This window comes from Heptranchias perlo, chromosome 37 (assembly GCF_035084215.1).
Source record: "Heptranchias perlo isolate sHepPer1 chromosome 37, sHepPer1.hap1, whole genome shotgun sequence".
Taxonomy (NCBI): domain Eukaryota; kingdom Metazoa; phylum Chordata; class Chondrichthyes; order Hexanchiformes; family Hexanchidae; genus Heptranchias; species Heptranchias perlo.
The window spans coordinates 7,723,594-7,795,682 of record NC_090361.1 but is presented as its reverse complement, the minus strand read 5'-3'; the positions used below and the strand labels follow the sequence as shown (position 1 = coordinate 7,795,682).

At 43.6% G+C, this 72,089-nt stretch overlaps 1 protein-coding gene across 1 annotated transcript; it reads right to left on the bottom strand.

The window, feature by feature from the left end:
* Positions 1-35,048: 35,048 nt before the first annotated feature.
* Positions 35,049-71,010, bottom strand: LOC137304465 (zinc finger protein 653-like). The gene is made up of 8 exons (XM_067973069.1): positions 70,681-71,010; positions 57,606-57,655; positions 53,502-54,440; positions 49,216-49,300; positions 47,708-47,819; positions 44,996-45,110; positions 41,418-41,517; positions 35,049-37,913 (listed from the first exon to the last, which is right to left on the bottom strand). The coding sequence occupies exons 1-8, from the start codon at positions 70,989-70,991 to the stop codon at positions 37,736-37,738; spliced, it is 1,890 nt and encodes a 629-aa protein (XP_067829170.1). The 5' UTR covers positions 70,992-71,010; the 3' UTR covers positions 35,049-37,735.
* Between the last annotated feature and the right edge of the window lie 1,079 nt (positions 71,011-72,089).

The following is a 72,089-nucleotide window of genomic DNA, read 5'->3' as shown; positions in this document are numbered from 1 at the left end:
CTCGTTCACTCTTTCCCAGACCCATGGAACTCCATACTTTCTGAGTCCTTCCCTTCTGCAGCCTTCAGGCTTTTAAAATCCACGTTTGGCAAGGCCTAACTACTCCATCCCGATTTACCTCACATTCTCTCCTGCTCTTATCACAATGTGCACGCACTATCGGCCTCGGCCCTTCACTGAGGTTTCAAAAAATCGCAAAATTAAATCATGGCAGCCATTTTAAAACTTATGAATTGGCTTGATGTTCTGGGCAGCCATTTTAAAACCGAGCAGAAAAAATTGATAATACAAAAACCTTCAGGGTTGGCATGCATTGCCTTTTCTTTTGTGCCTGATGGAAAAGAAAAGAAAAATTGGCTCAAGTAAATGTACCTGGGTTGGATCTGGGGGTTGCCAGAGGAAGATTGGTGTGAGAAATGAGGAAACAAAACATCACAAAACAAGGCAATAAGGAGCAGCCTTTAGAGGCTGGAATTCAAGCATACAGTGGGGGCAGTGCAGAGGGAGTTTTCCTCTGCGTCTAACCTTGGCCAAGTGCCCATGCGTGACACAGCTCGCATAGCACCCAAAATTCTCCAGCGCTAACATCCCTTGCCTTGATAAGCACAGAAATTCTCTCAATAAAGGGGGGATTAACGGCATGATTTGTAAGTCCCTAACCACAATGCAATTTTCACTCCCTCTCCCACCCCCCCCCAAGGTCACAGTACCAGCCAATAGATCCAGAAATAGAAAAGAGCAATAATAATTAGAATATTTAACAGCAGATGTTTGATATTGGCAAGAAGCACAGACTATTTCAACTGACATTAATCATATTCTCTGACAGTTGCAAGTCTGGCATTTTCCATTGGTGTTATCTGTTCTAATTAGTACAGGAAGGGGACTGTTATGATCCTGGTCTCAGGGTAATGTTCAGTCTAATACAACTGACGTGTTTGCATATTTCTGTTATGTTAACTGCCAGATTCATCCTGGCGCTACAGCAGGTACTGTAACCTCCAGTGACAAAAAAAAAAGTGCGCAAGCAAGGTGATAAGGAAGAAAGGATGACTTTCAGCAGGTCAGGAACTTCAAGCGCAAGAAGAGGTAATAGGGGCAGAACTGCGAAAGGGCAGGAGGCAGCCATGTGTTTGGGTTTCGATTTGTAATCGAGGAGAGATAATTATCTGCTAATGCTCCGCGAATATCAGTGTAATGACAAAGTAATTGATGTGTAATTGTATTGTTAGTCACGGAACTACAATGTGATAGCGTGTAATAGCCAAGGTATTGCATTCGAATATCTGCCACACCTCTCTGAAGCAGAATGTGCTGCTGTAATTTCTGGTGTATAAGTCACACTTTGGGATGTGTTTTCCTTCAACTCCCCCCAACAAGAAAATGAAAAGCACACCTTTTTTTTAATGGCCCGATGATTTTTCTCTCAGGTTGCTAACTGCAGTGCCCGGGAGATTCATCTTCAATTCTTGGAGACTCCAGGACAATCCTGGAGGGTTGGCGATCCTAATAGCATAATGCAGGCCAAGGAACATGGGAAGTCCAACATCTTACTGCAAAATCAACTGGAGGCTGCAGACACATCTATAATGCAACCAAAGCCATTTGTTACTCTGCATGTAAAGGCATTTCATCCTGAGGGACTGGGTACTGCATTGAGTTAAAATACTGTCCTTTCATCTCTAAATCCTGAATCCAGTCCACACTGATAGGATGATGGTTTTAAGAGTCCTTGATAAACTCAACAATCTAAACCCTCAATGCTCAAGAAGCTCGATACCATCCGGGAGAAAACAGTCCACTTGTTTGGCAGCCCGTCCACCACCTCAAACATCTGCTCCCTCCACCACCGGTGCAGTGTGTACCATCTACAGGATGCACTCGCCAAGGCTTCTTTGATAGCACCTGCCAAACCCGTGACCTCCTCCACCTAGAAGGTCAAGGGCAGCGGGTGCATGGGAACAGCATCACCTCCAGGTTGCTCTCCAAGTCACACACCATCCCAATTTGGAAATATATCGGCCGTTCCTTCATCATCGCTGGGTCAAAAATATGGAACTCCCTACCTAACAACGCTGTGGGAGAACGTTCATCACACAGACTGCAGCGGTTCAAGAAGGTGGCTCACCACCACCTTCTCAGGGGCAACTAGGGCAGGCAATAAATGGTGGCCTTGCCAGCGATGCCCACATCCTGAGAATGAATTTTAAAAGAAGTCTTCCTGATGGATATAAATTTGACGTACACAGTTCTGCTTAAGTTACTCTTGCTCAGAGATTCCACGAGCATAATTGATGTGGGGTGGGGTGGGGAGATGAAATTCTGTGTAAGTTTGATCAGTGTAGAGGGAACTTTTCTCTGTTTAACACGTAGACTGGGAGTGGGAAATGTTAGCAGACAATAACTTCAAAATACTCCAACACTCAAGAAGCTCGACACCATCCAGGACAAAGCAGCCTGCTTGATTGGCACTCCATCCACCACCCTAAACATTCACTCCCATCACCACCGGCGCACCGTGGCTACAGTGTGTGCCATCCACAGGATGCACTGCAGCAACTCGCCAAGGCTTCTTCGACAGCGCCTCCCAAACCCGCGACCTCTATGAAGGACAAGAGCAGCAAGTACATGGGAACAACACCACCTGCACGTTCCCCTCCAAGTCGCACACCATCCCGACTTGGAAATATATCGCCGTTCCTTCATCGTCGCTGGATCAAAATCCTGGAACTCCCTTCCTAACAGCACTGTGGGAGAACCTTCACCTCACGGACTGCAGCGGTTCAAGAAGGCGGCTCACCACCACCTTCTCAAGGGCAATTATGGATGGGCAATGAATGCCGGCCTCGCCAGCGACACCCACATCCCATGAACGAATAAAATAAATAAATTTATCCCCAATATTTTCTGAAGGTGATCTTCCTGTTTTTATGTCCGAATGAGCAGATTATTAGCTGTGATTTTTACACCAGACATTAGTCCTTGGGACATTTCATGTGTATTGTCATTCACTGCTCATATGTTGCTGACTTGCATATCAAACACTCGCATGTAATTTAGTGAAAGGAAATATAAATGGGCAAAATGCCTGGATGGTTTGGGAACAAATTATGTTGGGATTTTAAAAAAAACGCCTGTGAAAAAGGAGGAAAGAAAGGGAAAGTGGGAAGAAAGGAAGTAAAAGAGGGATGGGGAGAAAAGGTAAAGGGAGGAGGAGAAGTAAGAAGGCAGGAGGAGGGAGAAGATGGGGAGAGAAAACAAAGAGAGAGGAAATGGGGGATGGAAAGAAAGAGATAAGGGAAAGAGCGGAGAGAGGAGAAAAGACAGAGAAAGGGTAGAAAGGAAAAAGATGAGCGGAAATAGAAAAAAATGAGAGTAGAAAAAGAAGGGAAGGAGTGAAAAGGAATAAGAGGATTGCAGGGAGAAAAGAGGGGTGGGGAGAAAAAGGAAAAAAGAGAGAAAGGGGAATAAAGTGATCGGAAAAAAGAACTGAGGGAGAAAGACAGAAGAAGATAGAAAAAGTCAGGACGTCCCAAACGCAGCAGCCAATGCGCAAACAGCAAAGTCCAGCAAACTGCAAAGAGATCATGACCAATTCATCAGAACAGAGCGAAAGAGGAATGGGAAGAGCCAAGGGAAGGAGAAAGAGGAGAAAGTGGGAGGTGGAAAGAAAGATTGAAGGAAGAATTGGAGTAAAAGAGAAAAAAAGAGAGGGAGCAGAGAAAAGGGAGAAAGAGGTAAAGATGTGAATGACTCTACAGGTAAAGGCAAGCTCTAATACATTGTGTCTTCCAGCCTCCCATAGGATTTATATGCGAATGCAGTAAAATAAATCTTATTTGCAGTGAGGCCAGGCTACAGATTGAAGCTCAGGTCCTCGTTCTTATGTATTCACGAGTGGCAGGGAGTAATCTTCTTTTGCAAATACAACCCTTGAACTTTAATACCGATGCCAAATGTGACAAGTGAAGTCTGTTTGCTTTGTTCAAACCTTTCCGGGCACTTTTAGGTGATTGCTGTCGATGAGCAGCTTTTCTGATGTTAATATAAAGGACGCAGCCTCTAGATTCCCGGTGGCATCACTGACCCAGATTACTATGGGCATTGCCCTCTGCTGCTGGATCAGGCCCCCCGCCCAACTCCTGTTGTGGGCTACTAAACGTATGAGGCCAGTTTTGTGAGTTTACAAGACGGGAGTGTACAGATACACAAAACCAGCTCAGCTTCAGGCCTACTGCCCTGTATGCGTCACTTGTGCGATTGCACCACAATGCTGGGTCTCAGTCCCACCAATCAGTGTCCAAAAGACCTGTAGGGAGAGCCACATCACGGGAAAAGTGACCTTGACAGTGACGGCCAAATATGGGTAGTTCTGGTCACTGTGCTTCTGATCAGAAATGCTCTTTAGCTTGTTTCGTTACTCAATGGTGGGACCTTTCCGATACATGGCAATGGTTTCCATAACAACTGGCGCTGTAGGGTGGATCTTACTGGGCTCCGCCAGAGTCTCACCGGTGATGGGGACGGAATATAAAGTCAAACCCTGCGAGGGAGGGCCTTCAATTCACTGTGCACCAAACGTTTGCAACATGCGATCTCAGGGGAACAGAATAAAGCTGCACTGCAGGCATGAACAATGCACATTTAAATGGTTTAATTATTTAAATCAGATCTGCGCTGAATTTTATGGCTTTGCAGAGCAAGGCTGTGCCTCCCCCCAGACGGACCCATTTTGGAGTAATTCTTAAGCAAGGTTGCTAATGTTTGAGTTGCTGGTGCAGCTTAGGTTTTCTTTTTGCTGCGAGCATTTATCTGCTTCTGCATTGAGCATCTTGCATGGCTGTTTCACCCTGCCTTTTTTTTGCTCAAAGGTTCAGTTTGCCAGGCAGTGTTCTCCTGCAGACTGGGCACCACAGGCTGCAGCTAACCAAGTTGGGAGAGGCGCCCGTGGCTCTTCCCATTATTCGGCATGAACTGGGATGAGGAGGGCCAACTCGTTGAGGCACAACATCTTCAGGTCCTCTTCAGAGACCATTCTACTCCTATCTGGGCAGGTACGTAGGGTGGCCTAGTAGCTATGGCACTGGCCTAGAGGTTGTGAGTTCAAATCCCACCATGGCAAGTTGGGAAATTTAATTAATTAAATCTGGTGGTTTGGGCAGCAAATGAAACAACCATGAAAGCTGCTGCATTGTCGTTAAAAAAAAACTGGTACACTAATGTCCTTCAGATATTTGCGGTGGGGTGAAGCCTTCCATAGTTGAAGAGCAAGCATGTATACAAAAGAAGAGTTGGTTATCTTGTGCTGCCAGTCAATGGAATAACATTGCCCATATTTCTCCTTGCACTCATTTGTTTTACCTGCACCAGTTGGGCACCAAAAAAAAATTGTCTTCCTTTGAGAGCCAGCTGCAGCCCTTTAAGCGCTGCTGTCTGGCTGTATTTTCTGGCCCCCTTCCCCCTAAACGACAGTGTCCTGGCCAGGCTCCCACTGCACCTTTTCCACGCACATGGAGCCTACTCAAATGAAGGGAGCACATTGCTTGCGAATTGGATACGGCTAGCTCTCCACACTGCTGGCACGGGGGAGCGCAGCACTGATTTTGCTGGTCTTGAGTAGTGAAATGAAGGTTGAAGTCACACCTGATCATGACTACGCCATGGTGGAAGTTGTAGCATCATGCTGAGTGGAGGCCAAGTACCTCTCACAGAGAGAAAGTCACCGTGGGTATATCAGCTTCCAACAACGCACAAACCCTTTCTCCCCCCCCCTCCAATTGCTCTCCCCTCACCTAACCCACATGTATCTCTATGCTGAGGAGTTTAGTCGGGTGCCTTGTCCCCTGGCCATTGACAATGTTTGTTAGCAGCCCCGTGAAGACACCCTGTGTGTAATCCCAGTGAGGAGCAATGCTCGAGAGATGGATGGATTGGAGGATGCAGTCTACAAGTGTGCAACTGCCCCTCCTTTCCCCCACTGATGCCAAGTTCCAGCCCAGAACCTGCTGTGCGGCAAGGCTGAGATTGGAAACTCGTCATGCGGCAGAAAACTGAGAACTTATCATCACATCGCACAGTGCGGAGCACTATTGCACCATCTTGAACTAGTTCTTGAGTTGCCACAACAAACCAGCAGTGGATAACAGAGCCATGGGACATGGTAACACTTCTGACAGCATTACAGGAAAATAACTGACAGTGGGTTTGAAGGAATCATGTCCTATATATTCACTTTTTAATTTTTTTTTTCTGTGGGCACCTTTGGCAGGCAGCATTTATTGTCCATCCTTAGTTGTCCTGAGGGCATTAAAAGCCAATAGTGTAATGTGGGCCTAGAGTCATATTTAGGCCAGACCAGGTAGTTGTGGTAGATTCCCTTCTCTGAAGGACATTAGTGGATTTTACAGTAACTTAACACTAAATTAATTCAATTCATAATTTTCCACAGTGGGAGTTGAACTCACAAACTCTGGATCACTAGTCCAGTATTATAACCACCGAGTTACTGTACCCCCTGCTCGACACTGTCTGAGCTAAGGACACTTCAAATTTAAAGACAAATCAGCAGCAAAAGGGTTAAGGGTGAAAACCAATCGATGATGGCAGTGGAAAAAAATACTTATTTGGAAATGAGTCCGTCAGTCTTAAAGATTTTTAATTTTCCGAATGCAACATGGAGAAGACAGGCGTTTTGTATCAATGCATAATTAATGACAGAAGAAAACAGAGTTCCATTACATTAGGGCATTTCACAGAAAAGCAATTTACAGATAGTATCCCAGCACTGACAGTTAATCCTGCCTCGCTCAGGCAACTTGGGCTGCAGAGCTGGAGATAAGAAGCCCCAGCACAGAAACAAACAGCTGGCTAATAGAAACAGCTAAATTAGAAACTGCTCCAGTGCGGGAATCTCGACCCTTGAAAAATCTGCAGTCGCAGCGAAAGGTCACAGACACGCAGGCCCTGGGCGATGCAAGTTACAAGGGGACATAACTGGCTGCTGATGCAGTGCACCACGGCCCAGGGGCACTACAGGCGATGCTAGCCGGTGAGGTGGAATCACCAGGCTGTTTTTTTAAAGGTGCATTGCCAAAAACATTTCATGTTTTATTTTCTTTCTCCCTCGTCCCCTCTCCGCCTATCCGACCCATGATGGGATAAGAGGGGGCTGGCCACCCTCATTACCCCTCCTGTTTTGAGTGTCGGCAGGTTGTTCGACCATGGGGGGCGGGCATCGTCGTCAATCCTGTCTGCGCCTGCACTTATTTTTACATTTTCTTGATGTGTTGCTCAACAAAGCAGATTATGTTTGATTTTTGACCAATAGAGGTTATGGGGCTTGTTTCAGGAGAAAAGTATCTTTGGAAGGAAAGCAATTAATTTTTTTTTATTCTGATAAGAGTTTCAACATGAAACTGACGGGGTGCACGAGAGAGAAAGGGAGATAGAGAGAAAGAGAGCGAGATAGAGTGAAAGAGAAAGAGAGATAAAGAGATAGAGAGAAAGAGATACATTTATAAAGATAGAGATAGACAAAGAAAGAGATAGAGTGAAAGAGAAAGAGAGATAAAGGGACAGAGATAAAGAGATACATTTATAAAGATAGAGATAGACAAAGAAAGAGATAGAGAGAGTGAAAGAGAAAGAGAGATAAAGAGATAGAAAGAGATACATTTATAAAGATAGAGATATACAAAGAAAGAGATAGAGTGAAAGAGAAAGAGAGATACTGGGATAGAGAGAAAGAGATACATTTATAAAGATAGAGATAGACAAAGAAAGAGATAGAGAGGGTGAAAGAGAGAGATAAAGGGATAGAGAGAAAGAGATACATTTATAAAGATAGAGATAGACAAAGGAGATAGAGAGAGTGAGGTAGAGAGAGAAAGAGACAGATGCCCCCCCACCCCCCTTGCTGCTGGCACCTATCAACATATAGGAACTGAGTTCTGTGCTTCCAATGGTGTCTATGGTGACAGTGTAGTGGTTATTATTCAGAACTCGGTAAATTGTAAGTTCAAATCTTACTGTGGAAAATTATGAATTGAATTCAATAAATCAGGTGATTAGTGGGCTTGCTCCAGAAAAAAATAACCATTAAAGCAGCCAATTTGTTGTAAAAACTGAACTGGTTCACTAACGCCCTTCGGGAAAAGGAACCTGCCACTCCTACGCTGACTCTAATCTCGCACTACATGGTTGACTCTAAATGCCCTCTGAAGTGGCCCAGCAAACCTCTCAGTTCTTCCACAACAACTTCCATTTATATAGTTTTAACGTAGTAAAATGCCCCATGGCACTTCACAAACAATCATTACTCATGAAGGCGGCCCACCATCATCTTCTCAGGGCAACTAGGGATGGACAATAAAGGCCACCTTGCTGGTGTTGCCCACATAGAAGCAGGAGTAGGCCATTCACTCCCAAGCCTCTTCTGCCAATCGACCAGATCATGGCTGATCTGTACCTCAACTCCATTAGCTCCATATCCCTTGATACCCTTACCCAACAAAAATCTATCAATCTCGGTCTTGAAAGTTTCAATTGTGCCCCAGCACCCACAGTCTTTTGGGGGAGCGAGTTCCCGATTTCCACTACCCTTTGTGTGATAAAAAATGCTTCCCGATTTCACTCCTAAATGGCCTATCTCTAATTTTAAGATTGTGCCCCCTTTGTTCTGGATTTCCCCCACCAGAGGAAATAGTTTCTTGGTATCTACCCTATCAAAATGCTTTTATCACATTCCAAGAACAAATTTTAATAAAAGGTCAAATTTCCACGGGTCCTGAGACCCAGTGTAAAACGTGTCCCTCTATCACTACTGGGCCCTCGGCAGGTCTGGTGAGGATTGACTTCAGACCAAGCAAAAACAGGGAGGGCATCACTCATTGTTTAGGCGAATGCCACTATCCTCTCACCCTGACCAACAGCATTAAAAAAAAGCCTTGCACTTATATCGTGCCTTTCATGCCCTCAGGCCGTCCCAAAGTGCTTTGAAGCCAATAAAGTGCTTTTGAAGTGTAGTCGCTGTTGTAGGAAATGGGGTAGCAAATTTCGCACAGCAAGATCCCACAAACAGCAAGGCGATAAATGACCAGATAATCTGTTTTTATTAATATTGGTTGAGGGATAAATATTGGCCAGGACACCGGGGAGAACTCTCCTGCTCTTCTTCAAAAAGTGCCATGGGATCCTTTACGTCCACCTTAAGAACAGGCAACCAGTCTTGCAATGAATCTTCACTGTAATTGTACCTGGTATCTACATTAGGACCTTGTGTGAAACACTGGTAAAATGCAACTAAAAAGGCAGTGACACGTCCCCTTAGTATCTGCAGAATTCTCCGAGCCATTTGTACCAGTGTGTGAGATTGAGCAGAATATCCATATTAAAAAATCTCTGCTTTCCCAGAACAGTTAGAATGTACTAATTACATATGCTTGATTCACTTCTGCAAAGGTTACGCTACCTGCTTAATTCTGAAAGTGTTTCCATGCAGGACCCAACGTGAACTGCATAGCAAAGATTCAGACATTTAAATTACATTGCAGCAAGGAATACCAAATGAGGAGGGAGTCGGGCCGTATCTGTGGCCAGAGATGTTCCAGCTTTTCCAGCCTTCTGGAATTGGCTGCATTAATGAAATAACTTCTTGAACTGTTGCAGTCCTTGTGATGATAAGTGTTAGGTAGGGAATTCCAGGATTTTTTCCAGCTGATGATGAGGGAAAAGCGATGTCAGGATGGTGTGTGACTTGGAAGGGGACTTGAAGGTTATTTGATTTTGCGGTTGTTGTTTTTTTCCGGTGATAGAGGTCGCAGAGCTGGGAGCTGCTGTCGGAGTAAGCATGGTAGATTACAACAGGTTGTCTAAAATATGTATCTAAAGAATATTTATAAAAGATTCCACGAATCCAGGAGCTGGAGAAAGCATGTGATTGGAAAAGCCTACTCTTTCCATAAAACATTGAAGTTTACAGCACAAATGGAGGCCATTTAACCCATCGTAGCAAAGATGCATTTAAGGGGAAGCTGGAACACACGAGGGAGAAAGGAATAGAAGGATATGCTGATAGGGTGAGATGAAGTAGGGAGGGAGGAGGCTCGTGTGGAGCATAAACACCGGCATAGACCAGTTGGGCCGAACGGCCTGCGTCTATGTGGTAGACTCTATGTAATGTCTGTGCGACAATTTGTTCAATCTGTCTCATGTCTTGAGGGAAGGTTTGGCCGAGTTTCTCCCTACTTCCCAAATATACACGGAATCCATCTGAAATAAATTGATATGAATTTCAAACCTCATTAATGTGCATTGTAGAATATCACACACAGCATGTTTTTAAAGAGCTGCTGTTTGGGAAAGTGTTACATGGAAGATATTATATATTTAATAATGATTGCTTTACTCCCAGGCTTCAGCCAACTCCCACTGCGTGACCAACTGCTACTGCATGAGAGTAGCCTGAACAGGAGCGATAGAGAGGGGAGGAGGGTTGACTCTCCCTCCCGGTGTGGTGGGGTGGGGTGGGGGGGGGGGGGGGTGGGGTGGGGTGGTGATTAAACTATGGTTGGTGGCCTCCGCAATCACTGGGCTGAGATAGGGAACTCTGAGTGGGTTCGTACGCTACGTGTACCCAAATCCTACCCACTCTGTGGCACAACACGTCTCCCTCATTGGCAAGTTGGGTGTGGCTTTGTTTTCCATTTGGTGCCCAGGGGGATTCATGGCTTATCATCAAGGTTATGTCATGTCCAACCATGACATCATCAGAAATCATTATGATAAAAACCATGGAGGTGAAATTGGACTTGTTTGGATCCGCAATACGGGATATAGTCAATTGGCAGCTCGGTTTACAATAAACTTGCATTTATGTAGTGCCTTTAACATACTCAAATTGGCAGGATGTGACTAGTGGTGCCCCACAGGGATCTGTGTTGGGGCCTCAACCATTCACTGGATTTATTAACGACTTAGATGAGGGATAGAGAGCCACACATCCAAGTTTGCCAATGACACAAAGATAGGCAGCATTGTAAGCAGTGTAGGTGGAAGCATAAAATTGCAGAGTGATATTACTAGATTAAGTGAATGGGCAAAAATGCGACAAATGGATTTCAATGTAGGCAAGTGTGAGGTCATCCATTTTGGACCCAAAAAGGAGAGATCAGAGTATTTTCTAAATGGTGAAGAGCTCGAAACAGTGGAGGTCCAAAGTGACTTAGGGGTCCGTGCACACAGGTTATCAAAATGTCATGGACAGGTACAGAAAATAATCAAAAAGGCTAATGGAATGCTGGCCTTTATATCTAGAGGACTAGAAAACAAGGGGGCAGAAGTTATGCTGCAGCTATACAAAGCCCTGGTTAGATCACACCTGGAGCACTGTGTTCAGTTCTGGACACCGCACCTTAGGAAGGATATAGTGGCCTTGGAGGGAGTGCAGTGTAGATTTACTAGAATGATACCTGGACTCCAAGGGTTAAATTATGAGGAGAGATTACACAAACTCGGGTTGTATTCCCTGGAATTTAGAAGGTTAAGGGGTAATTTAATCAAAGTTTCCAAGATATTAAGGGGAACTGATAGGGTAGATGGAGAGAAACTCGGGGAGTCTAGGACCAGGAGACTTAGTCTAAAAACTAGAGCCAGGACTTTCAGAAGTGAAATGAGGAAACACTTCTACACGCAAAGGGTGGTAGAAGTTTGGAACTCTCTTCTGCAAATGGCAGTTGATGCTAGCTCAATTGTTAATTTTAAATCTGAGATGGATAGACTTTTGTTAACCAAAGGTATTAAGGGATATGGGGCTAAGGCGGGTAGATGGAGTTAGGACACAGATCTGCCATGATCTCATTGAATGGCAGGTTTGAGGGGCTAAATGGCCTCCTCCTGTTCCTATGTTCATATTAATGTAGTAAAATGTCCCAAGGCGCTTCACAGGAGTGATTATCAACAAATTTGACACCGAGCCACTGATGGAGATATTACGACAGGTGACCAAAAGCTTGGTCAAAGTAGTAGGTTTTAAGGAGCGTCTTAAAGGAGGAGAGAGAGGTTTAGGGAGGGAATTCCAGAGCTTGGGGCCTAGGCAGCTGAAAGCTCGGCCGCCAATGGCGGGGTGATAAAAATTGGGGATGCACAAGGGGCCAGAATTAGGGGAGCGCAGATATTTCGGGAGATTGTAGGGCTGGAGGAGGTTACAAAGGTAGGACGGTTACAGAGACAGGAAGGATACAGAGATAGGAAGGTTGCAGAGATAGGATGATTACAGAGATGGGACGGTTACAGAGATAGGACAGTTGCAGAGATGGGATGGTTACAGAGATGGGACAGTTACAGAGATAAAAAGGTTGCAGAGATAGGAAGGATACAGAGATATGACGGTTGCAGAGCTAGGAAGGTTGCAGAGCTAGGAAGGTTGCAGAGCTAGGAAGGTTGCAGAGATAGGATGATTACAGAGATTGGACGGTTACAGAGATAGGACAGTTGCAGAGATGGGACGGTTACAGAGATAGGACGGTTACAGAGATAGGACGGTTACAGAGATAGGACGGTTACAGAGATGGGAAGGTTACAGAGATAGGAAGGTTGCAGAGATGGGACGGTTACAGAGATGGGAAGGTTGCAGAGATGGGACGGTTACAGAGATGGGAAGGTTACAGAGATAGGAAGGTTGCAGAGATAGGAAGGTTGCAGAGATGGGACGGTTACAGAGATGGGAAGGTTGCAGAGATGGGACGGTTACAGAGATAGGAAGGTTGCAGAGATGGGAAGGTTGCAGAGATAGGAAGGTTACAGAGATGGGACGGTTACAGAGATGGGACGGTTACAGAGATAGGAAGGTTGCAGAGATGGGACGGTTACAGAGATAGGAAGGTTGCAGAGATGGGACGATTACAGAGATAGGACGGTTACAGAGATGGGACGGTTACAGAGATAGGACGGTTACAGAGATGGGACGGTTACAGAGATGGGACGGTTACAGAGATGGGACGGTTACAGAGATGGGACGGTTACAGAGATAGGAAGGTTGCAAAGATGGGACGGTTACAGAGATGGGACAGTTACAGAGATGGGACGGTTACAGAGATGGGACAGTTACAGAGATGGGACGGTTACAGAGATAGGACGGTTACAGAGATGGGAAGGTTGCAGAGATGGGAAGGTTGCAGAGATGGGAAGGTTGCAGAGATGGGACGGTTACAGAGATGGGACGGTTACAGAGATGGGACGGTTACAGAGATGGGACGGTTACAGAGACAGTAACAATCTGCCCTATTTTCTCTTCCATTGAAGTTCGCGGAAAGGAATATCAGGCGAGGTGCTATCGCCCACTTTGCACCACTGTCCAAGACCAATTTCACCCCTCCTCCCTCCCCCCCCCCCCCGATATGAATCTAACCCCAGTCACTGAATCAAAACCAGTTAAAGCTGCTACTACTCAAATTTCAGTTTAGTTAAAAATTGTTGAATCCCGGTGTGAGAGTGACCTGTTAGGTTCCAGGTTTGATCCCCAACCTGTGCGGAGTTAGTCAATTGCATCCAGGCCACCTGCAGTCGCACCACCTTTGGTCTGAGTGTCGGTCAGCAAGGTTAAAGTGTTAGCCAGGCATCCTATCCTTGATTGCCAACTAGCACTTTCCCATTCCCTCCCCGACTAAAGAGTTCACGTATGTCTGCATTGGATGGGGACAGGATTGGGCACGGCTCTCGTGGTCGAATAGCCTTTACAGTCACCATCGCCAGAGGACACAGATTTAAGGTAATTTGTAAAAGAGCCAGAGTGGGAGATGAGGAGAAACTTTTAACGCAGTGAGTTGTTACGATCTGGAATGCGCTGCCTGAAAGGGCGGTGGAAGCAGATTCAATAATAACTTTCAAAAGGGAATCGGATAAATACTTGAAGGGGAATAATTTGCAGGGCTGTGGGAAAAGAGCAGGGGAGTGGAACTAATTGGACAGCTCTTTCAAAGAGCCGGCACAGGCACTGTGGGCCGAATGGCCTCCTTCTGTGCTGTATCATTCTGTGATTCTATCCGATTCTATAAGGCTTTTACATGAAAGACTGGCCATTTGAGCTAAGTCCCAATGAACTACTGGCACCTGTGGAACTGTCCTCCAGCACGAGTCAATGCTGTCAAGAGTGGACAGGAGACATTCAGATAGAAAAGAAATTCTGCGTTTTAAGACTTCATAATCTGCAGTGTAAAGCTATTCTTATGGTACCCTCCCCTAGCTGGAGGAACTCCAAAAGCTCTTTCATCTAAACGCACTCTCTTCTACATAGCCTTGAGTTTCATTCATCATTTGGAGTTTCGAGGAACACCAATGAGATTGCCTGTCTTGTGACAGCCATTAATACTTTCGGAGTGTGTCCATGTCACTTCTTTCCCTTTAAACAAATTCATCTCAGGGAGAACGTTGACAGATTCGAAAACTGACTAACAGGCACTCACACGGCAGTCTGTGGCAGTGGTAATAACGGGATCAGTACAGCCATCGACTTGTCTTTTCATTCTGCACCAGAGACCCAAACCCTTGGGGAAATAAAAGTGACAGGCTGGGGGCCTTGTATTATTCTGTTTACGCAGTTAAAGTTGACAGAGGCAGGATCGGGCAAAGGTTCAGATGTTGTGCTTAGGGATTCAGGCCTTGCGTAGCGGTTTCGTGAACTGTGTATATTAGGGGTTGCCAACTCTAGTTGGATGTATTCCTGGAGGGTTCATCACGTGACCTCCTGCCTCCAATCACCCCGCCCACAAACTTCCACCAGTGGTCGCCCGACTCGTCCAACCTCGTGACGCAACTCCTTCCTAAGTTTATTGGACAGCGAACAGACCCTTCAGTACCTGATTGGATGATTCTTGACCGTCAATCAAACAACCTTTAACCTATCTCCAATATTTTTATAACTAATATTGTTCAAAGAAAATGAAAAGAACACACAATTTTTTTAACGCCTCTATGATTTTTCTCCCGGGTGTTTTGCTCGCAGCAGTGTCCTGGAGATTAATCTTCAATTCCTGGAGATTCCAGGATAATCCTAGGGTTGGAACCTCACTGTATATCGATGAGAAGGGCAGAGAGGGGTTTACAATCTCTCAAGCTTTATACTACCATTTTTCGATCTATATCAAAGGCTGCAGTTTCCCCTCGCTCTAACAGCTTTGCTAATTAATATATCGCTACAGCTTGTGCTTCTGAACACTCTGTTCCTCTGGCTGCAGAGCCTTGTAATGGAGGATTTAAGTCAATATTAGTCTGCAGCTGTTGCAGTGAATTCTTCTTGAACCAAGTCCCGTTCACCCATCACCCCATGTGTTCGCTGACCTACATTGGCTCCCGGTTCGGCAAGCCCTCGATCTTAAAATTCTCATCCTTGTTTTCAAATCCCTTCATGGCCTCGCCCCTCCCTCTCTCTGTAACTTCCTCCAGCCCTACAACCCCCCGAGATCTCTGCGCTCCTCCAATTCTGGCCTCTTGCGCATCCTTGATTTTCATCGCTCCACCATTGGCGGCCTGGCCTTCAGCTGCCTGGGCCCTAAGCTCTGGAATTCCCTGCCTAAACCTCTCCTCCTCGCTACCTCTCTCTCCTCCTTTAAGACGCTCCTTAAAACCTACCTCTTTGACCAAGCTTTCAGTCACCTGTCCTAACATCTCCTTATGTGGCTCGGTGTCAAATTGTGTTTGATAATCGCTCCTGTGAAACACCTTGGGACATTTTATGACGTTAAAGGCAAGTTGTTGTTGTTTTGGAGGTGTGTCTCGAGTCTGGCTTGCAAGGCAGAAATCATTGCAAATATACACGGAAAAATTACAACACGGAAACAGGCCATTTGGCCTAACCAGTCCCGGTCGGTGTTTACCCTCCGTACAAGCAGTTCTAAACACATTTACCCACCCTGCTCTCACATCCCTACAAGCCCTTTTCCCTCAATCTAATATTGAATATTGACATAGTTTCTGCCTCAACCACTAACCCTGAAAGTGAATTCCACAGCCTCACAATGTGAATGAAGAAGTTTCTCCTGTCCTCTGTTCTAAATCTCTTACATTTAATCTTGTATCTACGGCCCCTCTCTTGACCCCACAACTACTGGGAACAGTCTCCTTCTCTTTAGCCAGTTCTATCCTTTCTAAATGTAGTTGCTTCATGGGGGGAGGGGAAACAGGGGTTATCAAAAGTGACACTGGGCATAGTCAGATTTTTCTTGCTCAGATTGTATAGTGGAAACTCTTAAAGGTGTCAGCCTGGCTTAGATGGTAACAGTCTTGCCTCTGATTTGAGAAGGTTATAGGTTCATTGCTTGCTCCAGGATCTAGGCTGATACGCCAGTGCAGTACTGAGGAAGTGCTGCATTGTTGGAGGTGCTGCCTTCAGATGAGGTGTTAAACAGATGTCCTGTCTGCCTGTTAGCGGTGGGAGTTAAAGATCCCATGACTCAACTTGAAGAAGAGCAGTGGGTTTTCCTGGCCACCAAAAACAGATTCATTGGTTATTCATCCCATGGCTGTGTGCAAAATGGCAACTGCGTTTAGGAATATCAGAACAGGTGTAGGCCATTCAGCCCAACGAGCCTGTTCTGCAATTCAATTAGATCATGGCTGATCTGTACCTCAACTCCATTTATCCGCCTTTGCGCCACCTATCCCCTATGGCTTTTATTGCGTGGGGATAGAATATAAAAACAGGGAGGTATTGCTGCAGTTATATAAGGTATTGGTGAGACCACACCTGGAATACTGCATACAGTTTTGGTCTCCATACTTAAGAAAAGACATACTTGCTCTCGAGGCAGTACAAAGAAGGTTCGCTCGGTTAATCCCGTGGATGAGGGGGTGGACATATGAGGAGAGGTTGAGTAGATTGGGACTCTACTCATTGGAGTTCAGAAGAACGAGAGGTGATCTTATTGAAACATATAAGATTGTGAAGGGGCTTGATCGGGTGGATGCGGTGAGGATGTTCCCAAGGATGGGTGAAACTAGAACTAGGGGGCATAATCTTAGAATAAGGGGCTGCTCTTTCAAAACTGAGATGAGGAGAAACTTCTTCACTCAGAGGGTAGTAGGTCTGTGGAATTTGCTGCCCCAGGAAGCTGTGGAAGCGACATCATTAAATAAATTTAAAACAGAAATAGACAGTTTCCTAGAAGTAAAGGGAATTAGGGGTGCGGGCAGGAAATTGGACATGAATTTAGATTTGAGGTTAGGATCAGATCAGCCATGATCTTATTGAATGGCGGAGCAGGCTCGAGGGGCCGATTTGCCTACTCCTGCTCTTATTTCTTATGTTCTTATGTTCTATCAATATCAGTCTTGAAAATGTCAATTGACCCAGCATCCAGAACCTTTTGGGGGAAGAGAGTTCCAGATTTCTATTACCCTTTGAAAAACCGCTTCCTGGTTTCACTCCCAAATGGCCTGGCTCTAGTTTTAAGATTGTGCCCTCTTGTTCTGGATTCCCCTAACAGAGGAAATAGTTCCTCTGAATCTACTCTATCAAATCCCTTTGTCATTTTTAACACCTCAATCAGATCCAAATCGGAAATTATAGATCTGCACTGGGAGTCAGCCTTTGTAAAATTTACCTTTAGGTGTTCAGGTCACAATATTGCCATTTTGCCACTGTAAAATTGCACCGAAACGTGGTTTATGAGCAGAATGAAAAGCTTCACAAATAAAAAAGGCTTGAAACTTGATCTGGGTTCAAGCTCTCTTTTTCCAGCTTGTTCCTGCTGCCTCCAATCCCCTGTAGTGCGGAGAGATATACTACCAGCAGGAAGGACTCAAATCTGCTTCACTGTTCTCCCCTCAGCTCCAATCTCCCGTAAAATAATCTGACAGGCACTAGCGCTGCGGGGAGAACTGTGTGCGGCAGACTTTAAGTCGGTGTAACGCACTCTGGTTTGCGAAGAAGCCGTTCAGCGGGGTGTTTTTTTTCCCATGGGCTGCATCTTTGGCCAAGGTTGAACCTGGACAGTGGCAAGATGGAGGTCAGTCGAGGAGGCAGCTTGACTTCTGATTTCTTGCTTTTCCAATAAGAATTAATTGGACGCCTCCACATCGTGGCACACGGAAGGTTTTACTATTTTCATAGGTGTCAGCCGTGGCTCACTCTCTCGTCTCTGCGTCAGGAGGTTATGGGTTCAGTTCCCGCTCTAGAGACTTGAGCACAAGATCTAGGCTGATACTCCCAGTGCAGTACTGAGGAACTATTGCACTGTCGGAGGTGCCGTCTTTCGGATGAGATGTTAAATTGAGGCCCCCGTCTGCTCTCTCAGGCGGATGCAAGAGATCCCATGGCATTATTTTCAAAGAAGAACAGGGGGGTTCTCCCCAGTGTCCTGGCCAACATTTGACCCTCAACCAACATTAGTAAAAACAGATTATCTGGCCATTATATTTGTGGGACCCTGCGTAAAAAAAATTCTCATCTCCCCCCTGATTCTTCTGCTAATTACCCAGGTTGGAGCTAAGGTCTGTTGTTGGACAGAATGGAGTGAATTTTATATAAATGTGGGAACATTCAAACTTTTTATAAGATGATGGTTACACCTCCTCGCTCCTGAACTCAGTTCTCTTTCTTATAGATGCAAAACAATCTCCCTGGTGTTCTGGCCAATATTTATCCCTCAACCAACATCACTAAATCAGATGATCTGGTCATTATCACATTGCTGTTTGTGGGACCTTGCTGTGCGCAAGTTGGCTGTTCCTATATTACAACAGTGACTACAATTCAAAAGTAATTGGCTGGAAAGCACTTTGAGACATCCCGAGGTTGTGAAAGGCGCTATATAAATGCAAGTCTTTCTTTCTTTCCTTAAATCAGTTCAAAGTGAATCCAGAGAAAACATCTTCACACAAAGGGATGTGAGAATGTGGAATACACTGCCCCAGATATTGAATCAATTGAGGTGGTTAAAAGGGAGACTTACTTGGGAAGTAAGAGTATGGAGAGAGGGGTGGGGGACTGGGATGAAATGGGTCACAGTGCCATGGCTAGCAAAATGGCAGAGTAGGTTTAAGGAGCCAAGTGGTTCATATTGCTAAACTCTTTAACAAAGATCAGTGGGTGGACAGGGTCGGGGAGGGGGGAACTTGAGGGCTGATATGCAATGTGATAACTGCACTGTCTCTCCTTAGATGCACCTGGCCTGTCGCTCTGAGTCCAATGACTCCTTTTGACACATTATCTCCAAGGTAAAAAAATGTATCCCATTTACATATCACACTATATAATGTATTAAATAATCTGGGTGGGGGGAGGGAACTCTCATTCAATATCGGGTTTATAAATAAATTCAGGGATTTAGTTTAATTATTCTGCCCGAATGGGTTGATTTGAAGAGTTACCAGTCGATTGCGTGTAATTGCTCTTTTGTTTCTGTGCCAACTTGTTTGCCACCTGAGGTTGGAGCATATCACCTGATGGTGCATGTTTGTGGGGATTCTGTCGGGTTATTAGTGAAATGCCCAGCTCTCACCCTCACACCGAACATGCACAACTCTTTTGCGATTTTAAGAAAAAAACAAGACAGCCAATGTGTTACCTCTTCACATAGAGGGCGGCAGAGAGGTGGACGAGCCTGTTGGAAGCAGAGGGAATGGGGAATGTTCTAAATGTTAAGAGAGTGATGGATCGTTTTTTTTTGGTAAAGTGAGGTAACAAGTGTGTGACCTTTGGGACTGTCCCCATTGAGTAGCAATGGCCATTTCTACTCCTATCTCCCGAAGGAAATTGGGTGGGGGAGTCATTTAAGTATGTCTAGTGTTGTATCACAGGTAAGTACGAGCTTGCTTATTGGTGCCTTAGGGACTTGCGGTATTTTTTTTTCTAAAAATGGTTTTTCCCCTCTTTTGGCAGGCGTTGGCAGCACTGGCTATCAAGGAGGGTGATGCGTGAGGTTGTACTGTCTAGATGAGCATTAATAGGGCTAGTTTGTTTTGTATGTGAATAAAGTCCATTACATGGCGGCAGGGTAGGGCGTAACTAGTCATGTTGCTCCAGCCATCATAGTGTGGGGCAGGCTTGATGGACCCCCGTGTTTTTCCTGTGTTTGTATTAGTAGCACTGTTGTAGTTCAGGCCAGTTAGGGCTAAGATGAGCTCCTAAACAAGATTCAATTTCCCCATTTATTTGCCTATCTATATAAAAAAAAATAATCTTTTTGTCTTGCTGGATATTTATTTCCCAACTTTCTCCCCTGCACCTTAAGAATTAATTGGACATCGTACGACTAACGCCTCCACATCACGGCATATTTTTACAGGTGTCAGCCATGGCTCAGTGGGCAGCACTCTTGCCTCTGAGTCAGACGGTCATGGGTTCGTAGTCCCACTCCAGAGATTCGAGCACAAAATCTAGGCTGACACTCCCAGTGCAGTACTGAGGGAGAGCTGTTCTGTCGGATGACATCTTTTGGATGAGACGTTAAACCAAGGCCCCGTCTGCCCTCTCAGGTGGCCATAAAAGATCCCAAGGCACTATTTCACAGGGAAGTCGCTGGGTCAAAATCCTGGAACTCCCTTCCTAACAGCACCGTGGGCGAACCATCACCACATGGACTGCAGCGGTTCAAGAAGGCGGCTCACCACCACCTTCTCAAGGGCAATTAGGGATGGGCAATAAATGCCGGCCTCACCAGCGACGCCCACATCCCATGAACGAATAAAAAAAAATTCTCCTTGGTGCCTCGGCCAATATTTATCCCTCGATCAACATCAATAAATGTCTCTGGAGTTGACTTGAACCCACAACTTTCTGACTCAGCAGTAATACTGCAACATAAGTAGCAAATAAGTTAAACCAGAAAGTGACAGAACAACCCTCACTGTGGGGACTGTAACTGTGGGCTGCTCTGGTGAGGATTTTTGCACATGTGAACGTTGAGTGAGGGCAGAATAGGGCTCGGCTTTGGTGACCCTCGCCCCCAGTGATTGAACATCCTCACTATCTAGACTCAACCCGAGGAATGGACCTTTGGGCGAGCTGTTGAAGAGATACTGCTGTGATTATGAAGGTGGGGCTGCCATGGGCAACAAAATGGCGGAGCAAGCTCAAAGATCTATTCCTGAACAGCAGCCCAACAGTTCCCTCACACGAGTCAGCGGCCTCAAGAGAAGACAAGATAAAATTAAATGGGAAAATAATTCTGCATTTTAAGACCTAATAATCTGCAGTCTAAAGCCATTCTTACTGTACCATCCCCCACAACGCAGGTACCCTAAGGGTTTTTCTATCTTTTCTGCACAATTTTGAGTTTCATTTAAAGTTGCTCTGGTGTCTAGAGAGTGTCTGTCTTGTGCCATCCATTAATGCTTTGAGGTTGTGTGTATCAGTTCTTCCCCTTGAAACAAATGCATCGTGGGGAGACTTTTGACAGATTTAAAAACTGATTCGTTCATCTCCCGGAGGTAAGAAGTTTTCTACTGACTGTAATAGAGCTTCTGTCTAGAACAGATGAAAAGTTCGTTACAATGAGCACTTTGTAACAATGAGGCTCCACTGCCTGTAGAATTCCTATTACCTACACTGAGTGCATATAGTGAGCAAATAAAGCAAATCCATCAGTATGAGTCCACATCGAACATGCCACTGCCTGACAAATTAATCTTCTTAAACCATTCTCCTTCCTAAAAAGCTTCTTTATAATGTGATGCATTGATATCAGATTTTTTATTCCATGGATTACTTCATTTCTAAATCTAGCCCATTATTACACATTGATAATCCTTAAAAACAGTCAACAGAATGTTGGTGCTTTTTCTGGCGTTTTTATAGAAAATTTTACAGGACTATGAAGAGTATTGGCTCAGGGTAAAGTATCACCTCTCAGCCCAACAACAACAACTTGCATTTATATAGCGCCTTTAATGTAGTAAAATGTCCCGAGGTGCTTCACAGGAGCGTTAGCAGATAAAAATTGACACCGAGCCCCATAAGGAGACATTAGGACAGGTGACCGAAAGCTTTGTCAAAGAGGTAGCTTTTAAGAAAAGTCTTAAAGGAGGAGAGGTGGAGAGGCGGAGAGGTTTAGGGAGGGAATTCCACCGCTTAGGGCCTAGGTAGCTAAAGGCACGGCCACCAACGGAGGGGCGAAGGAAATCGGGGATGTGTAAGAGGCCTGAGTGGGAGGAATGCAGAGCTCTTGGAGGGTTGTATGGCTGGAGGAGGTTATAGAGATAGGAAGGGCCAGGGCCATGGAGGGATTTGAACACAAAGGTGAGAATGTTAAATTTGAGGCATTGCAGGACCGGGGGGGCAATGCAGTTCAGCGAGGGCGATAGGTGATCAGGACTTGATGCGAGTCAGGATATGGGCAGCAGAGCTTTAGATGAGTTCAAGTTTACAGAGGGTGGAAGATGGGAGACCGGCCAGGACGGCATTGGCGTAGTCAAGTCTGGAGGTAACAAAAGCATGGATGAGGGTTTCAACAGCAGATGGGCAGAGGCAGGAGCGGACAAGGACAATATTATGGAAGTAGAAGGTCTTGGTGATGGAGAGGATATGGTGTCAGAAGCTCAGCATCAATTAGGACGCCAAGGTTGTGAACAGTCTGGTTCAGCCTCAGACAACGGCCAGGGAGGGAGATGGAATGGGTGGCTAGGGAACAGAGCTTTTGGCAAGGGCTGTAGACAATGGCTTCGGACTTCCCAATATTTAATTGGAGGAAGTTTCTGCTCATCCAATACTGGATGTCGGACAAGCAACCTGACAAATCATAGTGGTTGAGAGAGATGGTGGTGAGGTAGAGCTGGTTGTCGTCAGTGTACGCAGCCCATGTGGGTCAGAAGGGATTGGGTTCCAACCCACACCAGTGCCTATTGCATAATCTAGGCTGACACTCCTTCAGAAGAGCTAAAGTTCTTTCTGTCTCTTCCAGTGGATGTTAAAATATAAGAAAGGCTTGTAATTGTATAGTGCCTTTCATGTCAGTAGGTAGACGGGAAAGTAGGGTTGAGGCCACAATCAGATCAGCCATGATCTTATCAAATGGCAGAGCAGGCTCGAGGGGCCGAATGGCCTACTTCACTCTTAATTCGTATGTCCTTAAGGCGTCCCAAAAGCATTTTACAATGAATAACTTTTGAAGTGTAGTCATTGTTTTGTAAGCAAACATAGTGGCAAATTTGCATAAAGTCCCACAAACAGCAATGAGATAAAAAACCAATTAATCTGCTTTTGGTGGTGTTCTTTAAGGGATAAACTTTGGCCAGAACACTGGGAGAACTCCCCTGCTCTTCTTTGAATAGAGCCATGGGATTCTCCCTCAATTAATGCTGCCAACAGGTTGTCTGGTCTGAGAGACATTGCTGGGGAAAAATTACTGCTCTGTTTACCTTCAAAAATAATTCATTGTTCAAAGTATGTTGAGACATTTCAACATGAAATGTAGGTACAGTGGAGAGACCAGAGAAGCTGGGATTTTTCTTTTTACAGCAGAGAAGGTTAAGGGGAGATTTAATAGAGGTGTTCAAAATGATGAGGGGGTTTTGATAGTTTCTCCTTATTTACTCTGTTTCCACTGGCAGGAGAGTCGGTAACCAGAGGTCACAGATTTAAGGTAATTGGCAAAAGAACCAGAGAGGAGATGAGGAGAAATTTCTTTATGCAGCGAGTTGTTATGATCTGGAATGCGCTGCCTGAAAGGGCGGTGGAAGCAGATTCAATAGTAACTTTCAAAAGGGAATTGGATAAATACTTGAAGAGGAAAAATTTGCAGGGCTATGGGGAAAGAGCGGGGGAGTGTGACTAATTAGATAGCTCTTTCAAAGAACCAGCACAGGCACAATGGGCCGAATGGTCTCCTTCTGTGCTGTATGATTCTAAGTAGAAGTGATGGACATCAAACCTGAATTACTGCAACTGAGTGGAAATCCACTGATTTCCAACTTAATTTAACTGGGATATTTGACATAGTGGAATTGCTAGTTGACTGTATAAACACCCAAAACATCTTTCGGTTAATCTGTCAGGATAATTAATGATCAACTCTGTCGTTCCTTGACGATTGGGGTGGGGAAAAACTCTGAATCACACATTTTAACATACACCCCCTCACCTACAGTGGTCACGAATGTGCTTTAGTCGCACATCACCATTCACTTACTGCACAGATTTAACAACAAAATCCGATAGTCACATGCCGCCATTCAACACCCACGCAGATTCAGAACTCCCCCTTAACCCCTCGAGTCACATATCTTCAATTTCTCCTGTCCGTTCCCGACGGTCAAAAAAACAATTAGCCAGTTAGTGACCATTAAAGTCACCTCCCAGTAATGAAAAAAAAGTTAGATAAACTGAAAGAATAAATACTGGAACAAGGCTATGACGCTCAGTGCAAGCTTCCAAAACAATAACTCATCTTTCTCCGAGGCACTCTTCCACTCTTTCATCTGAACACCGACTTCAGAAAGTTCAGGCTTTAGCGATATCCTCATTTTCAAACCTGTTTTAATATCATACCTGACCCCCAGGGTTACTCTGTTTTCCGTCTCCCCAATCTCCTTGCATTCCCCCAGGCCTCCCATGTTCCTTTTGTTTCTCTAATTTCTTAATAATGTCTGTCTATTACTGACTGAGATGATCTGTTAACTCATTCCACCCATGATCACTCTCTGTATTTGTCTGGTTTTATGTTATATATTCCCCCTCCTCTTTTTTCTGATTGTATTAATATGCCTGGCTGCCTCTTACATTTCGCTCCTGAGGAAGAGTCTGCATCTTAAATATAAGCTTGTCCGGTCTCTCCACAGACGCTGGGTGTTGCCAGTGTTTTTCCATTCTAGTTTGAGATTTCCAGCATCTGCAATATTTCGCTTTTTACTATGGTGAGAAATGAAGAGAGGGGATACAGTAATTTAATTTCAATTTGGAAATTTATAAAAGATTTATTCGAGGGCAATGTATAACTAAACTCTTCCATCGCCTTTTCCATTCCTGTGTATTATAACAGGGTGACTTTTAGTAATGTATTTGTGGAATGCAGAACCGAAAGGCCTACATCTTATTGAGTAGATCAGAGCAGTTCATGAATCATAATTATCTCCTTTCGAGAGAACTGGACCGGTTCTTGACTGGGGCAGAGATCGCATCATATAAAAGGTAAGTGTCTTTATAGATAACACTTAGTCCATGTGATCTCCTGGACTGGTTTTGATCACCTGAGGGCGGTGGTGGGGTCAGGGATAAATTTTCCAGGGTATTTTTTCTCTTATTGGTCCTGTTTATTTTTGCCTCTCCCGGGGGATTATATGACGGTGCTGGGCAGGGGGGGAATCTTTAGTCATAATGCTCCAGCCATCATAATGTGGGGCAGGCTTGATGGACCAGCTGGTCTTTCCCTGCCCGTCAATTTCATATGTTCCTACCTTGCTCTAAAGAAACACTGCGTTAGGCTCAACAAGGGAGCGGACGATGCTGACATCAATGGACATCTGGCATTAGGCAACTGGCCACTCAGGTAATCTATGAATGTCGTCCAGAGGCAGTCCAGCGATACTGCTGATGCAAAATGGTGGAGGTCACTCAACCGATCAGATCTCAAGATTTAAAATAACAGAAACAGATTCTGTAAACAGTATTTCATTATAATTACGTACCATTGTGATTCATCTGGCACCTTTCCAAACCGGAGCATAGTATGCCAGTGTTACAAGTTATAAACAAGCAAACTAGCAAGAGGTTAAGTGACATTTGAAGGAGTGTAATTGAAAAGAGGTACAATGTCAAACAATGCTATTAATATATCATTTTTTCAGATCATTTTTGGTAGGAAATTATGATCCTAGAGGTGTCTTGTGTTCTGAAATTTATAGGCATGCAGAACTCAAAGGCGGTCAAGAGGAAGGTGAGAATAATGTAAAGCAGCAGGAACAACTTACGAGACGCTTCACAGTGGAGGGTGATCAGGCACCGAGCAGGGATAAGAGTAAAGTCAACGAGCAGCCCCCCAAAGTGGACCATTTTTAAAATCTGTTTTTCAGATGTGGGTGGCACAGGCAAGGCAGTAGTTATTGCTCATCCCTAGTTACCCTGAAGGCATTAAGAGTCAACTATATGGTGCAAAAGAAAGAACTTGCATTTAGTGTGAGATCAGAGAAAAGTGTCGGGGTGGCAGGCTCCTCTGTCTGCCTTATTGAACCAGTTGGGTTTTTTACAACAATCCTGCAGCATTTTTTTCTGGTGCCAGCCCCACACATGACCAGATTTTATTGAATTCTCTTTCACAACCTGCCGTGGTGAGATTATGACCTTGTGGCCTCTCGGTCACTAGTCCAGCAGGCTACCCTACACTGTAGCGGGAATTAAAATGGGAAGGAGAAAGAAACACTAATTATGTGACAACTGCAGGAAAAACAGAGGGGAAAATTCTCGGGGAAGAGTAGGAATTTTCTAGAACATGTGAAGAGAGACATTAGCGGTGACCCAAGAGATGAGGATGGTAAAAGATGGAAGATGTAAAGCTACCTCTTTTCTCCTGCCTTTTCCATCTATCCCAAGCACCCGATATCTTTTGGAATTATTCATCCTGAAGATAGCACTAACCTATGAAATTTTTGTCATACAACAAATACCTAGAGGATAAGGAATGCTTGATAAGTCAATGGGACTTGAGACTTATAAACTCCCCCTGGACCTATTCATTGGACAGTGGCATTCCTCTAAGGCAACAAAATAGAATATATTAAACATTCCCAGTTTAACAATGGGAAATGTTGCTATTCACTAAGTCAGCAAGTTTGAAAATTGTAAACCGGACACGATAGGTCTGTTCTATTGAGGGGTGTGTTAGAGAATTTTTAAAATGGATTTCTAAATTAGTCAACTAAATTAGTGCCATTTAACAAATTTAATTTCTGAATACAGATTACAATATGAACGAGGAAGAGCATCTAAGCCAGATGATTTATTAAATATGTTAGTGGTTCAAAATATGTTACTGGCCATCTCCTGTCACAGAGAAGGAAAGATTTGCATTTATATAGCGCCATTCACAACCTCAGCATGTCTCAAAGCACTTTACAACTAATTCTGTACTCTTAAGGTGTAGTCACTGTTGTAATGTAGGAAACAAGGCAGCCAATTTGTGCACAGCAAGGTCCCACAAACAGCAACAAAATAAATGACCAGATAATCTGTTTCAGATGTCAGTTGTGGGATAAATATTGGCCGGGACACTGGGAGAACTCCCCTGCTCTTGTTTGAATAGTACTATGAGATATTTTTAAGAGGCAAACATACAGCTAGCTGCAGTCCATTTTTTGACCACATTTACCCGACCTAAAGTCAGATAAAAATTGAAATATAGAAATCTCCCAAAGATGTTACAGCTGGGCCTGAGCATGTCCTCGCTTGATATCCCCAACATGCACTTTCCAGCACTGGTTGTTAATGATGGGCAGCTGTCCACTTTGCAAAATATCTTTTAAAAACCATGCTGTGCCGATGTGCAGAGCTGGGGGACCAATTACGCAGAACGGTCTGCTTGTGCGTGTGCAATTAGAGCACACTCGATTGGGCCCATTTCACACATGCCCACAGCCGTTTATTTTTTAAAAAACACCAGCCCCCATCTGGCTTTCGAACTGGGCAAAAGTTGGTAACCGCAGAGAAACCAGCAGCAGGAACCCGGACCGTTTTTTTTTACCTTCTCCCCTCCCTTCCCAGAGGGGCGGTTGTAGCAGTCAGTACTTCCAGCCAAGCCAAGGGCAGTTAACTGAGCACAGACCAGGGATCGAACACTGGGAGTGTGTCCTGGTCTGAATGGCTCAGATGCACGACAGACAGTGTGCTTGATAACTGAGGCATTGGGAGAACTCAGAATCTTTAGTGACATAAGTTTTTAAAAAAAAAACTTGTATTATTTCACTAACAGATGTAGATGTGCAACTTCAATTGAAGCTGTGTTGTCAGAGGAGCCTGAAGGATTACACTTGTTATGCAACATCTCATTAACCTCTCTTTCTCTCTCCTTGTTTTTGCAGGCCTGCTTAATGTTCTCCATAGAGTTGGCAAATTGGTTGTAATAGTCAAAAGTCTCCTCTGACTGTACCTGCGCACACACACAAAAAAAAATTGTTGTTTAGGCATCTTAGTACAATTCCATTATGGCCCAGGTCGCTGCAATTAACTGGTCGTTTGCGTATTTTTTTCAGCTACAATAGGCTAATGGGCAAACAGCCTGTCAGAAGCGCTCTCTCCCACTCCACCGCCTGCCGTTTCAAAGATAGATTTTCACATTTATTCACTCCAAATAAAACCTTTTATTAATGGCATCCCCGCAGTCTGAATCAAACCTTAATATTCATCAGTTATCACATGCAGCTGTGCTTTTTAAAATCACTTTAATTGACATGGTAATTTGCCCACTTCACTTCAAAATAAACTGCATCTTCCGGAGAACATTTGCATAATGTTTTGAAGTAGTCCTTTTTGTTATTCAGATACTATGCCAATGATGGGAGCAAGAAGGGGGAGGTGGGGGGGGAGGAAATCAGAGTTAAATATTTGTCATTTCCCAGCTCCTGTTCTCCTAGCCCTCATTTTTGGCTAAGTGAACTCTACTCCACATCTCCAGCATGTGATGCATGGCTAACAGCATTACAGTGACCAGTGCTGCATGTTAATGCTGAGGTTCTCCACGTACTGTAACAATAACTTGCATTTATGTAGCGCCTTTCACGTAATAAAACATCGCATGGTGCTTCACAGGAGTGTTATCAAACAAAATATGACACCGAGCCATATGAGGTAGGTGACCAAAAGCTTGGTCAAGGAGGTTAGTTTTAAGGAGCGTCTTACAGTCGTTGAAGGCACAGCCGCCAATAGCGGAGCAAAGAAAATTGGGGATGCGCAAGTTTAACTTTGGTTTAGGATTTAGTGCATTGTTCGTTGTATTGAAGGCGAGGTCCACCCCCTTCTTTTTGTAATGTATTTCCTCTCCTTCCTCGGGTTTCCGTGAGCTGTTCCCGGCGGGCGGCTGAACTGCTGATAGGGTTCCTTAAGTATCAATCTAAACCCAGCCACTAGTGACCGACAGCAGTCTGAGCTGCTCCCTTGGCTTCCATTTCAAGGCTTTGCACTGGCACAATTGGGATTGGAATCTCATGTTGGGGACTATGGGCCCTAAGCACCGCCCCGCCCAGCTGCTCCCATTTATACCGACGGTCAGCTCGACTAAGCAATTTTATTTCCTCAAAGATGAGTGGAAACATCTAGTGGAGAAGGAATGTGCAAAGGGTTTGGTTCATGCTTAAAGTTTACATTTCTCGCAAAATCAACCACCATCTTTCACCGTTTGATAATGGCATTGTACTAAGTTGATTAAAACAATGTGTACCTTTTGATTATTACAACCACTTCTGAGGGCTTCACCGTTCATCAGCAGGACGTTCTTGACCTCACCAGAAGACCACGTCTTCTGATTTCAAGTGGAATGTCCACATCTCTTCCATTCCTCAATCTAAACACCAAAAAATTCAGTTACTTCTTTCGGGACAAACACTTCTTTTCAATGCTCTGCGTTAATTCTGTTTCACCAAACTACAGGTAATAATTATTATTTTTTTTTCACCCCCATCTCTCCTCAAGGCACGGACTCTTGCTAGGGCATGGTTCCACACACGCCAGCAGCCCACTGGTCCCATGCATGATCCGAGATAGCGAGTGCTGGCTTTAACAATGAAGATCATGACTGTTGAGGCCGATCCTGGTCTCGCCCGCACTTTCTAGCAGGGCCCACCGGGTAACAATTAACAGCAGAATCCCTAGCTGATTTTCCTCCTCCCTAGGCCATGGGGGCTGAGATAGGCTGTGGTGCCCCGAATGCTGTCCCCACCCCACACAGGTGCCCTCTACTACAATTACCCTTCATCAATGGGATCCCAGACTGTTAGATGTCTAATACAGCGATTGAGAAGCAAACCTCTAGCATTCATTAAGCACATCACTGTGACTATTTTACAATTTATTTGAAATATTATTCATGACCATAGAGCTCCTCACCTTACAAAACTATTAAAATATGGCAGGTTAGGAAGCTGCAGGATGTTGTCATACCCAACACTAAAGATTATTTTGGGTCAAGATCACACAATTTTAGAGTGCAGAAGGTGGGCATTCGGTCCATCGCACCTATGCCGGCTCCCTTAAATCGCTGTCCAATTAATCCCATTCCCCCGCTCTCTCCGATACTGGCTTAAATTTTTCTTCCAATACTTATCCACTTCTCTTTTAAAAATTATGTATTCTGCTTCCACCACTGTTTCTGGCAGAGAATTTCACATCCTGACAAATTTCTGCTTAAAACGTGACTTCTAATCTTTCTTCATTCTTTTGCTAATGACCTTAAATGTATGCCCTTTAGTTACTGACTCATTAACCAGTGGAAATAGTTTACTTTATCAAAACCTCTCATAATTCTGAACACCGCTATCAGATCTCCTATTAACCTTCTTTGTTCCGATGAGCATAGCCCCAATTTCTCAGTCTCTCCTCGTAACTAAAGCCTCTCATCCTGTTTCATTGAAAAGACTTGAAATAAAATTGGAGGCGTAACTCAGAATAAACATTTCATTTTTTTTTTGAGGTAAATAAAGATCTTGAATGATTACTGTGACATGAGGGGAACACTCAAACCACAGAGACAGTGCGCAGCAGAGCTAAAAGGTTGATCCCTAGTATCAGAAGTCTGAATTACAAGACTGGAGAAACTTGACAACTTCAAACCGAGAGGGGACGTCATTGAGCTGTACAAGATAGCAAATGGTTTAGAAAAGGTCAAGCTGAGAAAATACCTCCAGTTCAGTCGTATCAAAAGGACAAGGTTCAAACTGACAAAAAGCTCATTCAGGACTGATGAAGGAATGTTCTTGTTCACACGAAATAGATGCCCAAGTTGGTTAACGGAGGCAAAAAAAAGAAAAATCACTATTATTTAAGACAGCTGACTGCGGCAATGGGGAGACTGTAAGCTTATTGTGGATGGATGCAGTGAGGCAGAATTGCCCTTATCATCTACATTGTTTTTGAGCACGGAGAATCCTTCAGAGCCTGGTCCAGAGTGAAGTAAATCTAAAATTGGGCAAGACTTTTCTCAAAAATCAACATTTTGGCCAACTTTAGGTTAGTTTGTCATCTCTATGATGTGGTCTCTGTTACTCTGTGAAAAGACTCAATTGGTTCACTCGCCATAGACAAATTTGGTGAGCAATTAAGCTAACTCATTAGTGGAAAATTAATTTCTCATGATGTTTAAGCCACATAAAAAGCAATTGAAGATGCATATGCTCACAAAGGTAGTCCCTTCATCAATGCAATGGTTTGAAAGTGAGAAATATTAGTTCCATGGAATGGAACACTTTTTGTATCCATTTTGCATCAAGGTATAGCACAGGTCACATAGACTACAGGTGATGTGGACTGTCCCAACAAGCCTTAACTCCAACCCAGAAGAGCAATTCTTAAAGCACCAAAGTGGATTATTATTTCCCCACACACACAATCCTTATGGCCTCTATGAGTTACATATCCTATTGGTCCCAACTGGTCCTGAATCTTGTGCTCTAGAGGCCCACCTATTAGGAACCAAGTTGAGGCTCTCAAAACATATTGCACATATGGGATGTGACTTTCATCCCATCATTCTGAGCTGCTTTCAAGCCCTGGTCCCAAAGTTGAAAGGACAGCGTGCTAACCCACTGGTCCATCTGCTTCCTACTTGAACCTACTCGTATCATACCAGGAAGTTAGGTAGTTACTTGAGGCTACGCTCTTACACCTCCCAGCAGCTGCCTCAAAGTCACACAAGTCACTAGATATCCATATATAATAGCCTAATTGTATATAACATCCAGATCTATCACAGCCTTTGATACAACAGTATTTACAGCTCACTTCCCAATAGAGGAACCACACGATTTATCCTTTATCAGGCCCATCACAACATTTTAACAACGAATAACATTGCCTAATGGGCACATTATCAACATTCCTTCTGAAACAGACTCCTCACGATAGCTACCACAGCTACCCGATAGATGCCATGACTTCCGAGACCTTAATATAACCTAACCCACGGCGCTCATGATTCAGTGTAAAAGAGAAACCACACGGAACATCCTCTTGAATACGTACCCTCACTATAAACTTGTTGCTTGTATGGCTCCTTAACATATCACAGACAAGGTCTACTGTACAGTAATTAGAAAGACGTGGCCCTAAGTATTTTCATTAATCTCACGTGCAATTTAAAGGGCTAACTTTGCGAGACTATTCTGCCGGCACAGAGGATCACTAGACACGAACCAGGTCAGAGATTGGAACCATGCTGGTGTCTGGTGAGGCTCTATACCAGCAGTGAAGCCCCGTAAGATTAAGCTCAAGTGTATTAAGTAAAATAAACACAAACATTGTTCAATATTATTCCGTTGACCATTTAGAATTCAAGAAAGAACGATCTTGCATTTATACAGCATCTTTCACAGCTGATGAATTACTTTTGAAGTGTAGTCAGTTCAAATGTTTCTAAGTGCAAGTGTCAGCTTTGGCCCAATGGTAGCAATGTCCTCTAAGTTAGAAGGTTATGGGTTTGTGCTGCACTCCAGAAACTTGAGCACACAATTTAGGCTAAAACTTTAGTGCAGTACTGAGGGATAGCTGCACTATCGGAGGTGCCATCTTTCAGATGAGACATTAAACCGAGGCCCTGCCTGCCCTCTCAGGTGGACATAAAAGATCCCATGGCACTATTTGAAGAGCTGGAGTGCTCCCCACAGTGTCCTGACCAGTTTGTATCCCTCAACTAATACTGTGAAAAACAGATTGGTCATGTATCTCATTGCTGTTTGTGGGACCTTGCTGTGTGCAAATTGACTCCCGCGTGCCTACAATGCAACAGTTACTGCACTTCAAAAGTACTTCATGGGCTGTAAAGCGCTTTGGGACGCTCTGAGGTTGTGAAAGGCGCAATATAAATTCAAGTTTTTCTTTCAGAACGGGAGGGAAGAAAACAGGGAGCAGAAACAACGTGCTTTAGTATTTTCAGTGTGATCAGATTGTACGCAGAGGCTTTAGCTGAAGGAACCAGAATTATGAATGCCACCTTTCAGGAAAGACTAGCTTGCTTCCAGCAAATGGGAAGGAGCCCTCTATCAATTGTTGTAAAAGATTTGCCAAGTATACCAATAAATCACATGCTAAATCCCTACGGCAAATAACACAACAGTTCAGCACGGAGTGAGCATATTATACAGAAACTCAGGTATACCACTTGGTATTGGTGATGCAATCTTTTCCAGTCAGTTTTGGAATCAAAAGATTGTGCACAAGGCTTTCTGAGATGAACGGACTACTCATCCCACTGTTCTACAAAAGTTCCTTTGCCGCCCCCCCCTCCCCCCACCCCCATCACAAATACTGACGCCACTGCCACAGCTGGAAAGGAATACTGGACAATCTAGTTTCTTCGTATACACACAATGCTTTTCAGATTTTCCCATTGCAAAAGCAAGAATATACCCCCACCCCAATGACTCAAGGGAGGAACTACACCTCTTTGAGTGATACAGACCAGGAAGATAGAAACTAGGAGCAGGAGTAGGCCATTCGGCCCTTCGAGCCTGCTCCACCATTCAATATGATCATGGCTGATCCTCTATCTCAATACCATATTCCCGCTCTCTCCCCATACCCCTTGATGCCATTTGCGTCTAGAAATCTATCAACTCCTTCTTAAATATATTCAGTGACTTGGCCTCCACAGCCTCCTGTGGTAGAGAATTCCACAGGTTCAACACCCTCTGAGTGAAGAAAGAGATCCCGGTGATTTGATTTCCTGTCTGCTCAGAGCTGGCAGGACTGCATTTATTCAGCCTCGGTGGCTTTAGCTAGGGAGGAGTGGGAAATCAGCAAAAGTTTCTGCACCTGGCTCTAGGCCTGGAAACAGCACGCACGTAAGCAGGTGTCAGACGAGGACAGGGTCAAGGCAGGCAGTGATGAACCGCATGGTTGAATTGCCAGCAAAAACTGGCCGTCTAGGCTCATACATGCAAAATGCCCTTGAGGTACTGCAAGGCTGCTAGTGCCTGTGGAATAGTTTCCCAGCCAGTGTCAGTGCCCTCAAGGGAAGTGAGAAAATAGGGAAGGAAAACAGAAGAGGTAGAATTTAATCCATTTGAGACATCGTGGATTACCAGTTTAGATACTTGTCAACTGATCAGATGTGACAAATGTGTCAGGGTTAATTTTTTGCAGTGATTACAGTTTTAAATGAATGGCTAGTCAAGCTGCAAAACTTCCAATGGATCATGCATTGAACATTGCCCCTGGAAATCAGTCCCTTAAGATAGCCATTGCAAATGAATCAGATAAGGTGGTTTTTCAACTTCTAGGCTGCCAGCTCCATCTGCTGGTGCACTGCAATCATCGCAGGGGAGAACCGAGGAAAATCACCTGATTTTAAACAGACTAGATTGATGCACCACTTCTAATGTACTTCCTGTCCTCTGGTCCTATCCTGATACAGCCCCTTTCCACTCCGAGACTATTATTACCTCTCTTCTTTCACATCACCACTACCCAACTATGCAAATTGGAACAGTTATCAAAAATCAGCAAGTCCCGCAGAGTGGAGATTTCAGGCATCAACAGAAGTGGGAACCATGGAAACTGCAACTTGGTTCAGCAATGACCCAGAGGAAAGTGCACCTTTAGCGGAGAAAAATATTACATGGCATTTCACAAACAATCATTAGTCAAGAAGACCCACCACCATCTTCTCGGGGCAATGGCAATGCTTGGTGTCCATTAACATTTGAAGGCAAGTGCTCGAATACAAGGACTTGGCTGAAAAATTGCTGGGCTGGGAAAGGTGAAAACGTGAGACGATCGTGTCTCCAGGATCGTGCAGCGCCACGTCAAATGCCCAAACATGAGGAGAACCATCGACTGAGATTCAGGACCAGAACACCACAAAAAAGCTTCTCCTGGCAACACTGCCAGTGTGACTTTGGTGAAATAACAATCAAAACATGTGTTAAAATAATTTGACATTTACTAACACAGGAAAAAAAACAGCATGAAATAAAAACTCTCAATATACATTCATACACTGCATCACCATACTGGTTCAGTTTGTAAACAGTCCTTTTGTCGATGCTTCTCATCTTTAATCTGACCTGAAAGGCATTACTAATAAAATGCCCGTGCTCCACGGCCTTTCACCGTGTCTCAAATGCAGGGTAGGCAGAACTGCAATACTTTAGGTACCTGGATTAAAATGCAGTAGTGTGAGGCCCTTGCAAAAATGTAGTACCCCATTACTCCTCCCACTGCCCAAAACAATGTGTTGCCTGCTGCTGGGGTGTGGGTCCCACGGGTGCTGCTCACCCACAGGTGCATTGGCCAAAGTGTCTATTTGTCCAGTGGACGGCCTCACAGCGAGCCCAATTTTGTCCGAACCCCATGCCAATGCACTTTCCAGCTTGGCTGACTGCCTAGCCTAGGCGCAGAGGCAACTGTAGTGCCTCAACTGCAGTCCTGGGAATTATCGCTGTTCCAATCTCCAATTCTCTCTTCATTCAATTAAAATTACGATCGAAGGACATCAACACCAACTGAAGACATACAGGCGATGCATGAAGGAGGTGCGGCCATGAGTGACAGACCATAACAGTCTGGCATTTGAGTCCATTCTGCCATTATGCTATCCGTGGTGGGGGAGGGGGGAGTTCGATAAGTGCTGGGAACAGGTTAAACAAACCTAGTCTAGAAATTACCAATGGCAAACATTTTAGAAATCTTATTAAAACCAATGTTTAAAGATTTAACTTGAGCGTATAGCTCCAACTTTGCACTGCTTCCCCTCATCTCAGTAGACTCCTCTATGTTGTGTATTGAATCTCTCTGTTTGTCTTGTTTAACCCATGAGACCTTTCAGTGGAATGGTCAATGTAAAGAGGAGCAATATAAATTTGGATTATAAGTGACCAAATAGAATATAGGAATGTGTTTTTCTTTCCTCTTCCAATTGTCCCCGCTGCTCTCCTCAAGGTAGCAACTCATACTGGGGCACTGTGGGTGCTGGGCACCTTTTGCTACCTCACCAAGATGATCATTCTTTTGTGATCTCAGAGAGTATTGGCAGGGTATTCAAGTGGGAGGGATGGGGAATGTCATAGCCTCGCATGATCCTACACTCACCAAACATCCACCCTTGCACTTTCCAGCACTGGATAGTGATCTGGTGCAAGGACCCTGGCTGATTTCCCTCTCCCTAGCCCAGAGGTACTGAGGCTAATTGCACCTCTAATGCCAACCTGGATAAGACCTGCTAACTTGGCACAGAGCAGGGCATCTGCTTGAATATCACCCAGTAGACACAGCTCTTGCCAACAGCTATTGGGGAATGCCCAAGTCTATTTTTAACCCCAATAGTGCTAAAATCTACAGGGAATTCTGTAACCCTGGGCCAACATTTCATGATTCCACTTCACATACACTAAGGCTACAGAATCATCTGGTATTTATGGTAATGATGACTGTTACCTTAATAACACACATTAAAACACCCCATTAAAAAATACGCTATTTCTACTTTACCTGTCTGCTCTCTTCTTTCTATATTCTCCAATTCAACTTCTTTTCATGGCATCCCCTCCCTTTCTAATGGCTCAATAGGTTTATCCAGTGAATAGCTCAACCACAGAGACAAGGAAGGTACCGATGGATACCTGTTCTGTGTTCAGTTAGTTGATCGTAGTTACACAGTGGTAGTGGGAGCACTACAATTGATCTAAGTGCCCGTGTTTGCATCGGATGAGAAGAGATTGGCTCGCCTGTGATGCCCCGTGTGGTTCGGTAGCCAAGCAACACTCACCGCCAAGGCTCATGTATAAATAATGGCCACTTGGGCATGGGATTAGAGGGCAAGATGCCCTTGGAACTGTGCCCCAGGAGGAGTCAATGACTTTAGGAAAGGGGTGAAAACGCAAGGATAAGAATTATCTAGGTTCTCCATTTCATTTTTCGCCATAGATATGTTAGCTATTTTTTGTTTCTAAACAGTAAATGCACCCATTTTCTCGCCTGCCAGCCCACTAACCGTATCGGAGCTGGGTGCATTTTTGACCCACAAAAAAAAAAGTCTGTCTCGAAGTGGCTGAAAAAAGTTACGAACGGCCAGCTTTTCAGCCAATTGGAAGACAGGTCATTGAAGCTCAACCAGGTTATGTTATTAACGACCGCCGCGTACAGCACCTGATGAGATAACTCACCGGAGCTTGAGGCAGGCGGACATTCACCGAGACGACACTGCAATGCCCCATCAACCCTGCCAACTTCCCGTGCCAACCCCACCACATCATGCCAGACTGAGACCCATTGGCAGTCCAGAGTTTTAAAAGTATGCCATTTAATTTCAGGACAATTACAAGTTCAGCACCAAATCCACCTTTGGCTTCATCAGCAGTCGATTCAGAGTGCATTGTGAGAGTGACACATCCCTGACACCAAGTGACTGGAATGGCCCAAGGTTCAAGTAAACTCATTGCATTTCTTCTCTCCTCTCCCCCCCGCCCTTTGAAAATATTTAATGGAGAAAAAGCTTCAAATAATATAAAATTTCATTTTCATACAGTCACAGTACTTGCACAGAATTTACTTGGAGTCGAGCAGGGCTTGTGCATGTGCCTTGAGTGTTACAGCAGTACAAGTCCAGGAGAATCACATGGTTTGATTCTCGGGGTGGCTTTTTAGCTTGTGAAATTTGACACTGTCCATTTTTTCAAACTTTTTGCCGCAGTATTCACAAGTGAAGTTGTACTGTATCTCCGTGTCGTGTTTCTTCATATGCCAGTTCAGCGATGCCCTCTGCCGACACTGATACCCACAGATTTCACACCTTCAAACACAAAAGAAAAAATCCCAATCAATATTAACCCCATTAATGCCAGGCACTGTTCAACATTCTGATTCTCAATTCAGTGCTTGTCCCACAGGGTCACATGGCAATCATTGATGAGGAAGGCCGTTTGGCCCATCTTAGTTCCTCCATCCGAAAATAATCTACAGTCTCCCTTCCTTCATTGCAGCACCCAATTTTCTCTAAAATAATTCCACGGTTCTTACTTTCACCGCTCCATCTAGGAGTCCACTCCATGTGCTGGTCACTGTGTGTGAGAAAGAATTTCCTGATATCAGTCTTAAAATTTACCTTTTAATAGTTTGAACCTGTGGCCCACAACCTGCTCTCAATTTAATTTGAATAATTATTCCAGATTTATTTTTTTCCACTGCCTTAACTATCTTGTATAACATCACAATGTGGAAAACCATAAAGACCACATTAATGTAGAAATACGTGAACAGTTACTTGACCATAAAAAGAGAAAAGCATGATGGGTATTTGACCAATGTTAACTCCTTGACTCCCATACATAGGGTAGTTACAATTTCACACACACACACACAGAAAGACACAATTGTCCTTGGTACGTTGATAATTAAGTTGACTGTCCAGGTGCTTGGTACTGTCTGGCCTCCCCCCTCCCCCCGTGCAGATAAGGGTATTGCTGGCTTATAATATAATGAGAATACAGTTTCTTGATTCTGACTTCAGCCCTACTGATTAACCAGCTTTGGAATTTAGGGAGATGGTGTTCTCGGGCCTGCGAGGCCTACTAGGTGCCAAAACAGGAATGAGCTATGGATGTCCAGAGGAGGCAGGCTCCCTGCTTGATTGACTAACCACTTGAACTAATGGGGAGTGCACATGTACGCCCATATTCTATGATAGACAGATATTGCTGATTGAACTGTATAAATGTGAACTGTGTCCTTTGTCCAGGGAAGTGGTGGTTCTGACCATTGTCAGAGCAGATCTTCCCTTGAGCTCAAGTTTCTTTTAATTAAAATTCTTACTTGTCTGAAAATAAGTGTTTGGAGTTAATGCATTGTGTATAATAGGTAATTAAGTTTTCGACAATCTTTGAGATGCCTCTTTTTCAGACTGAAAAGACCAAATTTCCCGATCAGCCTCTTTTTTTTTGGGATACGGTTAGTCCCCAAATGAGAGTGGGAACCCCAGTCGACTTATCTCCTCTGTAGTCCAGGGACATTAAGACCATCAGTAATGCTCCTATCGCTGGCCAGGATGAAAGCAACCAGTTCAACACTGGCTGGGAAACAAGCCTGGGAACTTATGGTGCATTCTCTTTACCCATCAGGCTCTATGGGAAGTCACCAGGCATTTGTTGATGATACTGTGAGATCTTGATGTACCAAAATTGAAAGGACCAAACAACATAAAAGGGGGTGAAATTCAACTTCAATGGGAGGGTGCAAAAAGGGAGTCAGCGGATCGGCCACCCGTTATACACCTCGCCTGATTTTCCTTTCCTTCATCCATCTGCCCACACTTTCCAGCAGGAGTCCCTGAACAGTGATCAGAAACAGACCTGGGCTGATTTCCTTATTGCGCCTGAGCTAGGGAAGGAAATCTCAATTATAGTACTCCCAGTGAGACCATCCAACTCAGCACTGATTGGAATTTGAACCTGGGACCTTCTGGTCCATACAGCTTAGTACCACATCATGCACGTTTACCCATACAAAGTATTCTTGCCTCATCACTTAGTCACAAATGGAAGTCAATTAATGACTGTTAGCAGGGTCTACAGTAGAAATTCTGGATGCCCAAAAAGATTGCTGCCCACAGCCTGCCTCCTTCAATTTTTCTTTTAAATTGTACTTTCCTGCACTTATGTTACTACCAAAGGATCAGTTTGAACTGAAAATCAAGCTACGAGTTGCCATGTGTATCATCTTTCCCACCTTATTTTCGAATCTGATTTTCTTTAAATAGGCCAAAGGAGAATGATACCAAACAAAAGAGGAAAGGCAAGAGGCTGGCATGATTTTTTCCCCCCCCACCTCTCTGCTCAGATAAACTATTGCGCAGTTTAACCAACAGGGGCAAAAGTCTACAGATGCTTGAACTGCAAGCAAGGTATAACCAATAGTACAAACTCTCGTCTTTTTTACTTTACACAAAAGATGACAGTGGATTACAAGTATGGTTTGGCAATTTGGAGGATTTTTTTTTTCCTTTAAAGATTGGAATATCTACTTCTGTCAAGCAACATTTTAGGCACCAGAAACAGGCTTTTACGAACAGTTTTAACATCTAGCAAAATACGGGGTCGGGTGTAAAATGCATTAAACATCTGGTAAGAGGACTATGCTGCATCGGGTCATTATCCTCGTGGGGTGAAAGCTTCCTCTGTGAGTACGTGAGTTTGCAAAGTCTCTACTGAGCTCTGAGTAGGCACCATGACACTTGGCAATCTCAGAGGGACCACAGGATAGTTACTGTACAAGTGGCACATTGTTGGAGCTGAGTAGACAGAGCTTTACTCTGCAAATGGCTGTGCTATAAATGACTTGGGAGAGCTTGACACTGACATTTTGTGACCCTCAGTGACATCTTTCACCTCAAATGAACAAAATATATTAATAAATTTGAAGTACAATTAAGATGCTTGGCTTACTTGAATGGGAGGACCCTAGGCAAGACAGAGGGTCAGAGGGATCTTGGTGTGCAAGTTCACAGATCCCTGAAGGCGGCGGAACAGGTAGATAAGGTGGTAAAGAAGGCATATGGGATACTTGCCTTTATTAGCCGAGGCATAGAATATAAGAGCAAGGAGGTTATGATGGAGCTGTATAAAACACTGGTTAGGCCACAGCTGGAGTACTGTGTGCAGTTCTGGTCGCCACACTACAGGAAGGATGTGATCGCTTTGGAGAGGGTGCAGAGGAGATTCACCAGGATGTTACCAGGGCTGGAGTGCTTCAGCTATGAAGAGAGACTGGGAAGATTGGGTTTGTTTTCCTTGGAGCAGAGGAGGCTGAGGGGGGACATGATTGAGGTGTACAAAATTATGAGGGGCACAGATAGGATGGATACTTAAGGAGCTTTTTCCCTTCGTTGAGGGTTCTATAACAAGGGGACATAGATTCAAGGTAAAAGGCAGGAGGTTTAGAGGGGATTTGAGAAAGAACTTTTTCACCCAGAGGGTGGTTGGAGTCTGGAACTCACTGCCTGAAAGGGTTGTGGAGGCAGGAACCCTCACAACATTCAAGAAGCATTTGGATGAGCACTTGAAATGCCATAGCATACAAGGCTACGGACCAAATGCTGGAATATGGGATTAGAGTAGACAGGGCTTGATGGCCGGCGCGGACACGATGGGCCGAAGGGCCTCTATCCGTGCTGTATAACTCTATGACTCTTACTTGTGTGATGGGATTCAAAAACTGCCAAGTGAGAAAAACACAAACAAAACTACAAGCAAACGTCTCATCTGCTTTCCTGAAGAGAACTGTATCTCAGCAAGAAACTTACTGGAGTGGTGTCTCCCCCGTGTGCGTCCTTCGATGAACTTCAAGGTGATTCTTCCTTTTGAATGACTTTCCACAAGTTTCGCAGATAAAATCCCGCACACCTAGATAGCAGAAAACTAACAAATTAGAACCAGCAATTTTGTGGGGTTTTTTGAAGTTAGAACAGATTTAATGCAACCTGCATAAAGCTTTCTTCCAATAAATTAGGTCTCCTCACTGATACCAAACATTTCATTACACCTCAGCAGCTCTTCAAAGCCCAAGACTTGAACACTGCTCCCACAGCTGGGGAGACTAACGCTTCTCACACACTCCTGGACAGGATAAAAGAAAAAAAAACTTGTCTCAGAAGCGATCCCTCTCTTACTCTAGCTTGGTGTAGGCAAGTAGGAATTACCCAAGTGTCCCTCCTACTCACCTGGTGGCATCCGTCCTGCATTATTACCTTAGTATAATCATAAAAACAACAGACCTAAAAATGCAGGAACCAAACTGCTTTGGTGCCAGTGTTGCATCAGGTAAAGGTATCCAACTGTCTACATGGCTGTATTTCAATTTGGATACCACGAGACAGAGCTGCCGTTATGTGCCCCTTCCATCTAGGCAATCAGGTCCTTAAAAGCCCAGGAACTCAGTCCTATTCGTGCTTATATTTGTTTCTGGCTGGTTGAATTGTTTGGAGGAGCTTGCAAGAGCTATCCTCACTTCTGTCACCTCATTATCGGATAAATCCAAAATCAAACACCAAGTCTGTTAGTATCAGTAACTTGAGATATATGCAACTTAATGGGACCAGAGAGTCAAACTTTACGTGTGGCCCTGGAGGCTATGTGATCTGCACCTCTGTGGCCCATGGCGACCAAATGTCGGCGCAGGATCAATATTGTGCCACTAGATGTCAGTGGCACATGCAATTTTTTAAAAATTTGCTCTTGGGATGTACGTGAAACTGGCAAGGCTGCATTTATGCTCATGTCAAGTTGGTGATGATCATCTTCATATGTAGTTTGGTAGCCCACTTTAGAGGGCATTAAATCATGCATAGACTACACTGGGTAGGGATGGCAGGCTCCCTTCACTGAAGGATATCAGTGAACCAGTTGGGTTTTTGCAACAATCAGATTGCTTTCATGGTCATTTTTTCTGGTCCTAGCCCATAAATTACCAGATTTGTTGCATTCAATTTCACAACTTGCAATGATGGGATTTGAACTCATGACCTCTTGACTGCTAATCCAGGGCCATTACCATGTCTATTATATCATGTCATACTACAGTGCATATTAAAGACATTTTTTTGTTAGCCTTCCAACCCATTCCTTTTTCATCACCTCTCCTGAAGGCATGGTTCCTGAAGGCATATTGTTGCTGCTGGTACCTTGCCCGAGTGGCTATTCAGTCATGTGTGAGCCCAGATGAGAGTTGACCAGCTATTTTGACTTCTTGAATCAAATTTTGGCACAGATGAAGCAAGAGATTTGTTCCTGCTGAGACACCAGCATTTTTACTGCTTGAAACTTATGCAATTTTGCTGCACTTTGGCAAAACATGCTACACACAGACAGCACTGAATGTAGCGGCATTGGTAGCAGGATGCTACATTGTGCCAAGTCACTTACCCTAGACATGAGTGTAAACTCCTTCTTTCACAGCCACTACATTGACCGTGCCTGCAACTTTCTTATCTCGACTGATAGAGTGCAGTAGGTTGTATCCGTGTAGGTAACTATATAAAATGCCCTTAGGGCCAGATGTTTTCAAAAAGTATTAGAAAGAGACTCTGCAAAGTCTATTAAAACTATAGTCTTAAAACTGGAGGCCTCTGTCCATTTCCATAAGTCACAGGGTCCAACCAGTAGCACTCAATATGCCCTGCAGTCCATTCTGCATGTATCAGCTCAGCTGAAGTGAAGAAGTGGGTTTTAATGTTATTTATATTCAATGAAAACATTGGATTATATAATACTGCTCCAGGGAGCAAGTTACAAAGCTGTCACCCTAATTTCATCATAGGGCTCTGCTGTTTATAAACCACACTCCTGGTCTGACAGAGATTGGACCCCAGACAAAGTTTCAATCCCACCGTTAGGTCACAGACTCGCATCTTTCCCAGGGCACATTATTTTTGGAAAACATAAGGGACTTAATTACAATCAAAGGCATCACGGAGTGTCATTATAACTGACATACAGCCATCTGGTGTCCTTTGCACCAGGCTATCCAATATTTTAGTCTTCGTAGGCCGTATAAGTTCATTCTTTCCAGCCTAGGGTACCACATTGGAAGCTCAAATACATGTTCCTATTAGTGTGCATATATTTCTATTTGCTGATATTAACAGATCATGGTGTTCTCATTGACGATTTACCCGCCAAGGCAACAGTTCTAAAAGCCACCATTCCCAAACCTACACGGCCACAGAATTCAAACATCACAAATCAGCGAGTAAGCAATATACGGGCAAAAAGAACAAAGTTGCCTGAGCTGAGAAAGCCAGATTACCAGGGCTGCATTAGCCCTTGGGCCACATGCTCAGCACACATATGCACAAGAGAAACACAGTGTGGAATGGGAAAACACCATTCGGCCCATCAAATAGAGCATTTATAATCTGCATTGCCATGGCCTAATAATATTTCTAAATTTCCTGAAGGAGGCATTTAAACACAGGTAAAACTTCCAATATGCCAAAACTTCCTCCCGATAATAGTGCTACATCCTGCGTAAATTTCTCTTCGTGTTCCACAAACTATTTATCATCTTTACCTATATTTTTCCTTGTAATCTTCAATCCCATTTCTATGAATCTCTAACTTCACTATAAAGCTCGACTGTTTTATATTTATGTACCCTAATCTCACAATCATAAATGGTTTAAAAAAAAGCACATATTTGTATCAGCATCAGCCATTCCTTTTACAATTTGAAGTACTAGATCATGTCACCTCTCAATCTTCTCCAATGGAAACAATTTCAGTCCTGCGAGCCTGTACTTATGAGAAGATATGAAGTGGTCCTTCGATCCATTCCCACGAATGGACCGTATACAATTTTCATGGTCTTGGCCCCCTAACTTATTTCCCAAAGGAGCTGATTAGGCACAGAAAAGAATGTGAACTTCATCTAGATAATATGTCCCATGTCCTGAACCAGTTTGGTCATTCTTTTCTGAACTCCCGTCAATGTATCCATGTTCTTTTGAAGATAAGGAGACCATAAACTGCACAATGAGTTACAAGGACCGAATTAACCTATTTGGATTTGTAATCAAGCATGCTGGAGATGCATCCAAGGACTCGATTTGCAATGAACTGGCATTACATACAAAACATCTCCTTGCCAGTCACAAGAGGTTGCAGCTGGTGACCAGAGATCAAAAGCCTTTCATTGATGGTGTCTGCATTATTCAACAAAAGTATAATAAGCTTTAAGAATATATTTTCATAGCTTCCAACCTTTATGAGTAGATTGCAACTTAAAAAAAAAGCAACCTTCTCATTAAAATTGGCAGCTGAAATCTCTCACACACAGGCTGTAGAGTTTTATCTTTAAATCCGTTGAACCTATTCTGGAACCTACCCGAGTGAATGATCATGTGTCTCCGGAGATGATTTGATAAATAAAATCTCTTTCCACAACCTGGATGTGAGCAGACTTTCGTTTTCCCTTTTCTGTGCACAAGGTTGACATGGTTCTGATCGGGAAGAAATATTTAAAAAAGTTAGTGGGGGGGGTGGGGGGGGTAGGAAATCACTTTTCTTTTAGACAAACAGAGATTTGAAGATGCTAGATTTTGACTTTCTAGTTATTTTATATCCCTTCATTACACTAAGACAGGTAGCTAATTTGGATCTTTTCATCCATTATTCTGTAATTATTCACTGGCAGGGATACTGACTGCAAGTAAGTACATATTCTTGGCCCTCAATCAGATTCAGTTTCACTACCCACAAGTGTACAAAGTACCATAATTGGGTTATGCACTACTTTTAGTAAATCAAAAATGCTTTCTTTCCACCAAAATCTTATTTTTGAACCTGGGAGAGGTTTTGTGCTTTTAGTCTGCAGAACTATTTGCTAAAATGCTAAGCAATGCAAGCAAATTTTGTGCAATTTGTTTACAGTATGCAGTTCTATCACAAGGATAACAGTGGGTGTGCAAATCTTTCATATTATAACCACTTGAATTGTGAAATAACACCAGCAACATAATTATAGATTCTTAGCTTTCAATTGTAGGCTGTATCTGATGAGCATTTTGAGCGATATGGAGGGTGGTGCACTGGTGGTCCAGGTCTGTCACTGGTGATGATAGCGGTGGGAGCAATTTGAAGTGATTAATTAAGAGTAATTGCACAAGAAGCATACTGGCACAACATTAAAATGGATTGAGTTAAGTGCCATTTTTTCCAATAGTGTATTGGCAGCAGTATAGCAGTGACAATATTGTTTGTGATAATTAACATCAGGACCACTTTATCAAATTGAAAGTGCTTAAGCATTTGATATTCAAGTGAAATATAAATAGAATATCTCCTTGTAGCATTCACGCATTGTCCTGGTCTTAGAGAAAATAATTCTTGCATTTAACCACTAGAATGTATAAATTACAGCATGCAAATGAGCCTATCCATTAAAAACCAGAGGAAAGAGAACAAATGAAGTCTCACGGCTATTACGATAAAACAGTCCTATTTACATGAAGCCATTGTGCAACGAATTGCTGTGCAGATTTACGGTGCTTTTATTTTACCAAAAACAGATTAACTGGTCAGTCATCTCATTATTGGCACCTTGCTATGTGCAATATAGCTGCCATGTTTGTCTACATTATGGCAGTCACTGCACTTCAAAATAGGTGCTGTATGTGAAGTGCTTGGAGATGTATAATGGCTAGTTTTTGAACAGAGCACAGACAACGGTAAACACTCAAGGTTCACTAGATTGATTCCTGGGATGAGAGGGTTGTCCTATGAGGAGAGATTGAGTAGAATGGGCCTATATTCTCTGGAGTTTAGAAGAATGAGAGGTGATCTCATTGAAACATTCAAGAATCTGAGGGGGCTTGACAGGGTAGATGCTGAGAGGTTGTTTCCCCTGGCTGGAGAGTCCAGAACTAGGGGACATAGTCTCAGGATAAGGGGTCGGCCATTTAAGACTGAAATGAGGAGGAATTTCTTCACTCAGAGGGTTGTGAATCTTTGGAATTCTCTACCCCAAAGGGCTGTGGATGCTCAGTCGTTGAGTATATTCTATTGATTTTTGGACTCTAGGGGGATCAAGGGCGGGAAAGTGGAGTTGAGGTCGAAGATCAGCCATAATCTTATTGAATGGCGGAGCAGGCTTGAGGGGCTGTATGGTCTACTCTTGCTCCTATTTTTTATGTTCTTATGAACACATAGTTCTTCCCCTCTTCTGTACTTACAATTATAAATGATCGAATTTTCCATGTTAGGTTGGCAGCACAGATCCACCTTTTCCAGCATTTTGTGGATTGCCAGTAGATTTACAGACTCCACCACCGGCTGGCATCTTACGGAGAACGGTACAGGATGGGGATGTCAATAGACGGAAATGCCAGTATAGTACTGCTCTTAAAAACTGTAGCAGCAAGGAAAAATCTCCTTTAACAATCATTTTTTTTGGATTATAAGAAGCAAAGACAGACATCGGCTTACTTGCCGATATCTGGGAAAATTCTTAAAACATTTTTCCAAATTCAAAATGCTTAGTTTAAGTGACGAGTTTTCAAAATTTGTGGGCAAAAAATGGCTGCTGTCCTTACAGGGGTACAGTCTACTCTTTAATCTTAATTTAAACGAAGCAACTTGGAATTATTCAAATTGTTTTGAGCACCAGATTCACACTTTGCTGTGTTATTTTCATTGCTGAATTTAAATTACACGTAATTCAATTTTTTTTAGTTCAAAAAAGGGACTTTGAGTTACCAGTAGACCACACTGCCATTTCCCCTCGCTTGGAAATGAGAGGTTAACCAATCAGATTTTGTTTGCGTGGACATTAGCCTTTAAGCTTTGTGGGTTCATACACAAATTGCACGAGGCAATCCAGATTTCATTGATATTACAAAAATTTGTTGATAAATCTTCTGACTACATCCAACCATGTCAGGGTACCTTTTTCAAACTTTGACAAAGCAACATCATCTGCCTCATGTAAAACAGGTCATTGAGGATGACTTGGTTTTTTTTCCCTCTTGAATTAATGGCAAACCCTTTGACTATTTAATCTTTCAACAGGTTAGAGCTATTTCTAAAGGTCAGTACTTGCCTGGAAGCTGTTCAGTGTGATGTACACCTGGCTGCATCCTTCGTGTGGACAGTGAAAAAGCTGAAACATCCCATCAGCATCAATAATATGGCCCCGTTTTTTTCTCTTTGGTCTAAGGAGAGGATGCAGAGTTTAGACTGTGTCCATTTCATTGATGCGATGGAGAAATCTATATAATAAATTATCTATGCATGTTGTTCACTGCTTATTTAGGCATCGACATACAGTGAGCCACACAGGCCAGTAGTTCCCAGGTTTGACCTCTGCTCTGTTCTGAGTTCAGCTGATCTTAAGTTGGACGGCAATGTGGCACTACAGTTATCCTCAGCAAAGGTTCCCAGTCCTGGTTGCTGTCAAGCGCCTTCTACTGGAAAAGTGTGTGTATGTGGAGATTTGGTGAAGACACATCGGGGCTTGGATGTAATGCTCCTCATGGTCAAATAACCTGATACTGGCAAGCACTGAGAGCCAGTGTCCAGCCAATCTTATTGGCAAAGAAGGGCGCTTAAGATGAGGAGACTTTAGCAATGAAAACTAGTTAAAAACTAGGACTCATAAATATAAAATAGTCACTAATAAAACCAATAAGGAATTCAGGAGAAGCTTCTTTACCCGGAGAGTGGTGAGAATATGGAACTCGCTACCATGTGGAGTGGTTGAGGCGAATAGCACAGATGTATTTAAGGGGAAGCTGGATAAGTACATGAGGGAGAAAAGAATAGGATATGTTGATAGGGTGAGATGAAATAAATAGAGTGGGAGATGAAATAAATAGAGTGGGAGATGAAATAAATAGAGTGGGAGATGAAATAAATAGAGTGGGAGATGAAATAAATAGAGTGGGAGATGAAATAAATAGAGTGGGAGATGAAATAAATAGAGTGGGAGATGAAATAAATAGAGTGGGAGATGAAATAAATAGAGTGGGAGATGAAATAAATAGAGTGGGAGATGAAATAAATAGAGTGGGAGATGAAATAAATAGAGTGGGAGGAGGGTCGTATGGACCATAAACCGGATGGGCCAAATGGCCTGTTTCTGTGTTGTAAATTTTATGTAATCACCATTCTGTAACACAGGTATACAGTTCCTCCTGCAGCTGCATATTTCTATCTTTGAATGGAGCTCAACAAGCTGCAGTCCCTCATACCTATACACTTACCTATCTCCTGTATGGACGCGAAACATGGACACTCTAAAGAGGGCACACTCAACAGCTGGATAGGTCTCACCAAGGACACCTTCGCACCTTACAATACAATTAGCCACTGGGAAAGATTACCTGTATGTTTCTGTATTCTGCTACCTGTATACCTACAATACCAATCAACGTTACTGCTATCTGCCTTACCTTACCATCTAAAATACATACACAGTGGATACTTCAGCAACAAGCAAAACAAAACTGGTGGAAATACAAGTCAGTAAGTGAATCTGAGGACATGAATGCCCTCAATATAAAAGCTATATCTAATGCCCCATCACAGAAGCTTTAACCAAACACTCACTTATGTGTCATTTCCTGTGCAGTTTCCCTTGGTTCAGTTGGAGGCAATGCAGAGCCATCAATGACAGTTCTCTCTCCTATCACACCTGCATCAGTAAAGAACAAAGTTTCTGTAATTGTGAACCACACTAATTCAATCTCAATGTTGAAGCTTCTTAGAGCAGCCAGTGGAAAGAACTAGGTGTTACAGCAACACAGCACTACTATCCTGTCAAATATGTAAAGGAGGACTTACTGCTGGTCCAGAAAACAGCAAGCAGACCACAAGATTTCAGCCCAATGCTGAGGTGATAATATCACAATCAAGCTGTTAAACTGAAAATTTGATTTGAAAAGTTACATTTTTAAAAAAATGTTTTAGGACATAAACATTACACCATTAAAAGTTGTTACCATTAAGCCTCCCAGACATTTCTTCGTAAATGCACAATTTTTATTACTCGTGGCCTTGATTTTAGGCACTTGTGTCTATGGTGTTTTTTTTTTAAATGCTCTATAGCAGTGTCAACATATCCACCAGTTCAGCCAAGCATTTCTACTGAAAGAAATTAATGGTTTCAGATGCCCCTAGAATCTAAATATCTCGCATTATGTTTTTTTAGATCTGGTTGGCTTCCATGGCTTTAGGCAAAGAATCTGGAAAAATCAAACCCTCATCACATTCACTTCAATTTGCATTAAACTAAAGGGTGGCTATCAATTCAGTGCCAATTTATGCCAAACTACAACCAGTTTTATGTTGCGCACTTGCATTAGGACCGAGTTAAGACATGCTCAACTTGAAGACTTCCCCAACTCAATACTTTTGGGAACAGTTAATTAAATACCTCAGATTTTCACTGAATTATTTGAGACTACATTCAAAATCAGATCACTGGGCTGGCTGATGTACATGTAAAAGTTGTACAAATTTCTAAAGTGACTTATTTCTAATAAGACTCATTACATTTTATATGTGGGTTTTCTATCTGTCTTGCTGTCTTTCTGGGGGGAAAACAAAAGTGTGGGTGTATTTATAGTAGTACCTTCATTATTCACCCTGAGCAACCCCCTATACGTAGTCTGACAGCCCATTACCAGTAACAATGGGATCTATTTAGATCAACTTAATCTGCACTTGCTGAGAACTAGATTAGACACACACTTTTCCACTTACAAATTAGCTATTCTTTTTTTTAAAAATGTGGCCCCTTAAACTCCTGCTGGTCTTCCGCTCCCAAACCCTGGATCCCTGCTGGTCTGCTGCCCCTAAGCTAAATATCAGAGCTACATGGATAACAGATTCTTCTATCAGATATTGGACATAGGCATCATTTATTCTGTTATATCAATAAAATCTGTGAAAAAACAATTAACGTTCAACTGCATTTCAGCTGGCTTACGCAAAACTAAACCCCAACTTGTGGATAATTGAGCTTCTGTTGTATTCTATCAGCAGAGTACAAATCGATCAGGGATATAGCAGGAGCTCTGTCTTATCACGGTAAGAAACTACTTTGGTACAAAGGGTGGAACCCTTCCCAATGTTGACAATTTCCCTACTCTTTGGAAAAGCAAAGAGTGTGACATCATTAGGGCCAGATTTAACGATGACCAAATAAGTCAAACTCAACTTTTTATTACATAGGATACCAGGATTTGTACTGGAGGCTCAGGGATCGAATTCTGGGAATTCTGCCCATTTCCTTCCAGAAGGCATTCGACAAGGTGCCACATAAAAGATTATTGCTCAAGATAAAGAACCACTGGATTGGGGGGTAATATTCTGGCATGGGTGGAGGATTGGTTATCTAACAGGAAGCAGAGAGTTGGGATAAATGGTTCATTCTCGGACTGGCAACCAGTAGCCAGTGGTGTTCCGCAGGGGTCGGTGCTGGGTCCCCAACTCTCTACAATCTATATTAACGATTTGGAGGAGGGGACCGAGTGTAACATTTCAAAGTTTGCAGATGATACAAAGATGGGAGGGAAAGTAGAGAGTGAGGAGGACATAAAAAACCTACAAGGGGATATAGACAGGCTGGGTGAGTGGGCAGAGATTTGGCAGATGCAATACAATATTGGAAAATGTGAGGTTATGCACTTTGGCAGGAAAATCTTAATGGCGAGAAACTGGAAAGTACTGCAATGCAAAGGGATCTGGGGGTCCTAGTGCAAGAAAATCAAAAGGTTAGTATGCAGGTGCAGCAGGTGATCAAGAAGGCCAACGGAATGTTGGCTTTTATTGCTAGGGAGATAGAATATAAAAACAGGGAGGTATTGCTGCAGTTATATAAGGTATTGGTGAGACCGCACCTGGAATACTGCATACAGTTTTGGTGTCAATACTTAAGAAAAGACATACTTGCTCTCGAGGCAGTACAAAGAAGGTTCACTCGGTTAATCCCGGGGATGAGGGGGTGGACATATGAGGAGAGGTTGAGTAGATTGGGACTCTACTCATTGGAGTTCAGAAGAATGAGAGGCGATCTTATTGAAACATATAAGATTGTGAAGGGGCTTGATCGGGTGGATGCGGTAAGGATGTTCCCAAGGATGGGTGAAACTAGAACTAGGGGGCATAATCTTAGAATAAGGGGCTGCTCTTTCAAAACTGAGATGAGGAGAAACTTCTTCACTCAGAGGGTAGTAGGTCTGTGGAATTTGCTGCCCCAGGAAGCTGTGGAAGCTACATCATTAAATAAATTTAAAACAGAAATAGACAGTTTCCTAGAAGTAAAGGGAATTAGGGGTTACGGGGAGCGGGCAGGAAATTGGACATGAATTTAAATTTGAGGTTAGGATCAGATCAGCCATGATCTTATTGAATGGCGGAGCAGGCTCGAGGGGCCGATTGGCCTACTCCTGCTCCTATTTCTTATGTTCTTATTTGTTGATGGAAGAAATCAAATGACTGCAATCACCTGGTGAGGAAAGACTGCAAAAAATCTCTTCAAAAAGAGCCAATTGCTGCTCTCCATTAAATAAAATATTAAAAAAGGCATGCATGTTGAGGGCCACCAGCTCTTACTAACCTGAGCTCAATAACCCCACTTGCTAGAGTAGTCGGGGATGGGTCACCGGCTAACTGAACAGTTGTTGGATCCTCTGAAGATTGGAGAGGCTGTAGTATTATTGCACTAACGTTAAGACCAGTAACCACAGAGTCAAGTGAACGTGGCAAGACCCCATTATGCTGTGAGCTGCAAACTGCACTGTACTTACCAGGAGATAGCACTCTGTGTGTGTTGTATCAGATTCTCCTGGGTGCAAAGCTACATTCTCCAGGCTGTAATTATTTTATGTTTTGAGGGCACAGGCAGAAACGGCTTCTGTTTCAAAATGTTTAGAATAAAAGATGCCGTAGTAAATTTATAAGATGGGCCACAGGTCCAACAGATAGCTGAGCACTTCTTAAACGTGGCTTGACACCACAATGGACACTCCACATGGTATCAAGCCCATGCGGTGCAATATGTGCACGTCAGATTGAACCTTAAGCATGTTAATGCAACAACACTTTGCTCGCAAGCAGTCCATTTTTATTGCAACACTAGAAAGTGAAAATAGGAAAGATCAAGTGGAAACTGCTATCCCTCAACTTTTCCATCTCCTTGGAAGCTACAATTTTTAAAATGTGCTCATTTGAAACAGGCGGCCAATAGAGAATTTCAGAGTTTTGCCACCCAAAATCCACCAAGAATTGCTGCATATCTGATCAACTGTCCAGCACAGTCGTGTACAAAAAAACTTCCTGGGTTAGATGTAGAGCAATGCTCCTTTTACACTCAGGTTAGATATGTGAACCTCCCTCTACATTGGCCCATCAAGCACTGCCAAGTCAGGTACATTATGGCAAGATGCTTAAAGCTCCCTTTACACTACCCTGTCACGCACACCCAAGTCAGGAACAACAGTTAGATGGTGACATTTCAATGAGAAACATTACATTAGGCTACAGCTCATTTCACCATTTAATTAGCAGCAACAAAGCCTTTTCAAAATACAAGCAGTGAGATATTTTTATCTCATAACTAGAATATTTCAATACTTTCAGACACAGATCCGATAGTCCTTTGTGAAGATTTGGCTTGCTAAAAAGAAAACAATTCACATAAATCACATTAAGCTTTTAATAGGAAATATGGCATGAAAACCTACTTCATTCTAAAACAGAATTGCCAACATAAAGGGAATTTCATTAGCAACTTCTACAGCCACTTGCAAAAAAGTTACTTAGGGGAGGAGGCGACGAATGAATAGTGAACTCCCATCAGGGTTAAATAACAAGAAATATTAAAATGGCACCTGGATGCTCGCTCCACTCTGTGGTTTCATGCTGTTCCTCAATGCTGTAGCATTCACCCACTGGATTCACGTAAGTCAACTGTTCCGAAAAAGTACACGTCATTTCCTCGTATTCAGTGGGATTTACTTGCTGTGCAGTGTCTAAAGGTACCTGTCCAAACTCGGAGTCTGTAATGCTAGTGATCTCCGAACTCTGTACTGTGGAAATCTGCACAGTTATAGGACAGTTGGTAGTCAAGGAGTTCAAAGCATCTTTCCCGAGAGTGTGTGATGTATTATTCAGTGTGGGCAGCTCTGCTGGTAATGGATGCTCGTTGCCTTCACCAGTGGAGCTCCTGCATGCTGACTGAGCTCGGTATGGAGATGCCAGCTCACGGATTTCAGTCCCATGTCTGTCTTCATTTTTATCTGTCTCTTTAGGTTTGCCTACTGAACGCAAGGCATTTGCTTTGGCATTCGCGCCACCCTCTTTGTTTCCACCTTCATAATTCGACTCACCGGCATCAACGTCAATGAGTTTCACATTGAAATATTCCTCAAATTTTTGATCCGAGTCAGACTCGTCGCAGGTTGAGGTGTCTGATTCACATTTCATGTACAATTCATTAGATTGCCCCTGTTTCCTTCTGCTTGTGCCTTTCTTGTCCTTCCTCACTTTTTTCTCCACCGGACATCGCTGCTGACTCTGATTTTCCTCCGAGCTGCTGACTGCCACGCTGTCCTTGGTGACAGGTTCAGCGCCCGGGGTGTGGCAGTTCTTCTGGACAGGCTCCAGACGCTGCAGGTACTGGTGCCCTGCTTCACATTGCCACACTACAGCCACCGAGCAGTCACACACCCGCTGCAGTTCGTATAGCACTGGCTCCTGTTTGCACGTCTGCTTATGGTGCTCGTACCATACCACCAGAGTCTTCAACGAGCTAATTGCTTGCTTCTTCACTATGGGCCAAACAGAGAAGTCATTGTAATTTTTCGTTAAATTGCCCTTGGCATTGCCCACAGTAAATCAGTTTCACGTATACAAGATGGTTAAGAGTTTGGAGAGAGACTTCAGAAAGTTGCTTCAAAGGGCCATCAGGTGGCCAGAGCCTACGATTGCATTGAGAGTTGACATAGCAAAATTGAATGTGAAATGTTGACACTGTAATTTACAACGATAAAGACAGACAGAAAAGAACGACCAAAAATCGTGACAACAGGAAATAAGATTGGTGGACAGGAAGTGCACACTGACCAAGATTTTTAAGATATATAGAACTTTTGATTACCCCTAATTTTGCCCCGTCTTCTCCTGATGTCATTGGTATATGCTGGGGCATGGTTCCATGGCACTTCCCCCCCTCCTACCCCCCCCAGAACTTGGCCCAAGTCATCATTCATGTGTTCCCTGAGACAGCAAGTCTAACTGCTTGCTCAGCCCAATCTTATCCTTACTAGATGGTCACAAACAGGTCACTGAATGGTGATCAGAAGCAATAACCCTGGCTGATTTGTCACCTCCCAATGCCAGGGGTCCTCAGGTAAACTAAAGTACCTTGCTGACAGATTGTAGCTCAGAACTGACTAGCAATTGGACCTGGGACCTTCCTGGTCTGTTGGCCTCAGTTCTATACAAGGTCAATTAAGCCAGTGAAAGGAGAGAGGAAGCAATCATAATTTCAAAATGATGTAGTATAACTAAACAAAGTGTGCAAACTACATAAGCAGGGTTAACACAGTACAAGGTTCTAACCACACCTCAATTCAGATTTAAAACAAACAATTTAATAGTTCTTTATTAAAATTATGAGCGGTTCAAATTATTACTGTTGTTCAACTGAAATTAAATGATGGGTTTAATTAAAACAAATCTTCCTTTTACCATTTGGACTTGGGTTTAAATCCAGTCCAGACTGAAGGAATACTGTGCCCTCTGTTAGATTGCACTAGGAGTTTTAAACAGGATCAGCTTGGAGCACACTTCATCCAATTCATTGTTAGTAACTCACACCCACAAAAATCCCCAAAATTTAGTACTACTCTGTACTAAATTGTAAGTCTCATTCAAACTGTCCACATGGATGGTGAGCATGGAGAAAAAGAAATGTCACACTGACCCAAGTATTGCTGCTCTTCTGAGGTTGGGGGTTAAGCACATTGTAGCAGAATACACCTGACAAGGGATACAAAGAGTGAGAATGTGTTCCAGTTCCCAGCAGTGGCACTCCTCACTTCAGTGAGCACAAAATTCACTTTTATATAAAAAAAAGTCCGAGAAAGGAAGATCGCTTTTGAAAATTGTTTGAAATACAGCAAAGCATTTTCAAAAGTTACTGAAATGCTCAGTTACTGCTCATGGATGCAAGAATGTGCAGTGATGCACATCACCCAATGCAACATCCAGAGGCTGTTCAAGCAACTTAACGCACTTAAGGACATCAGCAAGAACTGATATGTGAGGAAGGATGGGCTTTCTAATAATACCTTAGCTTGCACACTGAGCTATTCCTTGTCATGGCTTATAAGGGTGGATTTTCTCAGTCCTCACCCATCATGAGTTAGCATCGGAAAATTGCGAGCACACAGCAGGCAAGGACTTGGAAAACCTACTGTATAATGCCACCAGAAGCAATTACAGTTAGACACATAAAACAAACTTTGTACAGACATGATAAAATAAATGTCCTTTGGCTTCTGAACTAACTCCGTTTACACTGTGGGTCAGTATCCAGAGCCAAGGCAGCAATGTAAAAACTCAAGCAGTGAACAAAATAGATGGGACGAGCAAGTATCACCCAACAGATCAGTGGGACGATTTCCTCCAGTCGCTATGTACATTGACAGAAGATGTCCTCTGGCCAGTGTTTCTAGTGAGAATCCCAATGTGCTCTTCAGGACACATCTACAACTTTGCTAGAAATAACCAGGGCGAAATTCGCCCTCCGTTTGTTTATATTATGCCTTCATATAGTGACTAAGGAAAATCACCACTACAAGAAGGTAACTATCACACAGTTCACACTGCATACTGCTGCCATCCAACATCATCTTTAGTCAGGAGTTTTCCACTTGTGTGGAATCCTGATGCGCCTTCAGCGGGCTGGGAATTCCACCCGTCACAAGGATGCACCTCGGACCTTGGCCAATTTTCTGAGATGAGGGTCCTTGGATTTTATGGGCGGACTCTCCAGCCTCCGCTGGCAGTCCACCGAGAAAGAGAGGTGAAGAGACTGGCTGCAGTAGGCCTTGGAGGCCTGATGCAATGAAGACTGACTGACAGCCTCTGTACTGGCTGATGACCAGTTACATATTAGCATTTTTTAAGAAAGTGCCATTGCTGTACAATAGGCTATAAAGACTTTCTGACCCTGCAAAAGTTAAATCCCCCTCTTGTCCACCAATTGGAGAAGAATGCACCGATATCCTTTCACCCCCCAGTATTGCTAAGCCACAAATGATGGGAAATATGCCATACAACATATTGGCGCCATTTACATGCAATTATAGTACACCCGCCCAAATCTGGATAAAGGTATTATACAGCCAATGTAATTTCTGGCAGATAATGCCAGAAGTAGCGGGGGCGAGCAGGGAGCCAGTGGAGCGGACTGGCCATAAAAACCCTGAAGAATCCTGCACCCTTTTGGGAGAAACAGTCCACCCCGGGCAGCAGAATCATCCGTATCATTCTGCTCGAGTTACACTGGGAAACTGGTGTAACACAAGTGGGAAATCCTGCCCACGATATATTCTGGTTTGATGGCTAAAGTAATGAATTGAAAAACTCGCAGGCACTCATGGTTGGAAAGCAAAATTTATATTAAGGACTAGATGAAAATGCAGATTAAAAACTGTATTAAGGACTTGGTGAAAATGCAGATTAAAATTTTTTTTAATGCAGACAAAAAAAACTAGAAAACAATATCAGCAAAAGTCAATAGGAGGATAAAATGGATTTTCTCACTTTATACTCATTCCGACATTTTACCTAAAATTAACTAACGGAAAAAATATACCCCCTGGTGATTAATGCTGCAAACTTCATGTTAAGTAGCTACTGAGCCCCAATTTGCATAAATATTAATGCAGAACATCCTCCTACAGCTGATCAACAAACAGGCTTACCTTTTTGTGAGGAATTAATTTTCGAGTTCTGTTCCTCTGCTCCGGGTTTGCTGTAATATAATAAAATCATTATGAAAGCAGAACTTTTTTCTATTCTTGCACGTAATGATTCTTTTCTCCAGCTACAACAATGTAAATTTATACAACAGGCAAATCATTAGCTCTGCTTGCTAAGGTGTGTCAATGAAATTGCTGGTATAAGTAGTAAGAAGAGGTTACTAGGCTTTAGTATTGGTGTCAAACAATAGTAACAGCACCTCAAGTAAGTTTGAGGCTTTAATCCTTCGAGGGATCCTGTAAAATCATGCCATCTCAATGATTGTCCATTATATCAGTGCTCTTTGATTAGCTGGTGAATGCTCAAAAAAACACTGAGCAGAAAACTCAATGTGCATTGCAAGGCAGCCAAGTATCGTTGCAATAGTCATAATCAGTGCCTGCATCAATGGTATTGAAAAAAACTGTCCCCACGGGGTGGGCTGCTCCCCCCAGGGATCCAGTCTAGCTCACTGTAGTTTTAGCATATTCAGAGATGCCAGGACATATAGCATCTTTGAAGCATAATCACTGTTGTAATGTAGGACATGCAGCAGCCAATTTTCACACAGCAATGACCTACAAACAGCAATGAAATAAATAGTTGAGAGATAAATGTTAGCCAGGACACGAGGAGAATTCCCCTGCTCTTCTTTGACGTCCACCGGAGGACAACGGGGCCTCGGTCAAACATCTCATGCGAAAGACGGCACTTCCGACAGTGCAACACTCCCTTAGTACTGCATTGGAGTGTCAGCCTGGCTTTTGTGTTCAAGTCTCTGCAGTGGGACTTGAACCCACAACCTTCTGACTCAAGAGGTGAGAGAGTGTTACCACCAAGCCAAGGCTAACACCAAGGACAATTGCAGCAAGTAGACAGAAAAGATTGGTGTGGATTTAAATTCACATGTGAGATGAAATACCAGTGTGCACCACTCAGTTTTCCACATTTTTTTTAAAAAACTGTAAAGTGACAGAGAATCCCTCACACAATATTCAATATTTTCTACAGGTAATGCTTCCAATTTTTAAACAATCAAGTTTTTCAAATGTTTTGAAAAAGAACTCATAACAAATATTACATAACGCAGGATAATAGAGGATTCATAAGAACTCATTAGAGCTATTTAGATCACAACTGAATGTTCAAACAATTGAACAAAAAAATAATCTTAAACCCCATCAGAGGAGGGCCACAAGATAATTCCCAGTTTAAAACACCTTAGTGACCCAGATAGGCTCAAAGAGCTGGTTCTGCATACGTTGGAAAAGCATAGACTCGAGGGGTGATTTGACTGAAGTTAATAAAATAATAAATTGTGTTTATGTGGACCAATTATTTCAACTGGATTGAGGTTAGGCGGGTCCAGTGGTCACGCTAACAAGTTATATAAGGGCAGAACTAAGTTGGACATTAGGAAGTTCTTCTTTTCCCAGAGACTGGTAGACGTGTGGAACAGGTTGCCGGCTCCTGCGGTGATCGCTGATTTGCTATATTCCTTCCATAGATAGCTGGACCTGTTTCTGGAGCAGAGTTAGCCTCATACAAGAGACAGGTATCCTGTAATATAAATTAGGGTCTTTGTGATCTCCTGGAGTGATTTTGATCACCTAAATGGGTCAGAAAGGAATTTTCCAGATTTTTTTGCAAATTGGCCCATATTTTCCTCTGGTTTATCACCTCTCCCTGGAGGTTACACGGTTCCAAGAGGGTGGGGAGTGTCTGAATCGTGATGCACTCGGCATCACAATTATAGAGACAGGCTGGATGGACCAGGGTCTTTTCCTGTCTGTCATTTTCGTATGTTTTTATGTTGTGTCCACTCAACCGATACTGAGCTGTAGTGGAGCCAGCTGAATAAACTGCTTCAAAATTTACTGCACACAGCAGTACAAACTGAATATCATTCACTGTTTGTGTTTGTTTTAAAAAACACCATTTTATTTTTCTATGGTTTTGCAGCATGAGCAAATGATGCACTCTACAATTCAAAAGCTGTATTATTGCATAGTCGGCCCTTGCAGAGGCTGCATGACCCAGGGCTAAAAGCACCAATTCTGTAAACTGCATATCAAATTTACATAGACTCACCCTATTTCTTCAATTACTTCTGTAGATGGAATATTAAAACAGGTCAAAGCTTTTAGAGGCTTAACATAACTAGTATTTATTTACAATTTAAAAGCACAATTAAGCATCAGAGTTTGGCTACTATCACTGAGAAGCTAATATTCACATATATAGAAAGTTCAGAGACCTTACTATTCACACAGCTCTTCTCCATAGCGTAGTGGAGACTCTTAGAAATAAATGAGCAGAGTCCCGAGTATGGATACAGCAAAATGCAAGTTTAGTCTATACCTGCCAATCTCAGTGCTGGATTATTATCTTGAGCTGGATCCTTCAGATAGGCAGGATCATGTGCAATATTAAAACTTATTTTCCTTTTGTTGATGGCTTGGCTCAGGTGCAAGAACTAGAGAACTGCATTAAGAGTCAGAACCTTACACTTTATACCCCACTGATGTGGGATTTCAATAAATCTTAATTAAATTGTCCACACACAGCAACAATGATTGCACTGAAGACGAACAGTCCAAATGCGAGAAGCTCGAATGATACTTCTCAGCAAGTTACACAAACTACAAAAATATAGAAAATCCTAACTGTACCACTTGAAGTACAATGATACCAAATTCTGTATTTATACCCATTTCCCTCCATAACAAGTGACAACACTTCAAAATTCCTTGGCCTGTGAAATATTTTAAGATATCCTGAGGACAGACAAGGTGCTACAGAGCTGCAAGTTTTTTCTATTTTTTTAAAAAAAGCTCCAAGCTTTACACTCTCACAGGAATCATAGTAATAAATTCAAAGCAACAAATTCCCTTTTTAACAAGTGATCAAAGCATAGCCTGTACTGTCGAAGCTGGCAGCCAAACACAAAACTCTTATCTTATTTAATCCCTAAAAAGCAATTACTGCCTGCGTTCTTAAACACTGGAACAGCAATTCACAATTTGCAATGCCCCAACAACTTGTTTCCTACCATACACTCACTATTGTGTACCAAGTACTGCATGTGAAAAGTCAGCCATTGTCCTCTCATATTATCTAATCCATTTTTTCCACTGTGAGATTCTTGTGGGTCATAATGACATTGAGGTGTTTTTTTTTTACAAACAGCTAGTGTGTTGGGTGCTATTGGAAACAGTACAAGTCCTTGAACAATTACAATTTTTGCTTGTGTGATTGATAAGTGACAGATTATTTTGTGAAAGGCTATTCAATTAATTGCTAGTGTTATAGACCCCAGCCTGATGTTACATAGCTCACTATACTTACTTCACTCAGATTCCAAGTTTGGAAGGATAAAATCTATAATTATAATGTTGTGCGTTTCTCACATGAAGTGGTTACAATATGAACATTTTACACACCCATTATTAGACTTGACTGAGAGCATCTCCAATTGACTGCAAAGCTGAGCAGACTGGTGGTAAAGACTAGGCATAGGTGAGGTGAGAGTGACTGCCCTTGACATCAAGGCAGCATTTGACCGAGTGTGGCACCAAGGAGCCCTAGTCAAATTGAAGTCAATGGGAATCAGGGGGAAAACTCTCCAGTGGTTGGAGTCATACCTAGCACAAAGGAAGATGGTAGTGGTTGTTGGAGGCCAATCATCTCAGCCCCAGGACATTGCTGCAGGAGTTCCTCAGGGCAGTGTCCTAGGCCCAACCATCTTCAGCTGCTTCATCAATGACCTTCCCTCCATCATAAGGTCAGAAATGGGGATGTTCGCTGATGACTGCACAGTGTTCAGTTCCATTCGCAACCCCTCAAATAATGAAGCAGTCCGAGCCCGCATGCAGCAAGACCTGGACAACATCCAGGCTTGGGCTCATAAGTGGCAAGTAACATTCGTGCCAGATAAGTGCCAGGCAATGACCATCTTCAACAAGAGAGAGTCTAACCACCTCCCCTTGACATTCAATGGCATTACCATCGCCGAATCCCCCACCATCAACATCCTGGGGGTCACCATTGACCAGAAACTTAACTGGACCAGCCATATAAATACTGTGGCTATGAGAGCAGGTCAGAGGCTGGGTATTCTGCGGCGAGTGACTCACCTCCTGAATCCCCAAAGCCTTTCCACCATCTACAAGGCACAAGTCAGGAGTGTGATGGAATACTCTCCACTTGCTTGGACGAGTGCAGCTCCAACAACACTCAAGAAGCTCGACACCATCCAAGATAAAGCAGCCCGCTTGACTGGCACCCCATCCACCACCCTAAACATTCACTCCCTTCACCACCGGCGCACTGTGGCTGCAGTGTGTACCATCCACAGGATGCACTGCAGCAACTCGCCAAGGCTTCTTCAACAGCACCTCCCAAACCCGCGACCTCTACCACCTAGAAGGACAAGAGCAGCAGGCACATGGGAACAACACCACCTGCACGTTCCCCTCCAAGTCACACACCATACGGACTTGGAAATATATCGCCGTTCCTTCATCGTCGCTGGGTCAAAATCCTGGAACTCCCTTCCTAACAGCACTGTGGGAGAACCATCACCACACGGACTGCAGCGGTTCAAGAAGGCGGCTCACCACCACCTTCTCAAGGGCAATTAGGGATGGGCAATAAATGCTGGCCTCGCCAGTGACGCCCACATCCCGTGAACGAATAAAAAAAAAAGAAAAAATAATGCTCAAGGCATTACCACTGAATAGAAGTCAGAAGTACTCAGACAGTTTGATTATAGCAAAAGAGGAAATATTTTCATAAAATATAGGTGGATTAAGCAATTTTTAGTGCCTAATATATTACAAGCCCATAGAAAAGTCAGAAACGTACCATGTATTACAATCACTAAGTGCAGAAAAATACAGTGTTATATTATAGCATCTGTTTCATGATGGTATTAACTTTTAGTTCAAAAATTAACCACTATAGTAGCTTCATATCTGTGTCATTTATACATGGTACTCATCTTCCCAATCTTGCCTGGATGGTATTCCACATGCCTACACCACTGCTTCTATTCAGAGGCCGATCTGCTTCTCAGGGACTTGGAACTGACTTTTATAGTCCTTGGCTGCAGCTTCATTTCTTCCCTTAGACTTTATTCCTGGCTTCACTTAATATCTGACCCAGATATTGTGCATGAGAGGTCAGGAACAATTTTGGGCATCTCTTGTCCATGCGCACGCATATTATTTTAAGAATAAAATTCATTTTTAAAAATTATTTTCTGTTTTTGCCCTATACTCTTTCTCTGCTGCACAAAAAATTCTGATGTTTTGTCCGTTGAAATTTATCCCAAATGTGCATATGAGATCAGGGCCACTTTTCATCACCTTTTGCAAACGTATGCTTGTATTCTTTCGCCACTGATTCCATCCCCCTCCATGGCCACTGTCTCAGGTTGAACCAGACTGTTCACAACTTGGCGTCCTATTTGACCCCGAGATGAACCGAGCTTCCGATCCCATATCCTCTCTAATCACAAAGACCACCTACTTCCACCTCCAAATCATCGCCTGTCTCCACCCCGTCTCAGCTGCTGGCAACACCCTTGCCTTTATCACCTCCAGACCCGATTATTCTAATGGTCCCTGTGCCAGCCCCCAATCCCCCACAAACTTCTTTCTTTTTAAAAAAAATTCAGCTCATCCAAAAATCTGCTGCCTGTATCCTATCCCGCACCAAGTGCCACTCACCTATCGCCCATGTTCACTGATCTACTTTAGCTCCAGGTCCTCCAAATCCTCATTTAAAAATCCTCATCCCTCGTGCTAAAATCCCTTCATGACCTTGGTCGTCCCTATCTTTGTAACCTTATCCAGTCCTACAATCCTCTGAGAAATCTGCATTCCTCCGACTCTGGCCTCTTGCGCATCCCCAACTTCTTCGCCCCACCATTGGCAGCCGTGCCTTCAGTGGCCTAGGCCCTAAGCTGTGGAATTCTCTCCCTAAACCTCCACCTCTCTCTCGCTCCTTCTTTAAGACTCTCATTAAAGGCTACCTCTGACCAAGCTTTGGGTCACCTGTCCTAATGTCTCCCTCATTGGCAATTTGTGTCCAAGTATGCTCCTGTGAAGCACCTTGGAACATTTTACTATGTTAAAAACGCTATATAAATGCAAGCTGCTGTTTTTTAAAAAAGTACAAGTGGCTAGAAACTCAGGTGGACATACTGTAAGGACTGAGATGACACCTAGAAAAAGATGGTTAAAAAAAAGTAAGACTTAAAATAAGAGAAAGAGTTCCCAAAGCAATGTAATAGGTGGAGAGGGCTGAAGCAGAGAACATTGTACTTAACATACATATCCACAGAAACAAGTCTCAGATTACTTGCGAGCAATGCCACAGATTGACTAGTTATATAGAAGAAACTATGCACCTTGGAGGAATTAAAGGCTGTTATTCCATTGTCTTCTGCACAAATACTTCCCAACCAGAGAATGAACCGCAAAGTTCCATCGCCTGCCCAGCTACAAAATGTGGTCAGTAGGATTTCAGCGAAGGGTAACGGCAACGTGCAATTTCTGTGCTATTGTAAAAGAAACCCAGCTGTGCTTTTACAGACTCTATGTTTCCAAGCTTGGGTTGTGTTTAGAGATAGCTTTTTGACCTGTATAACAGTAGGGTAAAGTTATAGTGGCTACAAGTTTGTCACTGGCAGTGGCAGTAGTGGGAGCAATTCAAGGTCCTCCAATTATTATTTAGTGTCCAATGTCTCTTGCCAGTTCCCCAACATCCAAAATTGAGTTAACTTTCAGTAATGTTTTTATTTGATAAGGACAAGATTTCCAGGCTCGGTACATTCCGTTCTGTAAACTTATCAGCTGTTGGAAGTTATTTTTCACAATTGCAATAGCTGTAAGATTTACCTTTCCACTGGCACATTCAGTACTATCTGTAAGCAAAGCATTTAAAATTGGGCTATAGATGGACAGGGGGAGGAGGGGTAGAGGAGAAGGAGATATTAGCACAAGCTCGCTTTCATATAAAATTTGAGTTTACGGTAGCGATTCTCCAAATATTCTATATGTGGGGTGGCTGCAAATATTGATACACTCCCGGGAACACCTATTCTAGCTTCCAACAGACAGTACCAGCAAACCAAAGCAAAGCATATTGTTATCAGTATAAAATATTATATAACTCACAACAGAAATAATGTTATTAAGTAAATAAATGCAAATATCTGACAATCTCATGGATCATCTGGGATCCAGGCTCCCCAGTTTGAATGCCTATGCTTTAAAGGAGCACTGTCACTTTCCAGGACATTTTCTCGGTTTCCTAAACAGAGGAACACATGGTGATGCAATCAATGGTGAGCTCACGACATCATTTCTGCTGCAGTTTACATATTATTTAATTGAAAGCCCAGAATAGAAGGCTGACCTGCAAATAGATCACCTGCCCCAATGTTTCAGCACAGAGTAAAAAGTGAAATCATACAACTCAGGAAAAAGCTGCCAGTAGAACAGACAAATTCCATACAAACTGATTTGAGCAGACAACAGTGGGGCAGTACTGAGTTAAGGAGCAAATGGTAACTTAGCATTAGCAAGAGAGACAAGGATACCAATCACCAATGTCATTGTGCATTGTGTGAGGCTGTAGTACCTTCAGCAGCCTTATAAAAAGGACATTCCACTGCAGCACTTTCCAAACCCTGCCTTCCCGTCATTATTTCAGGGAAGTCTTGTTATTCTGTTCTTGTACTAGGTGACAGGCCAACCTGCCTCTTACTGTACTTATAGGCAAAACATGCATCCATGCTGAAATCAGCCCTCCCCTATACCCTATTGCTTGTCTTAACTCCAAGTTCTGAATCAACTCCAACATAAACAGATGAGGAGTAAGTCTCACACCAGTGCTCCCATGGACACATCAATACAAAATGGCAACAGACTATCAATCCTTTCTCCTCATCCCCACCCATCCAGCCTCAAGTTACAGTCTGCCTTACAAGTGAAACTATTTATCACATCTCACCTATAGCCATTAGAGTGACCTTCACCACAAGTTACCTCTTCCTCCCACAAGAATTACATTCAAGTTTTACCCCACCCCCTCTTATCCTGAATGGTATGGTTCCAGATACACCAAGAGACCTCTAATACCTTCTCCAGGTGCCCAATCTTTATAGGCGAGCCTAAACAGCAAATGGTAGGCTATTCAATCATGGGGACCATCATCATACATGATTCTGTTCACACATTATAAAAAACATAACTTAAGCATTAGCAAACCACGTCACATTACCAACACATGAATAATGATCAACTGTGTTTTACCAGTCACCACAATTATAGTTTTTGTTCTTAGTGCACTACAGCGTCAGGCTAGATTTTGTGGGTTCAAGCCCCATTACGGACTTGACGACACGATCCAGGTTGACACTCCGGTTCAGTATTAAGGTACTGCCACACTGTCAAAGAGACGCTAAACTGAAGTACCATTTGCTTGTCCAGGTGAACATAAAAGATCCCATGGCACTTTTTTTTTTGAAGAAGAGCAGGAGAGTTCTCCCGATGTCCTGTCCAACATTCATCCCTCAACTGTCAATAGCAAAAACAGATTAATCACTCATACATCGTACTGCTGTTTGAAGGACCTTGCTGTGTGCTTGCCTTAGAGGCGGTGCAAAGAAGGTTCACCAGATTGAGGGTTGTCCTATGAGGAGAGATTGAGTAGAATGGGCCTATACTCTCTGGAGTTTAGAAGAACGAGGGGTGATCTCATTGAAACATAAGATTCTGAGGGGGCTTGACAGGGTAGATGCTGAAAGGTTGTTTCCCCTGGCTGGAGAGTCTCGAACTAGGGGGCAATAGGGATGGGCAATAAATGCCAGTCATGCATTGACACCCACACCCCAAAAATGAATTAAAATATAAATGCAAGTTTATTCCTTCTTTATCCGTTATTATGAATTAAAATTCTGTATTAAAAGTTGCTTATATATTTATTGATGCTGCTCTCCCCATGGATTGTGAAGCCAACTAGCAGGACCTTGACCGTAACACATCATAAGAACATTAGATACCGTGAATGTATAATTTTTAATCGTTGCATATTCTTTTTACACCCATTATGAACGAAACCTGCGTAGCGTTAAAGGTTGGTTGTATATTATAATAAATCGCTGGATCCCATGAGTCCCAGGTAGGGTTGCCAACTCTGGTTGAATGTATTCCTGGAGGGAATCACCTCCACAATCCCACTATTGGTCACCCAATACATCTAGCCTCACCACGCACCACCTTTCCACGCCAACTGGAAAGCGAAAAAACTCATTACTAAATTGGATAGTGTCAGTCAAACAGCCTTTCTTCCCCCTCCCTTCTTTCAATATTTTTAGAACAAATAAACAGAAGTGTTCAAAGAAAATGTGATTTTATTTTGATGCCTCCACTTTCCTCCCGGGGATTTATGCTCGCAGCAGCGTCCTGAAGATTAATCCTCAATTTCCCTGGAGACTCCTGGTCAGTCCTGGAGGGGTTGGCCATCCACCTTTTCGACTGGAGGAAGGTGTACAGTGGTGTTCCCCAGGGGTCAGTACTAGGATCACTTGGACTTGGGTGTACAGATGACATAAAACTTGGAAGTGTAAGACAGGCTGGTCGAATGGCCGGGCACATGGCAGATGAAATTTAATGCAGAGAAGTGCGAGGTGATACATTTTGGCAGGAAGAACGAGGCGAGGCAATATGAACTAAATGGTACAATTCTAAAGGGGGTGCAAGAACAGAGAGACCTGGGGGTATATGTGCACAAATCTTTGACGGTGGCAGGACAAGTTGAGAAAGCGGTTAAAAAAGCATACGGGATCCTGAGCCTTATAAGTAGAGGCATAGAGTACAAAAGCAAGGGAGTTATGTTGAACCTTTATGAAACACTGGTTCGACCACAACTGGAGTATTGCGTCCAATTCTGGGCACTGCACTTTATGAAGGATGTGAAGGCTTTGGAGAGGGTGCAAAAAAGATTTACTGGAATGGTTCCGGGGATGACGGACTTCTGTTACGTGGATAGACTGGAGAAGCTGGGGTTGTTCTCCTTGGAGCAGAGAAGGTTAAGAGGAGATTTGATAGAGGTGTTCAATATCATGACAGGTTTATACAAAGTAAATAAAGAGAAACTGTTCCCATTGGTGGAAGGGTCGAGAACCAGAGGACATAGATTTAAGGTGATTAGCAAAAGAACCAAAGGCGACATGAGGAAGAACTTTTTTACGCAGCGAGTAGTTATGATCTGGGATGCATTGCCTGAAAGGGTGGTGGAAGCAAATTCAATCGTGTTTTTCAAAAAGGAATTGAACAAATATTTGAAGGGAAAAAATTTGCAGGGCTACGAGGAAAGAGCAGGAGAATGGGACCAACTGGGTTGCTCTTCTAAAGAGCCGGCACAGGCTTGCTGGGCCAAATGGCCTCCTTCTATGCTGTAACGATTCTATGATTCGAATCCCGGGGCTGCCTAGCCTAGCACATGGAATGATACAGCACAGAAGGCAGCCATTCGGCCCATCATGCCTGGGCCGGCTCTTTGCAAGAGCTATCCAATTAGTCCCACTCCCCTGCTCTTTTCCCATAGCCCTGCAAATTTTCTCCCCTTCAAGTACTTATCCAATTCCCTTTTGAAAGTCATTCTTGAATCTGCTTTCACCACACTTTCAGGCAGTGCCTTCCAGATCATAACAACTCGCTGCGTAAAAAAAATGTTTTATTCATGTCGCCTCTTGTTCTTTGCGAATTACCTTAAATCTGTGTCCTCTGGTTACCGACCTGTCTGCCACTGGAAACAGTTTCTCCTTATTTATTCTTATCAAAACCTTTCATGATTTTGAACACCTCTATCAAATCTCCCCTTAACTTTCTCTGCTCTAAGGAGAAACAATCCCAGCTTCTCCAGTCTCTCCACGTAACTGAACTCCCTCATAAAATTACATATAATTTACAGCACAGAAGCAGGCCCTTCTGCCCAACTGGTCTATGCTGGTGTTGATGCTCCTCACGAGCCTCATCCCACCTTACCTCATCTAACCCCATCAGCATAACCTTCTATTCATTTCTCCCTCATGTGCTTATCTACATTCCCCTGAAATGCATCTATGCTATTCGCCTCAACTACTCCATGTGGTAGCAAGTTTCACATTCTAATCACTATTGTTATTTTTAATAATAAAAGTTGCTTATTGATACAGAATCCAGGGCCCTAGAAATTTGCAGCAACTCAAGGGAAATTCTGCAGCCAGAGAATATTGATTCTATCCAGGGTTGGAAGCGCATCAAGTTTATTGGTCATGGTGAGCTGATTGTCAGTGCATAATATATGTAGTTCATCTTAAGCTGACCAGACACAAGTCACTTCTCACATCCCCAAAAGTCACTGTACAGTTAGATTTCCCTGGTACCATTCCATCAAATCTCCCCTTCACCTTCTCTGCTCGAGAACAAACCTCAGCTTCGCCAGGTAACTGAAGTCCCTCATCCCTGGTACCATTCTAGTAAATCCCCCCCTTCACCTTCCCTGATCGTGAGGAGACCAAACCCCAGTCTCCCCAGGTAACTGAAGTCCCTCATCCCTCATCCCATTCTAGTAAATCACCCCTTTGCCTTCTCTGATTTAAGGAGACCAAACCCCCAGCTTCTCCCCAGGTCACTTAAGTCCCTCATCCCTAGTACCATTCTCGTAAATCCCCCCTTCCCGGATCGTGAGGAGACCGAGCCCCCAGCTCCTCCCCAGATAAACGGAGCCCCTCATCCCATTCTAGTAAATTTCCCCCCTTCGCCTTCTTTGATTTTAAGGAGACCAAACCCCCAGCTTCTCCCCAAGGTAACTGAAGTCATTCATCCCATTCTAGTAAATCCCCCCTTCACTTTCTCTGATCTTAAGGAGACCAAACCCCCAGCTTCTCCCCAGGTAACTGGAGCCCCTCATCCCATTCTAGTAAACCTTCCACCATCGTCTTCTCTGATTTTAAGGATACCAAACCCCAGCTCCTCCTCAGGTAACTGAAGTCCCTCATCCCTAGTACCATTCGAGTAAATCCCCCATCCCCTTCCCCGATCGTGAGGAGACCAAGCCCCCAGCTCCAACCCAGGTCACTGAAGTCCCTCATCCCTAGTATCATTCTAGTAAATCCCCCCCTTCCCTGATCTTAAGGAGACCAAACCCCCAGCTCCTCCCCAAGGTCACTTAAGTCCCTCATCCCATTCTAGTAAATCCCCCCCTTCATCTTCCCTGATCGTGAGGAGACCAAACCCCAGTCTCTCCAGGTAACTGAAGTCCCTCATCCCATTCTAGTAAATCCCCCCTTCCCCTTCCCGGACGGTGAGGTGACCGAGCCCCCCCCCCCCCCAGCTTCTCCCTAGCTCCTCCTCAGGTAACTGAAGTCCCTCATCCCAAGTACCATTCTAGTAAATCCCCCATCCCCTTCCCTGATCGTGAGGAGACCAAACCCCCAGCTCCTCCCCAAGGTCACTTAAGTCCCTCATCCCATTCTAGTAAATCCCCCCCTTCATCTTCCCTGATCGTGAGGAGACCAAACCCCCAGCTTCTCCCCAGGTAACTCAAGTCCCTCATCCCATTCTAGTAAATCCCCCATCCCCTTCCCCGATCGTGAGGAGACCAAACCCCCAGCTTCTCCCCAGGTAACTCAAGTCCCTCATCCCATTCTAGTAAAACCCCCCTTCCCCTTCCCGGACGGTGAGGTGACCGAGCCCCCCCCCCCCCAGATAACTAAAGTCCCTCATCCCATTCTAGTAAATCCCCCCCCCCCCTTCATCTTCCCTGATCGTGAGAAGACCAAACCCCGAGCCCCTCCCCAGGTAACTCAAGTCCCTCATCCCATTCTAGTAAATCCCCTTCCCCTTCCCGGACGGTGAGGAGACCGAGCCCCCCCGAGCCCCTCCCCAGGTAACTCAAGTCCCTCATCCCATTCTAGTAAATCCCCTTCCCGGACGGTGAGGAGACCGAGCCCCCCCCCCCCCCGGGTAGCCGAGGCCTCACCTGTGCCGCCTGTCGCGGACCCCCTGCTCCAGTTGCACCAGGTGCAGCGCGAGCCTCTTGTCCGACCAGCCGTAGCGCTCGCGCAGCGCGGCCCACACCACGTACGACTCGCCGATGTAGATCCGCCGGTTGTCGTACTTCTTGCGGCTGTTGAGCCGCCGCTGCAGCCGGTCCCTGTCGCTCAGCCTCGGCCTGCCGCGGCCTCTCTTGGTCGCCTCGGCCTCGTCTTCCCCGGGCGCCGCCGCCGAGCCCGGACCCGGGCCATCGGTCTCCGAGTCCGGCTGAGGAACGGACTCCATCCCGTCCGCCATCTTTTTTTTTCCACCTCCCCCCCCCCCGTGGACGAGACTGTACACAAACCTGCGCTTCCGGAGCAAGGGGTCAAGCCCTTACCAACATGGCCGCCCAGCAGTGCCGGAAGTAGCTTTGACTCTTCACATGACCTTCTATAATAGAATCTGAAATCAGAACATAACATGTCCAGTAAGCACCTGAGAATAGAAAGGATAAGTTACAGTTTCAGAAATAGATCACTAGATACTGGATGAGGGGGGGACATTTGACATCTTAATTCATCCATCCAAGATATGTTGTACAATCCCCTATTGCAGTATCCAGTTGTTTTCTTTAATTATTCCAACTTTACTGCTCTATCTGGGAATCCCATTCATGTACTGATCACTCTTTCTGTGACCTATCGGTCCTCAATCTGCCTTTCGTCGCCTGGACCGGTGTCCCCTTCTCACATTCATGCATGATGGTGGTGGACTGGGGTGGACAAATGTAAGGAGGCGTACAACACCAGGTTATAGTCCAACAGCTTTATTTGAAATCACAAGCTTTCGGAGCTTTGCTCCTTCGTCAGGTGACCTGACGAAGGAGCAAAGCTCCGAAAGCTTGTGATTTCAAATAACGCTGTTGGACTATAACCTGGTGTTGTGCGCCTCCTTACATATATTCATGCAGTTTACTTTGAAGTCGTTTTCTGCATTTATTATTTGCACAGCATTAAGTATCATATACTTCTCTAAGATCACCTCTGAGCTATCTCCTTTCAAAGCTGAAAAGGCCAAGCTTTCCTCACAATTCAGACCTCTAAAATTAGGATTCTGCTTTATCAGTACTCACCAAATGCTTTTCCATTAATCTACACTTACACTTTTAGATGCTGACAACCTGTTATAGGCACATTATCTGTTACATTGTAAAAATGAAATGAAATAAAAATGGAAAATGCTGGAAATACAGTCAGCATCTTTAAAGAGAAAGAACAGGTTATGTATGACATTTCAGCTGTGTATGAATACCACCTTGCCCAATTTGGTGGGGTTGAGATTTAGTAAGTGCCATGTGTTTAAATGAGTTTGCAAAATATGCAAACTTATTTTGATTTAAAAATGTAACCTACT

Coding starts and splice junctions, on each gene's coding strand:
- LOC137304465 (XM_067973069.1), bottom strand. CDS start 70,991: ATGGCGGACGGGATGGAGTCCGTTCCTCAGCCGGACTCGGAGACCGAT. Junction 49,301..53,501: donor AGAGTGGAGCGAGCATCCAG/GTGCCATTTTAA, acceptor TTACTGATGCAG/GTGTGATAGGAGAGAGAACT. Junction 47,820..49,215: donor GCACAGGAAATGACACATAA/GTGAGTGTTTGG, acceptor TCCTCTCCTTAG/ACCAAAGAGAAAAAAACGGG.